General features: G+C 33.8%; 13 protein-coding genes and 1 non-coding gene across 16 annotated transcripts; 6 read left to right on the top strand and 8 right to left on the bottom strand.

Moving 5' to 3' along the window:
* Nucleotides 1-5772: 5772 nt before the first annotated feature.
* On the bottom strand, nucleotides 5773-9782 carry LOC141667030 (putative ferric reduction oxidase 1). Its single transcript, XM_074473329.1, has 8 exons — nucleotides 9542-9782; nucleotides 9349-9460; nucleotides 8908-9087; nucleotides 8532-8769; nucleotides 7497-7824; nucleotides 7010-7253; nucleotides 6227-6930; nucleotides 5773-6044 (listed from the first exon to the last, which is right to left on the bottom strand). Exons 1-8 carry the CDS (start codon nucleotides 9738-9740, stop codon nucleotides 5905-5907), a joined length of 2145 nt encoding a protein of 714 aa, XP_074329430.1. The 5' UTR covers nucleotides 9741-9782; the 3' UTR covers nucleotides 5773-5904.
* Nucleotides 9783-10395: 613 nt separating this feature from the next.
* Nucleotides 10396-14351, bottom strand: LOC141667447 (ferric reduction oxidase 2-like). Its single transcript, XM_074473947.1, has 8 exons — nucleotides 13948-14351; nucleotides 13753-13864; nucleotides 13497-13676; nucleotides 13112-13349; nucleotides 12136-12463; nucleotides 11780-12023; nucleotides 10981-11687; nucleotides 10396-10749 (listed from the first exon to the last, which is right to left on the bottom strand). Exons 1-8 carry the CDS (start codon nucleotides 14234-14236, stop codon nucleotides 10610-10612), a joined length of 2238 nt encoding a protein of 745 aa, XP_074330048.1. The 5' UTR covers nucleotides 14237-14351; the 3' UTR covers nucleotides 10396-10609.
* A 581-nt stretch (nucleotides 14352-14932) lies between these two features.
* LOC141663770 (F-box/kelch-repeat protein At3g18720-like) lies at nucleotides 14933-16003 on the bottom strand. The gene has a single exon (XM_074469584.1). The coding sequence runs from the start codon at nucleotides 16001-16003 to the stop codon at nucleotides 14933-14935; it is 1071 nt and encodes a 356-aa protein (XP_074325685.1).
* A 1260-nt stretch (nucleotides 16004-17263) lies between these two features.
* LOC141668883 (APO protein 3, mitochondrial-like) lies at nucleotides 17264-22366 on the bottom strand. 2 transcript variants are annotated; one of them, XM_074475929.1, is made up of 6 exons: nucleotides 22231-22366; nucleotides 19525-19891; nucleotides 18933-19363; nucleotides 17991-18572; nucleotides 17815-17886; nucleotides 17264-17559 (listed from the first exon to the last, which is right to left on the bottom strand). In XM_074475929.1, exons 2-4 carry the CDS (start codon nucleotides 19887-19889, stop codon nucleotides 18163-18165), a joined length of 1206 nt encoding a protein of 401 aa, XP_074332030.1. In that variant the 5' UTR covers nucleotides 19890-19891; nucleotides 22231-22366; the 3' UTR covers nucleotides 17264-17559; nucleotides 17815-17886; nucleotides 17991-18162. The 2 variants fall into 2 exon arrangements, with proteins under 2 accessions (XP_074332030.1, XP_074332031.1); XM_074475930.1 differs by having other exon boundaries at nucleotides 18036-18572.
* Nucleotides 22367-33030: 10664 nt separating this feature from the next.
* Nucleotides 33031-34914, bottom strand: LOC141663760 (uncharacterized). Its single transcript, XM_074469572.1, has 3 exons — nucleotides 34551-34914; nucleotides 33984-34172; nucleotides 33031-33872 (listed from the first exon to the last, which is right to left on the bottom strand). Exons 1-3 carry the CDS (start codon nucleotides 34912-34914, stop codon nucleotides 33031-33033), a joined length of 1395 nt encoding a protein of 464 aa, XP_074325673.1.
* Nucleotides 34915-36765: 1851 nt separating this feature from the next.
* On the top strand, nucleotides 36766-42836 carry LOC141666923 (uncharacterized). Of its 2 annotated transcripts, none has more exons than XM_074473175.1 (10): nucleotides 36766-37236; nucleotides 39219-39355; nucleotides 39445-39618; nucleotides 39804-40040; nucleotides 40131-40231; nucleotides 40301-40373; nucleotides 41318-41386; nucleotides 41477-41584; nucleotides 41880-42005; nucleotides 42275-42836. In XM_074473175.1, the coding sequence occupies exons 1-10, from the start codon at nucleotides 36864-36866 to the stop codon at nucleotides 42467-42469; spliced, it is 1593 nt and encodes a 530-aa protein (XP_074329276.1). In that variant the 5' UTR covers nucleotides 36766-36863; the 3' UTR covers nucleotides 42470-42836. The 2 variants fall into 2 exon arrangements, with proteins under 2 accessions (XP_074329276.1, XP_074329275.1); XM_074473174.1 differs by having other exon boundaries at nucleotides 39219-39359; nucleotides 39449-39618.
* Nucleotides 42837-42986: 150 nt separating this feature from the next.
* LOC141666925 (desiccation protectant protein Lea14 homolog) lies at nucleotides 42987-43882 on the top strand. Its single transcript, XM_074473178.1, has 2 exons — nucleotides 42987-43425; nucleotides 43509-43882. Exons 1-2 carry the CDS (start codon nucleotides 43220-43222, stop codon nucleotides 43762-43764), a joined length of 462 nt encoding a protein of 153 aa, XP_074329279.1. The 5' UTR covers nucleotides 42987-43219; the 3' UTR covers nucleotides 43765-43882.
* A 96-nt stretch (nucleotides 43883-43978) lies between these two features.
* LOC141666924 (uncharacterized) lies at nucleotides 43979-45866 on the bottom strand. Its single transcript, XM_074473176.1, has 3 exons — nucleotides 45460-45866; nucleotides 44790-45073; nucleotides 43979-44674 (listed from the first exon to the last, which is right to left on the bottom strand). The coding sequence occupies exons 1-3, from the start codon at nucleotides 45824-45826 to the stop codon at nucleotides 44123-44125; spliced, it is 1203 nt and encodes a 400-aa protein (XP_074329277.1). The 5' UTR covers nucleotides 45827-45866; the 3' UTR covers nucleotides 43979-44122.
* Nucleotides 45867-50737: 4871 nt separating this feature from the next.
* LOC141667332 (uncharacterized) lies at nucleotides 50738-51675 on the top strand. Its single transcript, XM_074473773.1, has one exon. It carries the CDS (start codon nucleotides 50915-50917, stop codon nucleotides 51584-51586), a length of 672 nt encoding a protein of 223 aa, XP_074329874.1. The 5' UTR covers nucleotides 50738-50914; the 3' UTR covers nucleotides 51587-51675.
* A 211-nt stretch (nucleotides 51676-51886) lies between these two features.
* LOC141663844 (putative receptor-like protein kinase At4g39110) lies at nucleotides 51887-54866 on the top strand. Its single transcript, XM_074469682.1, has one exon. It carries the CDS (start codon nucleotides 51962-51964, stop codon nucleotides 54581-54583), a length of 2622 nt encoding a protein of 873 aa, XP_074325783.1. The 5' UTR covers nucleotides 51887-51961; the 3' UTR covers nucleotides 54584-54866.
* Nucleotides 54867-55374: 508 nt separating this feature from the next.
* Nucleotides 55375-56458, top strand: LOC141667067 (RING-H2 finger protein ATL67-like). The gene has a single exon (XM_074473414.1). The coding sequence runs from the start codon at nucleotides 55578-55580 to the stop codon at nucleotides 56160-56162; it is 585 nt and encodes a 194-aa protein (XP_074329515.1). The 5' UTR covers nucleotides 55375-55577; the 3' UTR covers nucleotides 56163-56458.
* Nucleotides 56459-56600: 142 nt separating this feature from the next.
* Nucleotides 56601-59389, top strand: LOC141667065 (putative methyltransferase At1g29790). The gene has a single exon (XM_074473412.1). The coding sequence runs from the start codon at nucleotides 57784-57786 to the stop codon at nucleotides 59212-59214; it is 1431 nt and encodes a 476-aa protein (XP_074329513.1). The 5' UTR covers nucleotides 56601-57783; the 3' UTR covers nucleotides 59215-59389.
* Nucleotides 59390-59702: 313 nt separating this feature from the next.
* Nucleotides 59703-59774, bottom strand: TRNAG-UCC (transfer RNA glycine (anticodon UCC)). The gene has a single exon. It is a non-coding gene; the product is annotated as a tRNA-Gly (tRNA).
* Nucleotides 59775-60702: 928 nt separating this feature from the next.
* Nucleotides 60703-65245, bottom strand: LOC141667066 (uncharacterized). The gene is made up of 9 exons (XM_074473413.1): nucleotides 65069-65245; nucleotides 64198-64263; nucleotides 64000-64105; nucleotides 63223-63265; nucleotides 62744-62816; nucleotides 61994-62081; nucleotides 61214-61270; nucleotides 61012-61090; nucleotides 60703-60923 (listed from the first exon to the last, which is right to left on the bottom strand). The coding sequence occupies exons 1-9, from the start codon at nucleotides 65137-65139 to the stop codon at nucleotides 60910-60912; spliced, it is 597 nt and encodes a 198-aa protein (XP_074329514.1). The 5' UTR covers nucleotides 65140-65245; the 3' UTR covers nucleotides 60703-60909.
* Between the last annotated feature and the right edge of the window lie 3769 nt (nucleotides 65246-69014).

Genomic DNA, 69014 nt, shown 5'->3' with positions numbered 1-69014 from the left:
CGAAAAAATCAATTTAGGAGAAAAAAATCCGGTATAAATTATTCGTTACTAGGATAAAAATATACATTTTTAATATTTCAGGAATAAAAAAGAACTGTTAACATGACAAATGGGTATGTTTGTGGAGACTATAAGGCTTAAAACCATTTTTTTAATATAAAATCCATCTTTTTATTATTATTTTATGGGGTGCTGATGTGCAATTAAGTATGAATTAAAATTTTATTTTCATTATATTTTCGAGATCAGGGGATCTTAAACACTCTGTTGCTCATTATGGTGCGGTTGTTAAGTAATCAGTCCCACTAAAATCTTAAGTTGACTGGGAACACCTCTCAATCATATGATAATTTTTGCTGACAACAATAAATATAATCAACGTCAATACTCGTATCAATAACAAATATTTAACTTAAACAAATGGGGATGAGAGGACTCGAACCCGAGATCCTACCTAAACCGAACTCTGATACCATGTTGAGTAATCAATCCGTTTAAAATTTTAAGATATCAGAGCAATCCCCCAACATGTTCTCTTTAACATCGGTAATACTTGCCGGGAAAATTAATACTCCTTCCGTCCTTTTCATTTATTTATATTTTCCTTTTTGGATGTCTCATTCATTTCTCTACATTTCAAAACTTACCAAAAATAGCCGATGGTTCCCACCATTTTCCCACTTTTCCTCCATTTTCACACTACTTTTACCTCATTATCTCCCTTTTATATATTAAAAATTAATGGATCCCACCACTTCACACACTTTTTTTTCTTTTTTTCACTATTTTATACATATTTCTTAAATTTGTTGTCCAATTCTTTTGATAAGAAATCAAAAGTACGGGGAGTATCACTTTTAGTTAATTAAAGTACGGGAAGTATCACTTTTAGTTAATTAATATATACATCAATAATTGCGGTGGATTTTGTTTTACATGGGGTCGATTGTGTATAGACAATAATAAAGAGGTCACAATTCACATTGCAGGGCCCAGCTCTCTGTTACGGTATTATTACGTCCGTGGCTCCTTTGTCCTGTCTCTATGAGATTATGTGAATTAGAAAATATCAAATATATTTATACTATATTGTTATAAGCAGAATACTCTCTATTTGGTATTCGGTTGCTCGGTACAGTTGGTTGGTTGATACGACAAATAACAACTGTCAGATCTAAAGTCAGAAAAATGAGAACCATTAGGTGTAATAATGAAATATTATGATATTAATATTTAAACTGCTCTCATAGATTCAGGGTTCGAACCCGTCAAAATTATATTTAAATTTTTTTATTCTTTATTTTAACAATTTTACAGGTTCAGGGCTCGAGTCTCGTGACCAACATATTATATTATATTATTTATTTTTAGTCAAGTCTCAAATTATTATAAAATATATATTATTATAACTTATTATTTTCTTCAATTTATTTTTCAATTATTGAAAATTATATTATAAAATATATTATTAAAAATTATCGAATGTTAAAAACAATCGGTGCATCACACAAGTTATAGGCTAGTATAATATAATGGATAAATGAAATAATTCAATTTTACATCAGTTATGTACTAATCATAGTACAAAGTGACAAAATGCATAATGGCTTTTAGTATGACATATATTAGAGCTAATTTGGAGGGATTATGTTTGGTGAAATTGCACTTTCCACCAAGATAATGCAGGTCTACTAGACTATGATTTTCATGTACTTATTGGTGCCGAATTAATTAGTCGTTAATTATTGTTTTGTCTATTTTTGTCTCTAAACCTAATTAGCCAGCCACTATGTATGTTCTTTGTTGATAAAATACAATGCACTCGTTTATGATTATGAATCTTATGTTTATCTCTGAGGTACGTTAAAATTGACTTTATATTTGCATTCAAATTACATTAATTTTTTTACGAAAAAGCAAAATTTTAATTAAAATATTAAAATACAGTTTGAATAAACCTCCAAACTGTCAAAAACAATATGATTGTAAAACAAAAAACAAGTTAAATAAATATTTATTTTGTTTTCGGATCATTTAACACATAAAATCTGTAAATTTTTCGATCTAAAAAGTATTATAATAACATTTCGAGCAATTCAGCCTATACCCGCTGTGACACTAGTAGTATTATAACTGACCATCACATTTTTTTATTTTTTTTTTTATCGTAGGTAACCCGCAGCCGCTACCCTTCGGGTGCGCACTGGGTAAACCCTACGGGCTCACGCAATAGCCTGCAAACCACGTGAACCAGGTAAACCGCATTTAAGCGACAGACTCTGACTCAGAAGGCATAATCATAAATTCTCCTCCCGTGGGATTCGAACCTGTGACCAGTAGGATTCGAACCCTACTGACCATCACATTAGCACATAATCAACCGATTTTTTTTAGTTTTGTATTATTTTCAGTCAAAAAAAGAGTTGTAATTTTTTTTCCACCTGTATTCATGATTACATTGTTTGCATCATTGTAATTGCTAGAAAAAATAATGAAATGTGACGAAAATCAATCACAAATGGGTCCAAAGATATCTCTCTGGTTTCTTCTTGAATACGGATTTTATTTCTCCCTCTTTTTCTTAATGGGCCTGTATTTCATTTAAGTGGTGGGCCTATGCTTCACTGGTGGGCCTATGCTTCATTTGACACTTAACTTGGATGGTGGTGGGCCTAGTAAATGGACATAGAAACTTTGAAGCACCGTTACTCTAAAGGTGCAGGCTGCAGAAAATATGTAAAAAGTCTTTGCGTCACTCCAAAGTCCCACCTGCATTAAAAAGATGGTCGACCACTATTTAACTCCAATTCAATTCAGAACACATTTTTTCTGTAGCTTCATTTTTAAATTTATTTACTATTTATTGAGTCTTGACGTTTAATATGATTTTTTCTTACTTTATTATTTAATTTATATTTATATATTAACTATATTAAGGATTTATAATAATTTAAAATAGAGTCATTATACTTATTAAGAACTTGTAAATATTTAAATAAAAAGCCTAATATAAATAGTTGTTAAATAAATAACATGATATTATAAAATAATATTTTTTACTATTATGTGTTGTTGGGAGAAATTCGTAACAAAACGAATTCAGAGGTTTCTGCAATCACGGAGCAAATTATTTTGATTTGAAGCTGTTTTTACGAAGAACACAAGACGGAAATTGATAAATGTTGTAGCTGATCTTGTTTAATAATTCGTAGAATGCCAGAGTAATAATATTTATTCTCTCTTATTTCAAACTGTTGATCATCCGTAAACAAGAGGTCTACGTACTCTTTTATAGGGGTTCAAGTTACACGTAATTCTTGGAGGACAAGTTACCCAGATGAGTTTGGTCTGATCCATCAAAGCCCAGGTTCGTTGACCATTGGATAGTTCGTAAAAAGCCATATTCCATGGCCCAGGCCCAATTAGGCTGTAATAGGCTGTCATGGCATTAGGCGAAAATATCTCGTTGGTGAGTCACGAGAACACCTACAGGCCTCACATGCGACCCCTTAGAATTTGATCATGTGATGTGGACCCATAAATATGTAAGTAGCGCTGATCTCGAAGAGGTCCTTCCAAGCGTAATATAGTCCCGCTAGATTTCCATGATGTGCCCCAATAGGGTCATGTAGTCATAAAGTGTTGTAATAATATTTTTTGTGCAGTTGATATGTGATCGCGGACTCTCACTTGTCTCTTCAAGTCTCTTAAAAATATGAGGTGAGAACTTCCCTCCTATTAATATGGGGTCATACATGATATAAGGAGATGACTCTCTTCTTAGTGTTATGAGGAGATGGCTCCCCTCTTAGTAGTATGAGGAGAGAACTCCCATCTTAGTGATATGAGGAGAGGATTCCCCTCTTAATAGTATGAGGAGATGACTGCCCTCTTAGTAGTATGAGGAGAGGACTCTCCTCCTCCTGTTGAGAGGTGGACTTAATCCCTATCTTGTTGAGAGGTGGACATGACTTCCTTCCCGATTGAGAGGTGGACAGAATTTCAGTCTTGTTGAGAGGTTCACATGACCCCCTTACTGCTGGAGAGGCGGATAAGACTCGCCTCCTAGTAAGAGGAGGACATGACTCACTTTCTTGTAAGAGGAGGGTATGACTCACCTCCTAGTAAGATGTGGACATGCCCCCTTCCTGTTGAAAAGGCAGACACGACTCACCTCCTAGTAAGAGATGGGTAGACGTCACCTCCTAGTAAGAGATGGGTAGACGTCACCTCCTAATTAGAGGTGGACACGTGTCATCTCCTAATAAGAGGTGAACATGACTATCCTCTATATATTTCCACGTGTCATCATGCGAAATCTTGGTCAACACTCGGTACATGGTTCCGATCCATATACAAATTAGGAGAGCTCTTTCATATTCTTGAGCTTGTTTATTAATCCCAATATTATTAATAATTCTTGTAATGGGTCTGTTTATAGCCCATGTCCATATTTGGGCATAATATTATGTATATATTTAAAGAGCCTAACAAAATTGACTAAAATGAACCGTCATTTTTTGATACAATTTTTTTTATAAAGCGTTAAATCATAAAGATAGTGATTATTAACAGCTAATAAGTATTATATTTGTGTAAATATGGTAAGTAAATTTTGTTATATTTTATTACACTCAAATATCAAATTTATATTTAAAATTATAATGTGAAGATTTTTTCTCTCTTTAAATGCACAAATCAAATAATATAATTTTTTTTAAAAATATTTAGGAGTAAAATAAGCTATAATCAATGAATTAAATTAATCATACTAAAGTAGAAGAAATAAAAGAAGTTTTTGCCAAATTGGTTTTGAAATTCTAATAATCGTACTACTCAAAGTAAGAAAAAAATTAATATTGTATGAATTTAAGGGAAAAAAGTGAGAGTAAAAGGAAAATAAATAAATTAGAGTGGAGTAAAAAAAAGATAGTGAACGACAATGTATTTAATGTAGGTATCATGTGACTGTCACATCATTATGTACTTATTTTCTGTAGCCAATTCTGTACACATAGTACTTATGGCAGTTAAAAAAAATTCGAAAATCTGAAATCCGTCGAAAAAAGCCGCATCTGTATTGGAAAAAGTGGATATAATCCGTATTTGGAACAAATCACATATTATCCGTATCCGACAATTTCAGATGCGGATACAAAGATAGTCATATTCGTATTCGAAAATATCTGAATCTAAAATTAAATATATATGATTTTTGAATATTATATATATGTATATAATTATATTTAATTTAAAATTTATTCTATTAACTTTATATTGTGTGTAGATATATATTCATTAAATAAATATTCATACAAATTTAATATAATTGTAAAAATATTATTGGCATATATAGAATATTATTTACGTTTAATATTTTGAAAAAGGCAAAATTATACTGTAAATATAAATAAACTTTAATTTTTGAAAAAAAGTAAAATTGACTTGAATCACTTTAACTCTTAAATCAAATTTTAAAAATTAGTTTTAATTTTTGTTTTTTTTTGTATTTTTTTTGAATTTTGAATATTAAAAAAATAAAATTTGAGTGAAAATCGGATCCAGATTCGAATATTATCCGTATCCGGATAGTATACGAAGAGTATTCGTCGGATTTAAATTCAAATATTATTCTTTAAAAATTCTCGAATTTGAATACGAATACGGATAGAAATTTTCAGATTCAAATCCGGATGCGGATATAAACAAGTCCGTATCCAAATCTTCTGAAGTACGGCCTAGCGATGATAAAGCCCAAAATCTTTTGAAGACTAATGAAATATTAGATTTTTATTATTAAATAATTAATTACTTAAATGTTATGTTTAGAGGGGCAATTTCACAGTAACTACAAATACTTAATACTCTACATTTGATCAGCAATGTATTCCAGAGAATAGTTGATCACCAGCTAAAACTGATGGATTCGAAATGTAAATTTTCTGCTGAGCTTGATGAACAAATTTTCGCGACGTCGTGTCGCATACTCTTTGGACCACAAACAAGAACACCAACACTTGATCCTTCCTGTTCCGTTAACATTCCTGCAACATTACACACTCAACTCTGTTAAAAATTTTAATACTGGAAAAACGTAAAATTTGATTTCAGGGGGGCACGTGTCATCTGGTACCCTTACTAGACCCGCGCCTGATTTCATATGACATAAAAAGTAACGACGAATGGTATCTTTATAGTAGATAACAAGGACTGCAAATGAACTTACTCCTCAGATCAGGCCTTCGACCATAATGCACCTTGGTAGTTTTCAGAAGGGTCTGCTGAGGAAGGCTTTCGAGTTCTCGATCAGTAGGATTGATGGCCAATGAATTATTCATCAAAGGTGACAATCCCTTTGTCTCAGTCTGATTGTTTTCCATGGAACTCTGTTTCTTGTTCCACAGAAAAGCTGCAGTGGCTGTGACAAGTACTGATATACACAAGAGTAGCATATTTAGCAGAGACTTTAATGAGTATGAGAACACCTGATAGCTATTATGGTCTATTGGATATATGTAGAAGCGCGTTAGCAGTCCCATGGTAAGAAGGAAGATTATGAACGACAGAGATGTTATTAGGCCGAGCCATAACCAACTGTATTTTCCTAAGGTTGCGGATATTGGTGCATCTGAGGTGTTGGCCTTAAACCATATTGTTTCCAGGGGCTTTGAGTTTTCTATTGGTGGTTCAAACTCTCGGGTCACGTATGCCTCTACTTGTAGCTCGAGGTTTGAAATTCCCTGTGAGGCATTTGAAAATGGAAGGACGAGGTTTAACATGGTGAGCTCCGAGGAGTTTTTGAAAACACTAATAAGGAGAATGCTTGGAGTTCTGCATTTCATTGTCGAGTTCATGAAGATGAGTTCACGGATGATGGAAATGAATGGCGCTATGCCACTGCCTCCAGTAACCATAACTAGTTTATCATGCCTGCAATCATTATGATTCATTAGTCTACGTCTCTATGAGTATCCGTAAGACCTTTGCAACATTGTATGTACTTTGGTACCTTAGAAAGTGAGTTGAAGCAGGTCCATAAGGGCCTTCAACAGAGACACTAAGATGTTCAAGTGGAAAAGGTGAAGCTAGCTTGTCGTAAAGCTTCTGAGTCCAACTTCCTTCGCTTTTAATGATAACACTGAGAATCTCAGGTTCCAGATTACTGCTTGAACTAATTGTATAAGGATGCCATTGCAGCTTGGAAATGCTTGGAACATTAATGAACATTATGCTTGTTGGAGTGTAACTCAGTCCTAGAAAAGTAAGTCCAATTAGTAGCTGAGACAACATTTTCATTACTTCAATCTCAGGGCACCTAAATATATATGTAACTTTGCCTCATGTTGAGGCGCGTATAAGTAACTTTGTCTCATATTGAGACGCCTCCTCTGAGACTCGAACCTTCAAGCTTTTGTTATCCCGAGAAAAAGTTATAATGCTAGGCATAACCTTAAAATGCAGAACTCTAAAATATGTGAGGATAGTTGGAGACTGACCTTGAGATTTGGAGAAGTTGAGCTCAACAGTTTTACATGGCAGGATACAAGCGGAGACTAACTGAGCACAATGTCTGGACTGTAAGAACCTCAAGAACCGATCAACCATGAAGAGATAGAAACCGGGAAGCATATAGAAGAAATAATCAAAGTCAAGATGAAAGATAAAGAAGATGATGAAGAATATGTAGAGGTAGTGTGTATAGAAGAAGAGCTCAAACATTTTTCGCCTAATGCGAGGAAATGTTGTCACCCATAACCCTAGCCCAAACAGCAAGGAAATCTCCCCAGCTACATTTGACACACCTGCTTTCCTCCATTCCAGCATCTGCATTCAATCCTAGTGTATAGTTAATGTTCATAGAAGATATGCATGGTCTCTACCAGAAGTGAAATTTCATTTATTTTCAGTAACATACAGCTTTGTAACACTTTTAGTACCATACCAGTTACATCTATTCATTTGTTTTCATTTTATGGTCTTGACAAACATGACCTTGGATCATTATCATCGTTAAGTAACCAGTCTCACTCAAACCTTAATGTGTCATAGAAAAACCCCAACAGGATCTTATACCACTTAACACTAAGTCTTTGCGACTTTTGGAATAACTAAACTTACACTGAAACCTCCTAGTGGGAAAAGAGAAGTGAGCCCAACTCTTAGACCAATTTCATTATGACTTACAGATATCAAACATGACCACATGAGGGAACATTTGGCTAATTTTTTCTATGTAACCAAGAGAAAAGAGTTGAAGACTAAAGCCAGAAGAGATAAAAACAATAACATGGAATACCAAGCTGTGATTGACATTGCCAAGCACATCACAATCTACTTTTGTAAATTTGGCAGTTCTCTATAACAGCCCGAATGTCTGACAGACGTATATCGCTTTGAACTTTGATTCTTTGAAGCAATCATTCAAAGATAAATTCTTCACAGCCATTCATTTCTCATCACATTAACCAAAAAATTTATACTCTGTAACTTTCATTCCACAATGTAACTTTCACAGCCATTCTAACATTTACCTTGGATAATAAACGATTCGTGAGAGCCCAGTAGACGATATAGAACAGGCCGTGAGCTGTGAAAAGGAACATGGTTATATGTCCAAGCCATATATGATACTTGATGCTGGCCTCTGAGGTTAAACCAAGAAGAGGCAACACTGATGAAGTTCGTGTCACTGGACAGAAGAGAAATACAAGACATATGTTGCCTATAATCCCTAGAGTTAATGCAATTATGCTCAGTGTAGACTCCCATCTGCCATAACATTATATGCAAGTAGTTTGTTAATGACACATTAGTAAAGTAAACATATGCTAATGCAAGGCAAACTAGCAAGACTGCGACTCTAGTCCTTAACTTCTCATGCATTTTACGAGTTTTATGAGTAACAACCTCTTCTCGTTCTCTGATTCTTTGAAAAGGGCAATTTGATCAAAGAAGTAATGCAAGTAAGTGAAGAACGTCCAGGCTAGAAGGGCAATGAACATCGCAAAAATAACAATCTCGATCCAAGAAACAATCCCCAGCCACTTGATTATCACTGGCCTCTTCCATGAACTATATATCGACTTCCTGCAGAAGATGCAGAAGAGTTCATTGTATAGCTCAATGTTTAGTCTTAATTACATAAAATGCATGCAGTAAAAATACTCTAACGCCTTAAGGTGTTAGAGAATGACCTTTTCCAGGATTTTAAATTATTCTGCCAGTCTGAGTTCCGATACCATGTCAAGGAACCAGTTACTCTAAAAACTCAAGGTGTAAGAGAATGGCCCTTTCCGGGATCTTATATTATTCTAACAAAAACAACTTGTGCTATGTGTCTGCACATACCTTTTTATGTTGCAACTATCACTATCTCTGTATTTCATTCCCAAATGAAGGTACACAGAGCCCAAAACAGAGATGAACAACATTGGAAACGAGAACACGAGCATGGCTGTGCCTGTAAAGCCAAGGGAAAGAGGTTAAGCACACACAATCGACGTAGCTACGTGCACGTAAAATTCATCGAAAAGCACTAAACCTGCGTCTCCAAAGAAAGCTGATTTAGTATGAGCATCAATCTTTGGGTAGAAATGTGATCTGTAAGTAGAAGTTGGCAACATAATCCACATGAAGATGTAGCCAATAAAGATTATTGTTACTAGTCCTAATATTGATGCCCGAATGACTCTGATTTTGCCATTAGAAGATGTAACAACAGCTGCTGATTTCTCCTCCATAGAGCTGTTTTGTGATTGTCTAGTTCGGATTCTCTATTACGAGTTTGGTACTTATATATTGCATAGTTGCTCCTTAAACAGAGATGCGTGTAAGCGGGCCCGAACAGCTGGTTAACGATTCGGGTTCTCTATTACGAGTGTGGTACCTATATATTGTATAGTTGCTCCTCAAGCAGAGATGCGTGTAAGCGGACCCCAACAGCTGGTTAACGATAAAAAAAACATGCGTATAAGCAAGCCCGAACAACTAGTTAGCTATAAAGAAAAAACAATACTGCGTCACCATAACCGTCTTTACACGTATATGTTGTTGTGTAGACAAAAAAGTTTACTCATTTTTTGACTTTTAAGGTTGTGAGTACAATTTTTCTTCCTTTATTTTTAGCAAATTTCAAAGAATGGTCAGGGTTCTTCAAAATCAGTATAAATTCAATTTGGAACTCTGACTAGTCCCAAATGATAAGTGGAAAATTATCTTTAACGTTTATATTCGACGCTTTAAGATTTTAGACGAGTTGTTTACTTAACATTTTCGTTTTTATTTACGGAAATGTGCTAAACAGTAAATACTGCAGATTTTCTTGCAGCTCTTTGTAGAAAAATGCATTAAGCATCCTGATGCTCCCTCTCCAACATTTTATATTTGTACACTGCATTTCAATATTATGCTACATGTATTACTATGTTTATAAATGCAATACTGCAATTTACATGATTAATTTCTTATAGGAATGTACATCAACAATCTTCGACAGACAAGGAAGACTGGAAGAGCATAACTTTTCTGCAGAACCAGCCACACAAATATTTTCGCAAAAACTACATCGAATGATACCCCATAACAGCAATGCCTCCCTGATAATGGTTGATCACCAGCTAAAACTTATGGATTCAAAATGTAGATTCTCTGCCAAGCCTGATGAACATATGTTTGCAACATCGTGGCGCATACTTTTTGGACCACAGACTAGAACACCGACACTTGGTTCTTTATGTTCCAGTAAAATTCCTGCAACAGAGTCAATTGCATGATCAAGTCTGTTCTCTGCACATAATACACATTGCAGAAAGGAACTTTACTTCATAAATCGCGCTAAGTTTAGTGATGTAGCAGTGAAAATCTGATAAATCTTCGATAAATTTGTAATAAAGATTATAAGTTGCAGGTGGAAAAGGTTAACATTAAGGGCTATTATAAGCTAAGCTTAAGTCGATATCAGGGAATGTAAAATTAACTTACCCCTTAGATCAGGCCTTTGACCATAATGCACCTTGTTAGTTTTCAGAAAGGACTTTTGAGGAAGACTTTCGAGTTCTTTCTCAATAGGATTGACAGCCCCTGAATTTTGCATCAAAGGTGACAATCCTTTAACCTCTATAATCTGCTTGGTTTTAATGGAATTTTGTTTCTTGTTCCAGAGAAAAGCTGCAGAGGCTGTCACAAGTATCGATAGACATATGAGTAGCATATCTAACACTGACCTTAACGAGTTTGAGAACACGTTATAACTGTTATGGTCTATTGGATATATGTAGAAGCGCGTGAGCAATCCCATGGTAAGAAGAAGGATTATAAACGATAATGATGTTATTACTCCGAGCCACAACCAACTGTATTTGCCTAAAGTTGTGGATATTGGTGCATCAGAGGTGTTAGTCTTGAACCATATTGTTCGCAGGGTCTTTGAGCTTTCTGTTGGTGGTTCTATCTCCCGGGTCACATATGCCTCTACTTGTAGCTCAAGATCTGAATTTCCATATGAGGCGTATGAAAATGGAGGAATGAGATCTAACATAGTGAGCTCTGAGGAATACTTGAATGCACTTATTAGGAGAATGCTTGGAGTTCTGCATTTCATTGTCGAGTTCATGAAGAGAAGTTCACGAATTATTGAAATGAATGGCGCTATGCCACTGCCTCCAGTAACCATAACTAGTTTATCGTGCCTGCAAGTATTATTATTTATCAATCAATGAGTACTTTATGACGATTGCAAGTATAACATGAATTTGCAACATTATGTGTAGTACTTTGGTACCTTAGAAAGTGAGTTGAAGCAGGTCCATAAGGGCCTTCAACAGAAATGGTAAGATGTTCAATAGGGAATGGTGAAGCAAGCTTCTTGTAAAGCTTTTGAGTCCAATTGCCTTCACTTTTAATAATAACACTGAGGATCTCAGGTTCCAAATTACTGCTGGAACTAATTGTATAAGGATGCCATTGCAGCTTGGAAATGCTTGGAACATTAATAAACATGATGCTTGTTGGAGTGTAACTCAAACCTAGAACATAATATTAGTCACTAACTTAGATAACATTGTTCATCCTCAATCTTAGACTATATAGAAATATGTCTAGTGAGTGCAACTTTTGCAGGAATGGTTGAAGTGTTACCTTGATCTTTGGAGAAGTTGAGCTCAACAGTTTCACATGGTAGGATGCGAGCAGAGACCAACTGAGCACATTGTTTAGATTGTAAGAACCTCAAGAAACGATCGACCATGAAGAGATAGAAACCAGGAAGCATATAGCAGAAGTAATTGATGCTAAGATGAAAGACAAAGAAGATAATGAAGAAAATGTAGAGGTAGTGTGTGTAGAAAAAGAGCTCAAACATTCTTCGCCTAATGCGAGGAAATGTTGTCACCCAGAGCACTAATCCAAACAGCAATGAAATCTCCCCAGCTACATTTGATACATGTGTTTTTTTCCATTCCAGAATCTGCATTCAATCCCAATGAACAAGAACTAAAGATTTGCATGGTTCATACAAAAGTAAACTGTTAAACTAGATATGTGACAGTAATTTAACCCTTTCAGTATCCCCTTTTTTACAAAAGAAAGTCAAGAAAACAAGCTCAATGTACTAAAATCTTGTAGTAAGAATACAAAAAGTTAGACATTTGGGCCAATTTCATTTCAGACATATCTGCCAAACAAGTGTCAAATATGACCCCATGATATAACATTTGTCTAATCTTTTCTATGTTGCCAAGGAAGAAGAGTTAAAGAGTGGAGAGCAACAGAGTATTAGAGAAAAGCCAAGGAGATAAAACCAATAATCTGGAATACTAAGTTGTGATAAACATTTCCAAACACATCACAATCTACTTTTGTAAATTTGGCATTCCTCTAAAGCTAAAGCTAACAGACCATATCAATCAAAGATAAACTCTTCACAACCATTCATTAAGTGGAAAATTTTGCTACCAATCTCATAATAAGGAGTAATCTAGTGTGTACGGTAGCTTTCATGTTCGATTTTTTGATCAAAGTGACATAAGACTTGTGTTTCAGATGACCAAAGCTAAGACTAAATGAATACAAGACTTTCAATTTTGGCAGACCAAAGTTGGATTCGAGTATGTACCTTTGATGATAAACGATTTGTGAGAGCCCAGTAGACGATATAACACGAGCCGTGAGCTGTAAAGAGAAGCATGGTTATATGGCCAAGCCATATATGATACTTGATGCTGGCCTCTGAGGTTAAACCAAGGAGAGGTAACACAGACGAGGTTCGTGTCACCGGAAAGAAGAGAAATGTAAGACATATGTTGCCAACAATTCCTAGAGTTAGGCCTACTATACTCAGTTTTGCTTCCCATCTGCCATAAAAGTACATTCAAATACATTATAAACAACTGTTCTCACGTAATGATTGAACTGCTCAAAAATGTTACTGGTATCTTTCGATGAACTTCTGTTAATAGAAATGAGACCGGAAGTTCCTTGAGAATTGAGATAGTACCAACCTCTTGTCATCTTCTATTTCTTTAAAAATGGCCATGTGACCAAAGAAGAAATGCAAGTCAGCTGAGAAAGTCCAAACTAAGAGAGTAATAAACATCGCGAAAATGAAGAGCTCTATCCAAGAAACAATCCCGAGGCCTTTAATGATCATCGGCCTCTTCAATGAGCTAAACATCGACTTCCTGCAAAAGAGGTACTAGTTCATAGTTCATAGCATGTAGCCTTGTGTGTGTCAAGCATATGTAAAACCATACATACCTTTTCATCTTACAGCTATCATTAGACTCATAATTCAGTCCCAGGTGAAGATATATAGAGCCCAAAACAGATATGAACAGCACTGGAAATGTATAAACAAGAATTGTTGTACCTGCAAATACATGGAAACATAAATAACATATGTATATAGGACATGACTCGAATGGTAACTAGTTTTCCAGAGAACTAGCATACCTTGTTTTCCAAAGAAAGTGGAATCTGTATGAGCCCGAATTTTCGGATAGAGATGCAATCTATAAGTAGAGGTTGGCATCATAATCCACATGAAAATATATCCAATGAAGATTGTTGTTACAAGTCCTAATATCGATGTCCGAATGGCTTTAATTTTGCCATTAGAAGAAGTAACAACAGCTGCTGAATTCTCCTCCATTAGAGATTTAGAGAATTTTTCTGGTTTTAGCTCTAGCTCTATATTTGAGTGAGAATGAAACTTACACAATATACTACTAGTATATTTCATATCACCATCCTAGTCAATTTCCACGTCTTCAGTTAGAATTTTTAACTCTAGTTCTTTGGTAGGTCACACAGTATGAAATGTGAAGCAGTTTCACACAGTAGATGCTAATAGATCTCATCTGCTTAGAAAGTCTTCTGTAGATAAGTGCTGTAAACTCGAGAACAAGTTGGAATGCTTGATTATAACCTTAAGGTTTTACAGGAAGGCCCTTTCCGCGATCTTATATTATCATTCTAATACGCTCCCTCACTCGAAAGTCCATTTATGAGTTGAAGAGTGGTCTATCATTACTCAGACCTTGTAAAAACAAGGCAATATGAGAATCTAAGTATGTGTTAGTTTTTACTTTTTGCTAATTATCAAAATGTATCTTCTCTAGTTCTATATCACTTGTCATTACAGGTTTAGCAGTCATCTAGGCTCATGCTGGGTGCTACTATAAAACTCACTAAGCCAAGATTCCAGTAAACTTTTACGCCATTCGATAAAACAATATGATACACTTGATCAATTGGGAGCGAGAATGTAACCCAGAACCTGGGTAGACAAGAGATAAGCCCTTAACCACTTGAGCTATCTCATCGCGCTCGGTCTGCAGAAGTTAGAAAGCTAGACACCTTTACTAAAGACAATGATATTTCCATCTGGGACCGAAAATCTGAAATACCACTAAAGTAATACATTTATCTAAGCTAATCAACCAAGATCCACCCACTTTGCTGATGGATAAATTTCATACGGGAGCTGAAGAGTCTGCGTACCTCCATCGTTTAACTCATGAGAAAGAACAGTGTAACCACGAATTGTACGAGTACAGCGAAGGAGACCACCATATTTTGGACGAAGAAGATAAATTTTTGAACCACTTTCCCTTGCGCAAAAGCAGTTGTGCAATCTTGACAAGTACCAAACTGAGCTCATCTCATCAATCTTTACCCTTTCCCATGAAGTATCAGCATCATTGTACACTGAAATAGCGTAAGATGTATGATCATCATATCCGCCAGCAAAAAGTTTAATTATTTTTCCATCATGTTCCGCGATATAGTTTACTCCCTCCAGCTCATTCCTAGGCCTAAGTAACTCTTTCCAAACACGGGTAGCCATATTATAGATAGTCATCTTTCCCCAGATATCAAAATAGAAAATCTGTTCGCCTATGCTGATCAGACCACGACATCCTTCAAACTGCATTGTGCGCTCTACAGGGGCGTGTTTAGTCCACACAAGATCACCAGGTTTAGCTGTTCTAAGAGTTATTCGACAAAATATACCAGCGCTAATGAGGACCACACTTACAGGATAGCCATCATGAGTTGAGAAAGAACCAAAAAATTCATGGGATTCTGCAACATCTGGCAGTTCAATTTTAGCCTTTGTAAGTGGATTTATTAGAAATACAGAATCAGGCAACCTTTCTCTGGTAACAACAAAATTCTTTCGACGCAAAAGAACCCATCCTTGTTTGGAGAAAAGCACCAGAGCATTACTAAATTCAGGGAGGTAAAGAGTAACCTTCTTCTTTCTTGTAATGCTGATGAAGTCCTGCAGACTACTATCAACATTCTTGTTTTGCTGCATAAGCCACGGCATCCCTTCCCTAATTGATTGCTTTTTCGGGTATGACAATGATGCAGCACGCCAATCATGACAAACGGATGCTACACACATATCATCAAATATGTCTAGCTTATCTTTGATCATCCATAACACGAGGACAGGAAGCGCAGACCATTTAGCCTCGTTTCTTCTCTTTTCATGAGACATCCTCTTTAATGCTAGCATAGACAATGACTCGGATCACTGCTAAGATATCGAAACAGAGAGTAGAAAATTAGCTGACCAGTTACCTGCAAGCTGCAAACAGATATGCGTCAAATAGTATAAAGATCATCCAGTGGCTTCTACGAAGACAGGAAGCAAAATGTACATTTTAAGTGAACTCTCCGTCTGTCTCATCTATTTATAAGATCCTGTTCGGACCTTTTTTAATACCTTAAGGTGTTAGACGAGCTGGTTCCTTAACATGGTATCGGAGCTTATCCTGACGAGAGGACTAAGGTTCAATTACCAACCACCCCCAACATTCGACCCATAAACAATACTGCCCGCAGGTAACCTTCTTGGAATTTGTATAAACTCTTCAGTTTTCGAAAATATCTATCACGACAAAATAGTAAATGACAAACTCATTATTCTCTTTTGGGAACCAATGTGTGTAATTTTCCCACTCCAGAAGATTCAATCAACTGAGGGTATTGCACAAATTTTATTTGTAATCACAAAAAAAAATACAATAATCAATTATCAGCCGTTTTATTGCAAGATATTAGCCGTTTTATTGCTAGATTTCTCCGAAACAAAGATATTAACTAGTGATTAAACGGCTAACACTAACTAAGAAAGTACTTTGACTACCTAATGAACGGCTACACAAGTAAGAGACAGTAGTTATAGCATAGTAATCAACGACTTCAACAAAATTGTAATCCCATTATTAGTTGTTCCTAATGCAATTGATTATTAGTAGCACCCTAATGCACTGGATTATATCTTTAATTTTGGAGAAAAATGCCCCCGAGTACGTACCTACGGAACTTACCGGCTCCTAAGTTCCCCCGAGTACGTACCTACGGAACTCACCAGCGACATAATGTATTTTAATGACAGAGTTGTAATTTTTTAAAATAAGTTTTGTAATTACAATAATTCCCGGAAAATGTTAAATCCAGAGCAGTTTTTTAATTTCCAGAGAAAAAGACATATGTAAAGACTAAAATGCCCTCCCTAGATGTACATCAATAATCCTTGTAAAGATTAATGTGAGGACAATTCAGTCTTTTCAGAGCTCTTTTGGTCTGGAAATTAAAATCCTGCTCTGAATTTAACATTTCCCTAATTCCCCACGTGCATTTACATTAAAAAACTATTTGTACTCAACTAAATTACGTGGGTACGTACTTCGGAGCATCAAACTATCATCATAACTCTATTCTCTCCGTTACGCTCTAAAAAATTATTGAAGTAGAGAGATAAAAGAAATAGCGATCTTAGCAAATTCTCGGAAATAAAGAAGAAATATTGTGTAATTTTCAAATGGGTTGCCCTTGAGGCCTATTGAAACTTTCTTCTGTATCCATTACTACTATATAGTACAATACAATTTTTTTTGTCTTCCCATGCTATATTATCAGTCTTTCTTCTTCTTGAGTTTATCAATTGCAGCCAACCTTTCGACGAGGGAGGGTTGAGAGTAATGATAGGCTGTACCGCAGATCTGTGTTCATAGACGTAAAGTTCTCTTCCAGAGGAAACTTCACAAACTGAAAATAAAAAAGTCACTTCAACACACAATCAACAGAAAAGTCTCTTTTTTCTGGTTAAAAATACACGCAGAAGACATGTTACTCCATAATCAAATATATTATGCACTCAATATTGAGAACGCTAAAACCTTGGAAATCAAGAAGGCCTTGAACTGAACTATGACCATAATGTGTAGATCATCCACTGTGAGGCACTGAAGAAAGCAAGATGAAAATCAAAGTAATTGATGCATAAGGGAAAAGAAAATGTACCTGTAGTTTTACAAGAGCAGCTCAAAGAGGTTTCGAATACCCAAGCTTCCTAGCAAAACCATCAGCCTTCAACTAAAGTAAACAAAACTTAATTTTGTCAAAATAAGACTAAAAAGATTGGTAAATGTATACAAACATCTTTGTAGCAAAATTTGCACATAATACTAATAGTTAACCTCGAACTCAAAAGCTTGGTTGGCAAGAAGTAGTACAAAGCTTACAATATGCTGAAGAGGTATCACTGTGTGGCATGTGCTGTATAAAACCGAGGTTTTTAACATATTAGACATAGATCGCCCATGAAAAAAGAAGGGTCACAATACTCTCCCTGGTCAATCAGTTCAGAGTTCACACAACTAATTTTTCTTCAGCCACTTCAGGAACTGTTACATCTTCTCTCATCAAACTACAATAATTATCTCCTACGCATGCCCCGGCTTGTGCAAACATTTCTACTACTGCGGGGAGTTTCCCATAATATCTTTTTAGGCTATCAACAAGCAACTCGTTATTATGTGGATTCTTAACATGCCACACATAAACAATTGGAATCAGATCATCAAGAGTTGCCTCCTGCCAAGCATGTTGACCATCCCTCATCTGATGCTTGAATGCTTGGCATTGTCTTACTCTGTGACCCTTAGGCCCAACCTGGACCTCTGAACAGTATCCACACGTCTGGACTGCATATTTCTGCATAAGTTTAGTTGCTCCAAGCTGCATTTTTTCCCATGCCTCCATTCCTCGCACAGCAATACCTGTTACCAGCCATGATAAAGATATTACAGATAAAATTATAGATAAAAATAATGCATATTGTATTGTTGTTTTCAACAAGGCTTTGAAGAGAAAATACTTATAAAGAAGGAAATCTTTCAAAAACAAAGCTAAACTGAATCGAAAACAAGTTTACACGAAACTGCCAGTTTTATATATTTTAAAACAGTTCGACATTATTGCACTAATTAAAAGCAACTGATAGCACTATCACACATGCAAGATCCGATATAAAATTATTTATAATAGAATTTATATAGACTTTAGGCCGATGTTAAAAAGGTAGTGTTATGAAGTTTCTTCCTTTCACATTGTGCCAACCAATATTTGAAGAAACAAACCTTGTAAATCATCATTAGTTGATGCCTTATATTTCTCATCACAAATCAACTTCTTCCTGTTCTCCCAAAATCCATATTCATTTATATCTTTTACAGATGCGAGATCATTAGGAAACCTCTTCTCAAATTCTATAATTCGTCCAGCAACATAGTAGACAGGGAATTTTCTTCTTCTTGTAGGGTACTCAAGGATGTCCACACCAGCTTGAACACACAATTCTAATATTGCTGGGATTCTATCAACCTGGAGTCGCTCATTGTGAGATACTGCTCTTCCTATCCTATCATACAGATGGTAGGATTTTACAACTGGCAAAACATTTTTCAAGCCACCTTTCTCCCAAACATGCTCCTTGTTCATTTGGCTGCCTACAACATTGCATGTTTTAATCTTATGCGGAGGATCACCAACATGAACTTCTCCACATAATCTACACAGAGTAAGATCATCACACAAGAGACATGCTAAATGATTATTATAAGATTCTAGTATTGTATGTAGATCTACAATGCACAAAGTTTTAAATTCTAATTCATTTAAAAAAAAATACAAATGTCATCTTTTCTTTCTAATAAAACATACAGAAGGTACCTGCAAAAGTAAATAGAGGTGTGCATAACAACCTTGGCAGCACAATCTAATAGTCTATCTCTAGCAGCTAACACATCACGAGCTACGGGCACAAGTGATTTTACCAATAACCCATTTTCAGGAGCACTTAGGGTAACTTCACGGACCAAAAGCCTCTCATGTTTTTCCCGTCTAGCTTTGCGCTTAAGTTCGTTTACACTCGTCACCATAGGCTTCCTCTCAGACCTTTTAAACTTCCTTGGCAACTCGTTTGAATTTGACCTTGCGGAGAAGAGTGCTCGCAGATTATTGATATATGCCTCTTGCTTTCCACATATTAACACCTGAGGCATGCACCACAGACTTCGGTTTCTTCTTAGGAACATTTCTAGATTAAAAAAATGAAAAAAAAAAGTCAGTTCTAATTTCAAATTGAGATTAAAAAATTTATTTGATCACATTTCAAAACAAACAGATGTTTTCGTCAAAGGCATTTTATAGAACAAAAGGAGTCCAAATTTTTTTTCCAAACAAATTTATCAAATGGGTCACAAAGAATGTTACTTCCCCAATTCCCCATACATAGTCTCTAGCGTAAACTTACACGAACATATTGTATCATATTTCATAATACATTTCATTGATTTATACGAGTTCAAATCAAACATTCCTCCTAGATAGATAGACAAGATCAAAAATCAGATAAGATAGACAAATGCTACATAGAATCAGATATTATCAAGAATAGCTATGGAACCATCAAATGAATTTCAAACCTAACAATTGCATAATGATATATATCCTTCCAAGTAATTAAATAACACCCCAATCAAAAGCTATTAACTTGGTATTCTGAAACTCGTTTAAACCAATATGGGATGCTGACCTAAGCTTTGAAATCAAAATAAAGTAAAGGGATGGCAGCAAATTCAGAATAAGAAAAAAATACATCAATTAAGCACCAACATGCAAACTTATGTAGATTTATTTAATCTCCAAAATCAACTAAAAATAATGGCAGGGTTTGCTTGCACCAATATTTGTAAGTAAATAGATTAAATGCAAATCCCCATAGTAGTAAAAATGTTTGTACAAGCTGGGGCATGTGTAGGAAAAAGTTATTGTAATTTGAATAGAGATGTAACTGTTCCTGGAGTGGCCTAAGAAAAATTAGTTGTGGAAACTCTGAACAGAATAACCAGAGTAGTTGTGAGGTATTGTGACCCTTTTTCCTATGGTATTCTTGGTTTGATATGTCCCACACTCACATATTATGTAACATGTTTGTGAGTGGGAATAAATGGTACATGTAGGGGTGTAAAAATTTCGATTCTGAATTACCTCCTAGAAAAGAAAGACTAAAATTGAGATAGATGCACTCATGGGAGCGATTTTAGTTACATGTACCTGGTTCTTTCCACATTGTGGACTACGGAAGCCTATGGATGTTCATTTCTTCTATTGCGCTAATGTTGCTTAGACTCGTAGAATTAGCACAAGTTTTGAAGCACAAGTTTTGAACATGATATTAGACTGTCAGCATTCACTCTTACTCTGTGTGTTGCTGCAAATTGAGACCGTGACCTATTTTTACTCTTAGTAGGTTTGTTTCTTGAACACTATCTTTTCTTAGAGCAGATGCACCTTTTAATATCTGTAGCAAGTACACTAAATGCATTTTTCACTACTTGTAGTTCATTACAAACATTATATAAGCTGAGTTGCAGAAAATGCTCATAAAAATTTATTCCTTGGAAATTAATTCAAATTTAAGCGGGTACGAATATGAATATTATTTCGCTTTTTATGTTAATAATAGTAACTTTCCATACCTAAAATACAGTGCTAATAATTGGTATTTCGTTTCTTATAAAGAAAGAAAGATGATAAAGTTTCTATACAGTTTCCTTTTTGGTACGTCCCTCTCAATTCTATACATTTCAAAAATAGTAAAATTTTATAATATAAAAATTAACTACATTCACTTACAACCACTACTTTCTTCCGCTACACTCATTTTATACATTAAATAATAATTGGTCTCATTAGTCAAAAAAAAAATTAATTTGTCCCACCACTTAACCCTCTTTTCTTACTTTTTCCCACTAAATTACATTTTTCACTCATTTTATACATTAAATAATAATTGGTCTCGCCACTTAACCCAATTTTCTTACTTTTTCTCACTAAATTACATTTTTTCCTAGGTATTGGTATATAGAACATTTTGCGAGAGACCAGAACCCTTTATTTATACATAACAAATGTATTCCGATTCTCATTCCGAAGTAAACTAAACAACTTGATTAAATTCATTCTCATTCCCGGTTCTCATTCTCATTCCCATCATCAATCTAAATGCCCCGTAATCTCGATTTCTGATTACATACAATCAAGTAGACAATGAAATTGACAGTTAAATAAATACATACACGCAAGTAAACATAAATATGAACAACAGCATAGTCCATGTATATGTGAGCATGATTTCATGGAAAAACTTTATCGCAGATAAACAAAACAATTGAAAATTAAAAATAAAACATCTGCATACATCACTTAAAGTAAATAATGTAAATAAGCAAAACAAAAAGGTTTAATTCATATTATAAAAAACTGACAACTAGGCTAGGTAATAAAACGATAAAATTTCGATAAATAGATACATATATATATATACACAGATTATATATAGGGATTGAGAAAACATAATGAAAAGAAGTATACCAACAAGAGCTTTGAAACGCCAGCGCAGAGTTGCAGCTCAAGTAAAAGAAGCAGCAGCAAGTAAAAATGATAATTTCTATCTTGTATTTAATATTTATAAAGACATCTGATAATTTTTTTCTAAAATGGATTTGGAAGATATTTGGGCTCGTTTGGATTTCTTGAAAAATCTATATCTATAGCCTTATAATCGAATTATAATAGAAAAAAAAATAAAGGTCGTTTTCAACTATAACACTTACATTTTTTATTTCTCTCAATTAAAACAATTTTTCTAAATATGACGGACAAGTTTATTTAATAAAATAGAATAATAATAATATAAACACTAAAAACTAATGAATTACTTTTTTTCACCTATTTAATTGTTTATTTTATTTAATTATTGTTTTACTTAAAGACTTTGTTAAGCTTAAACATCCTTATTCATTGACAACCACAACAATCTCCTCGACAACAACAACAATCTCATCTCCTCGTATAAGATAATAAAAGAACCCTTTGTTCTTAAAATAATGTAAAAGTCAAAAATACATGCACCTCTAACCAGTAGCTATCGCACATATATTTTGTACGAGTCCAAACTAAAAAATATTTCTTTTATATAATTTTTACTATTCATGTAAAGACAAATATACTTAAATTAAGTATTATTTAACAATTCAATTACATAAACAAAATTAAATAAAAAAAATGATTTTGAAGTCGAAATATTTATCTATCTATATTATTATATTAAATACGAAACTTTACGGTCCTTCCTTCAATTACATAATTGTCCTTTCTTAAAAAAAATTAATATTTTACTCAATTGTCCTTACTTAATTAATATCTAACCAATTATCTTTATAAGTAAAATATGTTGCATTTTTTATTTTCACCAACTAAAACAACTCTTTCTCTACCAATATTTTAGACAATTCTTTTTAATTTATACATTTTTTAAGTAAAACATGTTTTTTTAATTTTCTCCAAATAAAACAAATTTATCACGAAAAATATTATGGGCAATTTTTTTTTTAATATATGCTGATTATCTATCTATCAATCTATCTATCTTTTATACTATCTACTATAATATTAAATACGAAACAATGAATTTTTGGTTGGTAGTCGGTCTGATATCCATAATTATAGTATTATTTAAAATAAAACACTCTCATAAATAGATTAATATTCACAATATAATTATATAAATACAAATAGAATTGTAATATGTATAATGATTTTGATTTAAACAAAATAATATATAATATGAAATAAAATTATACTATTGATCCAATCCTAACTAAAAAATAATAATAAAATAATAAAGACTAATAAAAATTTGAAAGCAAATTTCTTTAGTGGATATAATGTCATCTGGCTAAAATGAAAAATAAACGAGCTAAAACAAAATAAATTGAAAGTAAATTCGTTTGAAAAATATAATGTCATCGGCCTAAAATAAAATTATACATATTATTGATTCGGTCTAAAACATAATAATACTCATTCCGGGCTAAAATTAAATTAAACAAAAAACTTAATATAATTAGCTGGATTAGGTTGACATAGCGGGTGTGAGAATAAAATCAAGATTTGCTACCTCAGGGTAAAACAATACAATAAATACTACCCATATAGCTAAAAAATATTTTATTAAACGGATATATAACATAATGCGTTGGTCGACATATGTCATCAGAATAAAACAAAATATGTTATATATTCGGTTTAAAACAAAAAATATTTAACCAAAATTAAAATAAAATTAAAAACAAACTAAATGTAATTAGATGGTTGATATAACGGGCTTAAGGCTAAAACAAAATAATGTATATTATTGATCTACGCTAAAACTATAATTAAATTCAAAATAAAGGTAATTCTTATATTATTCATCCGTGTTAAAATAAAATTAAAGTCTACTTAATTCGTTGTTAGGTATAATGTAGGCTTAAAATTGCATGATAACTAGAATCCGACCCTAATAGCTGAAATTTTAAAAATTTGATTGCATATTTGTGTGTAAAATGTTTGGATTTATATAATTACGGGTTTTTTTAATTTCTATAATATCCAAAACTATTTTTAAAAAATGAAAATATAGATGATTCCTTAGTCAGTATAATCGCGTCACACTAAAATAAATCAATACATGTTATTCATCCGGGATAAAAAAATTAAACAATTGATTCATGATAAATCAAAATTAAAATAAGAAAATAATTATACTAGCTAACATAAAATAACATGTACTTTATTCGGGTTTATCATTGATACATAAACTTTTTATCATTGATCCGAGTTTAAACAAATTAACCCAAAATAAATTTGAATATAATTAATTAGATTTGTTTGGTATACCAAAATAAAGATAATTTGTTTACTATTGATGTGAGTTAAAATTTATCTTTTAATTAAATATAATTATATTTTGTAAACACACCTATGAATTTTAACAAAACTAAATCTTTCAATTAGTGATATTTCTTTAAAAATTAAAATTTTATTAAATTATACACATGCATATTTACAATAATTATAAAATAATATTATCGAAAATTTCTAATAAATAAATTTTAGAGCTTAAAATTTTCACTTAAAATAAATTCAAAAATTAAGTAATATTAAAAATAATCAGTGCATCGCACGGGTTTTAGGCTAGTTATTTTATAATAGACGAAATATTAAAAGTTTGGTAGTCGGTCGGTCCTGAAATTGCTTAATTATTCTAATTTTAATTATTGGGTCGATCGATTCTAATTCTAATTGATATTAAAGTCAACTTCTTTACCAATTTCAATTCTATTTTATATCGAACTATATATCATTATAATTTATATTAAATTCAAATTCTTCTATCAATTTATATTTTAATTCATATCGAGTTCAATATTATTCAAGTTTGTTACTGCGGGCTAAATTAACTTTAAGCGAACTAAATATAATTATTAATATTTAGTTGATATATCATGTGAATCGGGCTAAGATAAAATAATAATACTATTCATCCTCCTAAAAAAATTATACTAATGAACTTGGATAAATATAATAATATATTTTATTTATCCAAGATAAAAAAATACATTATATAATTAATTCAGACTAACACAAAACTAAAATAAAAATACAATTCGACCAACAAAAATAAAATCATATATACTAATTATTCAGTCTAAAATAAAATTATCACATTGATTAAGACTTTAAAAAAATTAAAATTAAACTAAAAATAATTAGTTTGATTTGGTCGGTGTATTGGGTATCCGGCTAAAATAAAATAATGTAAACCACTTATCCGAGATAAATCAAATTAATATTAGACTAAGTATAATTCGTATCCTATTGATGCGAACTAAAAAATCAAATTTTAATTAAAACATAAATATAATTTTTTTTTAAATACACATAGAATTATCAATAAAACTATATCGTTCAATTAGTAATATTGTCTTTTTCAAATATCTTTTATAGAATTATAGTTAATCGATTAAGTAATCATCATGCTAAAATAATATTTTTTAAGGTCCGAACATAATGGAGATATTATATTTTTATCCTCACTAAAAAAATAATTTCGTTATAATAACATTTCCCCCTTTACCAATACTATCACTTTAAATAAGTTTAAATGTTACTAAAACAAGTACGAATACAACACCGGTTCACCATTTTCGAATTTAAAAAAAACTTTCTCAGCCTCTTTTTTTCTCTAGCCGCCGTTTGGGGCTTCCATCGGTTTTCACCGGTGGAAAGCCCCAAATCATCTATTTTCCTTACTTTGGTCGTGTTTTTCAATAATATTCCTCCCCGGGTAAGGATTTTTATCGTTCAAGATTGTATTTTTGTTTGATATAATCTTTGTTGGGTGAGATTTGTTCCCAATTTTATTTGGGTTTTGTTTATTCTCTCCTTGTGAGAGCTTGATGTGTTTTTTGGGTGTTTTTTGGTGTGATTCGATGTCTAGGACGTTAGATCTATCGGCAGAGGTTTGATTCAGTCATAAAGATTTATATGGGATTGTAATTACGATGGATAGCTCAAACTGGTTTTGGTGAAGGCGATACATGTGTATATATCAATTTCAACAAATCGCTTGATTGTGTCTTCGTAAATACTAAATTAATCAGCGATATAATCTGTTTTATGTTTGTTCGACTCGATTGTTCTTGTAGATGCCGTATGGCTTTTCATTATTGAATTAATTCTGATTTTTTTCAAAAAAAAAAAGTTTAAATGTTCTAAAAAGTTATGAACATATATGTCTACTAATATAATTATTATGAAGTCATATAATTTAAAATTTTAAATGAACAAAATTAAGAATTGAATTCAATTTTTAAAAAAAAAAATATATATAATATTAAAAAATATCTATGTCATCCGTGCATGACACGAGTTTTAAGTTAGTATTAATTAATATCTTAATTTATAAATTATTCATGTGTTTGGATTATTTATAAATTACTTATATGATGATCTGTTTGGTATAGTCTAATTTATAAGTTATAACTTCATTAAATAAAGTTAAATATAAATTACAAATTATATAAATTAATAATTTTGATATGTAAATATAAAATAAAAAGGAGAAAATATTAAAACAAGAATAATTATGTTGAAATAAAACTATATAACACACTTTATTTATCTCGGCAAAAATAAAATTATATTATTGATCTAGCTTAAAAAACAAAATTAAATATAGTTAGTTGAATTTATTTTGGTTGATATAATATTGGTCTCGAGTTAAAATAAACTAATATAAATCCATAAGATTTGGGACACTCTGTGTGTCAAGAAATCATTATATTTGTTGTAGTTTGTTATTTACCAAGTTGATTGTATTTTAACCAGTAAATTTTGTATTATTTTGAAATGGGGATTTGACCCACTTTGGACTCAAGATTTAACCAGAGTTGTCACTTGTGCTAAAAAAATTAGATTAAAATGAGTTGAAACAAAACTAAAATTAAAATTACAATTCATCATTATTTAAATTATTTTTAGAAAAGTAATGAAAATTAATATAATAATCTTAATAAATAAATATAAAATAAAAAGATAAATATTTAAAAATGAAATATAAATAAAAAGTAATATAAATTAATTAAAGTAAAGTTATGTAGATATCATAGAAACAAATGAAAACAAACAGAATGAAAAAACTAATTTTCACTTATCAAGACAAATTGCTGAAATATAATTATATTAATAATATTAATTTATAAAAAATAGAAAATAAAAGTGTTACATTAAATATAACTAAAAAATTAAAATATGCCTAACTTTTTTAATTAAATTTTTCAAATAATTTTTTGAATTACCAATAAGCTCATATTTAAAAATTTCGAAAATTGATATTCACTCTGTTCCTCCCATTTGTTTACACTTTTCTTTTTAGGATATCCCTTCCAATTGTTTACATTTCAAAATTTTCCAAAAATAGTAAAACTTTTATAATTTTTAAAATAACTATATCCACTACTTCTCTCCACTATACTCATTTTATACATATAATATTAATCGGTCTCACTACTTTATTCATTTTTTTAACTTTTTCTTTAATACTTTATCATTTTTCTTAAACTCCGTGTACAACCCAAATGTAAACATTTGGAAGGGACGAAAGGAGTATAATCAGGTGCGTTCTCGATTTGTGATTTATTGGTGATTTTTGAATAATTGAATGATTTTTCGGCAACTTATCGAATTAGTAAAATATTTATTTTTTAACTGATTTACCGAAAATTAAAAAAAAAACGGTCGATTTCTATCATTGCGATTAAGCTATACCTCCATAATTACAAATTTTCCTAATAAATTGCGTTTGGTAAGGGATAATCAACAAAAGAAAAGGGACACAATTGAATTCGTTACTTTTATTGATATTTGTTTAGTAAAAAGGTCACTTCCTTTCCCTATTTTTAATTTTAGGTTTACCCCGAATCTTTCAAAACTCATTCCCTACCCTAACTAGATATTTGGATTCCTTTACTCACTTTATTATTTTCTAATTTCAATTACAATTTAAATCTTGGATCACAAAAAATAGATCATCAATATGGTAATTATTTTTAAAAATTAAAAAGTTTTATAATTTAGTTTTTATAAATTTAAAATAATTTTGATATAATTTATATGTTGATTTATTAAAAAAAATTAATGATGTTATTAAATAATTAATTGTATTAGTTTTTATAATGCTAATATATTATATTGTAATAAATATAAATATATTTGACTATTTTGAGATTGCTTAATACTAGAAAAATTAAAAACAATTAAGTAATCATATAAGTTTTCATTCCGTTTCTGTATCTAAACCAAACAAATAAAATAATTCAGGGTCGGTCGTTTTCTTCTCTTTCTTCACCTTTTCAATTTCATTATGTGCGACACAAACCAAACACCCCCTAAAGTAATGCTACATATAAATAATATTTAAAAAGGTTGACGCATGTGATCTTTTTTATTCTTTTTTTTAAAAGAAGATATGCATTCAACTCGAAAGATCAAACGTAAGAGCCTCTAACAAACACGTAGGAGGAGACGTGAAAATATTCTGGGAATTGACTAAACAAGGGATTCTAGCAATTTCATGAGCTACCTTGTTAGCATTTTTCCTGATAAAAGAGACCGCCACCGTAGGCAAATTCTGAAGAGCTTGTTTGCACTCCTCTAATACCTCACCCACCTCTAAACAGTTCACTATATCACCTGCGATTGCTTTGGTCGTGAGCAATGAGTCTGATTCTACCACAACTTTGGTTCCATGAAGCTGCAGGTCCTTAATCCACGATAAGGCCTCGCGAACCCCTACCGCTTCAGCCTCCAGAACGGAATTAACCATAGGAAGGCACATATTCTTACATGCTAGAAACTCTCCCAAGTGATTCCTCATGACCATACCCATTGTAAACGACTGAGCATTCTTAAACACTGAAGCATCCACGTTGACCTTAACAGTATCCACTTCTGGACATTTCCACATATGAACCTCCAGATGCTTTACCCTACTCGTCTGAGCAGGGGCGATCTCCTGGCTCCTCTTGGCTTCAACCCACTCTCGTTGAAAACTGAAACTGCTATCCATAGCAAACACTGGTGTAATAGTTCTAACATCCCACACCTTCTTGTTACGCCAATGCCAAACCCCCACAGAAAAACACAGATTTTGCCTACCTCCTCCATCGGTGCAGAACTAATCTTAGAATGCAACCATTCATGGGCATACTCCACCACACTCCAATCATATGATAAATTTACGTGCTCCCAGCAACCACGAGCAAACTCACAGTCAAAAAAAAGGTGTGACATATGTTCTATATCTACTGAACACATTCGACATATGATGCCAATTATGATGCCTCTTTCACTTAATCTCTTGCGTGTAGGGATAACATTTCAAAGAAATTTCCAAATAAAAACCTTTATCTTATTAGGAATTTTCAGATGTCATACCTTCTTCCAGCCAACACTTTGAGGTACTGCATTTCCTCCGAACTTCGAATTATGCCAAAAACGGTAACTAGACTTTGCAGTATAAACACCATCAGGTGAATCCGTCTAAGCCACTATATCCTTCACATCACGCCGAGGGATTGGGACAGCCAAAATCACGTATGCGTCTTCCTTCAAAAAACGGTCTCTGATTAACCTTGTGTTCCATTGCTTCTCATTAGGAATAAAAAGACTCAAAACAGTTTCGTCTCTCCCATCATAAATTACATTCCACTCAACACGAAAATCGGCTTTCTTCTTCAACCATGGATCCTGAGTAGCAACTATATCCCTACCATTCCCTAAAACCCATCTGAACCCTTTACATAGTTCCTCCTTTGCAGTCCAAATGCCTTGCCAAATGAAACTGGAACCACGCCTCTTATCAGCCTTCAAAACATTCGAGTTAGGAAAGTATTTTTCTTTGAAAAGTCTAGCCACCAGAGAATTAGGGCTATACAGAAAGTTCTATATATGTTTACCCAGCAGTGCAATATTGTACCCATATAAATTACGAAAACCCAACCCCCATTTGCTCTTAGCAGTGCTCATATTATTCCACGCAAGCCAATTAACTCCTCTTTGATCAGAACCCCTAACAGACATCCACCAGTAATTATTAAATAATTGTTCCAACTCCTGACACAATGTTTTCGGAAGCAGGAAGCATGACATACTATTAGAGGGAATAGCTTGAGCCAGATTCCTTATCAACACTATCTTACCTGCTTGAGAGATAGGCTTCACCTTCCACCCTTGGACACGTTTATTAGCTTTGTGTTAGGAAATGAATAACACACAAATGGGGGTGAATGTGTTTGACTGTTTTTAGGCTTTTCTTGAATGTTTTTGGCTTGGTTGAACAAAGTAAATTTAATCTTGTAGAAATGTGTTACTGCAGGAATTTAAACATGCAAGAATTAGGAACACAGATCTTTTCAAAACTTACTTAATTTTGTATTAAAATTAAGAATGTTTTGCTACAAAATTTCTAGGTTCTTTGATGTTAAAAAGCTTAGCTTCTCTCTTGAGAGTGTTACAAGAATTTGATCTAAATTGTTACAACTGACTAAAGGACCAGTGTTAACTTTATAACTTAGTTAATTACTGGTTTACACAGTGTGTAATAAGACATGCTATTAGCTTTTCTAAACTGTCTCTTGTCATTTCTATTTATAGAAAAGTAGATCTTCCATTTCCGGCTTAGCATATCTTTAGCATCCCGTGTTCACTTTAATCTTCCTCTGTCAGTTAATCTTTACCATTGATCTTACACATTCTTCAAGCTGCTTTTTGTAGACTTGTCAATCCAGCTGTTGGATTGTATGTTGATTGTTTATCTTGGATATTGAGCTAGTCTGCAATTTTGTACTTTGAGATTGTACCTCGAGATCTCCAGTTTAGGTCTATAGAACACGTGACATCTCGATAAGTATATTGGCTTATCGAGATCTCTAGTACTCTGTATTGGGTTTGGCTTGTAGAGGTCTTCAGTTCTCTATAAGAGAATTTAGGCTTGTCGAGATCTCTAGTCTTCACATCTTCACTTTGACTTATCGATAATTCTTAGTTCTCTAGTGACTTCTTGACATCCCAGAGTTCTCTAGTCAAATTTAACTTGTTGATATCTCAGATTTCTCTAGTGAATTTTAACTTGTCGATATCTCTGAGTTCTCTAGTGAATTTTGACTTATTGATATATCTGAGTTCTCTAGTGGAACTTGACTTATCGATAACTCAGAGTTCTCTAATGAATATAGACTTGTCAATAACTCTGAGTTCTCTAGTGAAGAAGTGACTTGTCGATATCTCCAATCTTCAGTTCTTCATTTTGGTTTGTCGATATCTTTCTGAGTTCTCTAGTAGCTTTTCTGACTTCTCAATAAGCCATTCCGGAGTTCTCGAATGACTTCTCTATAACATTAAATCTATGACTTGTAGAGATCTTGACTTAGAGTATTTTTCTCCAAACAGATTTATTCAACTCCAAGCTTCTTTAAAATTCTTCTGAGGCATGATCTTCTTGATCTTCTTCCAGATAGAATCCTTAGGCTTGATACTGTTTCAAAAAAAAAGACTCCAGTCTGCTCCTTTATATTTTTATAGACTTTAAGTGTTACAAGTACAAAATGCAGACTAAGATAACAACACAACTTGCTTAGGGTTGACCCCAAGCTTAGCTGATTACTAAAAATAACAGTTCATTAATCTCCTCCTTAGATCAGATGTCCATTTGGCTTGCTTCATATTTCGATCAGGGACACTAATGATATTGTTATCTTCAGTGATCTTTGACATCATCACTTATATATTACACTTTGTCTTTCAGAAAACTAAACACCCGTTTTTTAGATTTAATAATCAGAGAAGACAACCCAAGATACCTTGTGTTTGATAGATCATTTTGGACCCCCAGGATTGATGATAATTCCCTTTGCTTGTCAAGCCTTACATTAGCACTGAAGTAAACTCCCGATTTCTGGAAATTTACTGACTGCCACGAGCATCTCTCGTAATTCACAAGCAAACGTTTGACGCTGGTGGTTTCTTCAGTAGTTGCTTGGAAGAATAAGAATGAGTCATCTGCAAATAAAAGATGAGATACAACTGGAACTGTTGGACTTACTCTACACCCTCTAACTTCCCCAGCATCTGAAGCAACATCAAGAGCATTCGACAAACCTTCAACACAAAGCAAGAATAGATAGGGGGAAAGAGGATCCCCCTGCCTTAACCCTTTCGCGGGAACAATAGGGCCAATAACAGAATAGTTAAAACAGAAGTTATACGTCACCGTTCTCACACACAACTTCATCCAATCAACCCATGTCTCACAAAAACCCATGATTCGCATTCGCGTTTTGAGGAAAGACCAACTGATCCTATCATAGGCTTTGCTAATATCTAGTTTGAGGGAGACCTCACCCTCCACACCACGCTTCTTACAACTCATGTGATGAAGGATTTCAAACGCAATAAGCACATTATCTGTTATACCTCTGTTTTTATTAAACGCTGACTGGTTTTCAGAGATGATAAATGGCAAAACATCCTTCATTCTATTGGCTAGTACTTTCGCAAGGATTTTGTACAGAACGTTACAAAGGGCAATGAGTCTGAGATATTTAAGACATGAGATATTTTCTTTTTTGGGATGAGCACAACATTTGTACAGTTTAGTTCACTCGGAAATTTTTTAACATGAAGTCATTCCTTGCAAAAACTGAACACCTCTTGCCCCATAATCGTCCAGAAATTCTGAAAAAACGCCGGGTTGAATCCATCAGGACCCAAAGCCTTATCAGGGTGCATTTATTTAACCGCGAGTGTAAATTCCTCAAAAGAAAAATCCTCCACTAACCTTCTGTTTTGATCCTCAAAGACAATTATGTGCCCATTTAAATCATTCGAGACCAGTGTGTTAACTTCTCCTGTGAACAACGCCGTAAAATAGTCCCTGACAACTTCATACATCCTCTCATGATCCTCTACTTTAGTTCCAGCATCGTTAATCAAAAAATCAACTTTATTCGTTTTCTTTCTTGCTGAAGCAGAGGAATGGAAAAATCTAGTGTTTTCATCACCTTCTTGAAGCCAAAACAGCTTAGCTCTTTGTTTCCAGTAAGTCTGTTCCTGCAATAGCAGAATATTCAGTTTCTTTTTTTCCTCCAAGTACAATCTCACACTATTTTCGTCACAGCAGTCCACCACTCTATTTATCACAGCCTTGTGCTCCTTAACCTTCTCCCTAAATTTGTGAAAAAAGGACCTACCCCAACAAGCCATAAACGACGAAATCTCAAAAAGTTTAGGAAGAAGATGCAATATAGGAATAGTTTTCCAGACATCAGACACCTCCTTTACGAAATTTGGATCCCTTAGCCACATGTTTTCAAATCTGAACCGGAACGTTTTTTTCGAGATATCGGCCTTAAAAAACTCCAGTAAGATAGGTTCATGATCGGACACAGAAGTATGAAACACCTTCAAACTATACATAGGAAATTTATTCCACCAAGTGAAATTCGCAAAGCCACGATCTAGCTTCTCCCTCACCCAAGCATTAGAACCCCTACTCTTTTCCCACGTGAACTTCCCCCCACTCATACTATGTTCAAACAAATAACAGTCATCTATGACCTTCCCAAGACCATCTAAAAGAAACTAAAGATGTGGATTAGACCTTTTCTTATCTGAAGCAAGCAAAAGGTCATTAAAATCCCCCCATATGCACCATGGTAGGGAGGAAATATTAGCCAACTTACAAATCAAATCCCAAGAATCTCGACGCCTCGTACGATCAGGAAACCCATAAAAACATGATAAGCGCCAAGAAGCATGACCATTTTCCGAAAAAAGAACATCAATATGCTGCTGAGAATAACCGGTGATCTCACATTGCATAGAACATTTCCAAAGCACTGCAAGACCTCCACTTCTGCCTACTCTATTGACTGAAAAACAAGAATCAAAACCAAAACGAACTCGAAGCTCTTCAATTTTATTAGCAAAAGAAATAAGTTCAATCAGAAAAAGAAAGCTGGGTTTATGATCCTTTAGAAGATCATTAAGAGCTCGAACTGTGCGAGGGTTCCCATGCCATGAACTAGCTTCTCCCTCACCCAAGCATTAGAACCCCTACTCTTTTCCCACGTGAACTTCCCCCCATTCATACTATGTTCAAACAAATAACAGTCATTTATGACCTTCCCAAGACCATCTAAAAAGAAACTGAGGATGTGGATTAGACCCTTTTTTATCTGAAGTAAGCAAGAGGTCATTAAAATCCCCCCATATGCACCATGGTAGAGAGGAAATATTAGCCAACTTACAAATCAAATCCCAAGAATCTCGACGCCTCGTACGATCAGAAAACCCATAAAAATATGATAAGCGCCAAGAAGCATGACCATTTTCCGAAAAAAGAACATTAATATGCTGTTGAGAATAACCAGTGATCTCACATTGCATAGAACATTTCCAAAGCACTGCAAGACCTCCACTTCTGCCTACTCTATTGACTAAAAAACAAGAATCAAAACAAAAACGAACTCGAAGCTCTTCAATTTTATTAGCAAAAGAAATAAGTTCAATCAGAAAAAGAAAGCTGGGTTTATGATCCTTTAAAAGATCATTAAGAGCTCGAACTGTGCGAGGGTTCCCAGGCCCTCGACAGTTCCAACTTATACAACCCATTGTTGCTGGCTAGCTTGCGAAACAAGCTTAGCCAAATGTAAAGATGAAGAAGACTCCAATGCAATCCGTTCCAGAAAGGGTAGAGTCCGTGTTAATGTTATCATTCTGATTTAGCTGCAGTTTTTTGTCCCGGGCCTCACTCCTTAGTCTTTTTCTTTCTTCAAATTTAAGCCCATAATTCTCCTCAGTATCTAGCCCACTCAGCCCACTAGCATTTGAATTTCCCTCCCTGTCAATCCTGTTATTACTCTCCAAATTTGAATTACCCAATATTACAACACCAACCTGTACGTAATCTCTATCAATCCGAATATCGCGCCTGACCAAACCTGAATGCGAAATGTCGCCATCCTCCCTAAGCCACTTGCTTTTACTGTTACCCACCGCCCTGCGAGGTTGAGCTCGTAACCAGGGTCCCCACTCTTTTGCAATTTCCTCACCACCAGCTCCTAGTTTTTTTCTGACAGAAACGTTCAGTGTGAGATAACATCCCACAAATGAAGCAGAAATTGCCTAGCTTCTCATACTTGCAATTAACCATCACCTCTGATTTATCTCTCTTGCAAATCTTCAATCTTCGTTTCAATGGCTTACAGATATCGACTCTGATTCTCAGCCTCATGAACTCTCTCCAAATACTCGAATTATTCTACGAGTCATACTTTATGAAGCTACCAAAAAAGTTTCCTAGTTGCTTCCCTACCGCCTCAGACATATCTCCGACTGGTAGGTCATGAATTTGAATCCAAAAGTCCACTTCAAACAAAGGAACTGTGGTAGGCTCCTCCCCTGACTTTATATAACTCAACACCAACAATGCCCCATCGAACGTCCATGGGCCACTGAATACAACCCAATTCATATCCTCTTTATGATAGAACTGAAATAAGAACAAACCCGGTTTCAAATCCTTAATATTGATACCCATGGGAGGCTTCCATAAATCAGCTAATTTCGTCTTCATTGCACGAACATTGATATTCTTTTCGGTCAAAAAACGCCCCACCAAGCATAGATCAAACCTGTTGATGTCCTCTTCCACCCCTTCTTCCAGTGTCAATTCTTCGTTCTCTTCATTTGCAATATCCATCTCCGCCAGTTGCATTTCAGTATCCTCCATTGATGATCACAGGAACAAACTCACACAATCTTGAAAAAGAAAGGAGAGACAAACTCAGAAGTTCTCACACGAAGGAGAGAACAATATAAAACTTGTCCCTTATAAACAAAATAAGGTTAAAATTAAACACAACTAAATTACAAATGTTATTAAAGTACTCATAAATACGAATTCAACAAGATCACTCATAACTATATTTGATCTTATAGATTAGACGTAAATTAATAGTTAATCGTTTACCATGAATAGTATCAGAAGTCAAAATAGGAAATATATAACGGGACAGAGAGAGTATATAAGTAGAGCATGAGTCTCGAATTCTTTTTTATTCTTGAAATTCATATTAATATATTAATATGAGGGGTTCATTTCATTTATGGATGAATATCCGAGAATATGCTGACAATTTATCATTCGAGGACAATTTCAAAAATATTTTTGAAATTATAACATTTCTCATAAAATAACTTCTTATCTAATTTAAAATTACATACGTTTTTTTTGGGAAATGTTATTTCCAGAGCAAGTTTTTTATTTCCAGAGCAAAAACTAAGTGAAAATACTAAACTGCCCCCTGCATTTACAATAAACATCTCCTAAAAAGATTAATACAAGGGTAATTTGGTAATTTCGCATTCCATTGCTCTATAAAAAAAAATGCTCTTGAAATAACATTTTCCTTTTTTTTTATGAAATTCTAAACACGCCCCTTGGTGGCAATAGTTTAAGCGCACGGCGCACCAAGCCAGTGCAGAGTGGTTAGCACAACCTGTCTTAAAAACATAAACAACAAAACTAATCGTCAAACTCGAACTGCTCGTGTTACAAAATGCGGGCAGTTAGATCACTCCTTGTCACATTCTTATTCCCTTCTTACAATAACCACTTCTCTTTTATTAAACCCCAACTCTCCCACTTCAACTATTCATCATCATTATCACTATTTCCATCTCCCTCCACTCCGTTTATTAAATCTCTCTCATCTCTCTCCTCCAATTTATCTCGCCGAGATCAGTTTTCTGCTTCAATAGCTGCTAGGATGGGAGGAAGCAAGGTCTCTCCTGATCACTTCACTGGAGCTTGGTTTTCTGTTCCTGGACTCCGTCTTCGTGATCACCGATTTAACGTTCCTCTTGATTACACGATTAGTGATCAGGATGGGTGTGGTACTATCTCCTTGTTCGCTCGCGAAGTCGTTGCTGGTAATTCTTTTCGATTAGGTTTTGGTTTTTGAGTTGAATTTTAATTTAATTTGTTGTTAAAATCGTCTTTATGATTTATGAATGCTATAGGATTTGAACTAGAGATTTGTAAATGTAACGTAAGAGTAATTAGAATGCATAGTTATGATATAGATATAGAGAACTAGATTTACGTAATGATGAATCGAATGTATGGTTATAATTGAATGGTATATAGTACAAATGGATAATTGGAGATAGCTATAGCTATCTTTGCCACATGATCAACTAATAGAATAAGGAGTGAAATGCCTTTGGTACCGGAAGTTGAGCTTAAATATGACAATATCATTTGCTATTTTAGTATTAGAATTAGATATGTACTTGCACTAAGTATGTTTTGTTAAAAAATATTTGTTGTGGTATAAGATCCTGTTAGTGACTTCCTCTACTACCTTAAGGTTTGTTGGTGACTTCCTCTACTACCTTAAGGTTTTAGAGCAACTGGTTACTTAACATGTTTGACTATTTTTAATTGAAGTACTAAAACCAAAATGTATTAGCATCTGATTCGCTGCCGTTGATTGTGTTAAAATTTAATGATCTAAACAACTGGTGTATACATATGAAAATGTAATTAAAGGCTAGAGTCAAAGCAGGAAATTATACAGACATTGGCTTTAGGTGGAAATTTTTGTACAGAACATAGAGGAGGACACTGAAACATAATTGTCAACAAGTCCAAAAACACGGTGATATTTTTTGTAAGGTATTGAACTTTTGGACATCCAAGGATCAAAACATACAGTCAAGCTAGGGGCAGATTATCCAAGGATCAACAGCCCCAGTCAATATTGGGCTCACACGAGAAATGCGTTAACATGTTAGTACGGGTCTTCATTAATTGAGTAAGTAGACCAACACAATAATAAATGATTCGAGTGCAACGTACCTGAGCAAATTTGTGTCTCATGTTTTTATCCTGTTAAACAGACAGGTGAATATGTAGACATGCATGACAATTATTTCTTGGGTTATTTTTTTAAAGTATGTATGTTTCCTTGTTTGTCAGTGTGCAATAGATTTTTTTTAATGTATTTTGGGTCATTAAAATTAAGATCTGTAAAATTGGATTTCTTTTTGTGCTTGTATATATTTCTATGCATAAATATTATTTTTTTTAGAACATAGTTTTATGAAACGTCATAAATAATAGGGCACAAGATTTGTATAATACGAAATTCCAATTTTTAAAATTTAAAGAACAATATAAATATATTTCGGAACTAAATTTGTATATGATAGGCAGCGATTTTATACTAAACAAACTATATTTATTTGTATAGTAGTGGTACATAGTGCCCCAGTGAAAAAATATTATCAGCCGATGCATTTAACCATTTGTTATACATGTAATGATTTTTACGAGTGTCTTGAATAGCAAGCTTTATAAAAAATGAACAACAAGCTTTCAGAAAAAAACTTTACAATCAAATATTACATCTAAATTAATTAATAGACCAGAAATGTGAAATCTGATAGGGACCATAGTACCATACCATTAATTCATAATAATAGAACTTATTCAAAAATCAAACACTTATATAATTAAGTGATTGAACCTCAGTCATAAACTTTGTATGTCTGTTTTTTCAACTCATTTACGAAAATGTCATAACATGTTGTTTTCGACATCAACAAAATTTCCTCGAAGTCGTAGCTCTTGTTCTACGAAAGTTTTTATTTAATCCATCTTAGATACATAAAATGATAAAATTATTTTATTACTAGCCTCAAACCCTATTTGATTTTAAAGGTTGGTGTTGCTTGTTATGTGTTTTAGGAAACAAAAATTCAAAGTTTCACAAGGTAACTATGAATTAGATTGCTCTATATGTTATATCAAACTATGAAATCATATTTGGTTGAAGTATATAATTCTAATTTTCATTTTACTCATAGTTTAACTAGTTTGTCTTATACTATTGTTCTGTGTAGTGCAGCTGGGAAGGAAGATCAAGAGCTACCGTACCTACTATACTTGCAAGGAGGTCCTGGTTTTGAGTCTCCACGACCAACTGAAGCCAGTGGATGGATAAGTAAAGTTTGCGAACAGTACCGTCTTGTACTTCTGGATCAGGCATGTCATACTATTTGGATTATTTTCTAAATTTTGGAATATCAGTCACTGAATGTCTCTGATCTTTGCTTTGTGATAATTTGTTTCAGCGAGGTACGGGCTTATCCACTCCTCTAACAACATCTTCTATGTTGCAAGTAAAGTCTGCACAGGATTTACTTGACTACATAAAACATTTTCGAGCTGACAATATAGTTAATGATGCCGAATTCATTCGGAAACGTATCGTTCCTGGCGGTGGTCCTTGGTCAATATTAGGGCAGGTAAATATTATTTTTCTACTGCTTTGAGTTTTGTCTATATTATTTCATGCTCATCCTAACCAAAGTTGTTATTGCTTTGTTGGAATATATAATGTCGAAGACTGTTGCAATTTTGACTTGTGATGCTCTCCTACTCCATCATGATTATGATTTTACTTCAAAACCTAATTATTTTCTTGCTGTAGAGCTTCGGTGGGTTCTGTGCAGTTACATATCTAAGTTTTGCACCACATGGCTTGAGTAAAGTCTTTATGACTGGTGGAACTCCTCCGCTTGGTGATGGATGTACAGCAGATGCTAACTATAGAACATGCATCAAACCAGTTCTTCTCCAGAATGAAAAATACTACAAGAGGTTTCCAGAGGATATTAAAATTGTTCAAGATATTGTCCACCACCTCGCAGAGTCTGAAGGAGGCGGGGTGAGAAACTTTCATTGTTTTGTGAATTATGCTATTTTATGTTGTTAATTGTTATTAATCAATAATCACACAACGATTGCTTTGGCTCAGGTGCCTCTCCCATCGGGTGGTGTCTTAACTCCCAGAGGATTACAACTACTTGGTCTTTCGGGTTTAGGAACCAGTACAGGCTTTGAGCGCTTGCATTACATGTAAGTTTTGAACATTACATTTATAGCTATGCAAGTTTCAGTTTAATCATTTAATTTATCATTATGCAGGTTGGAGAGGGCCTGGGACCCTGTGTTAGTTCCAGGAGCACAAAAACGGATCAGTTACTTCTTCTTAAATTCTGTAAGATAAATGCTACTTGCTTCCAACAATATTCTGAAAATTATGGTGACTATTATACAAGGGGAAATACAAATAACAAGCAAAAAACTTGTGATCTCTTGAATAGTTGAATAGATTGCTAATCTTAAGCTAGGCCTATTAGTTAGGTTTAGCTTGTAAAATTGTGGTGATCTGATAGAACCTGATTTTTAAGCAATTAAAATCATGATATTTTTTCTGTATCTACTGTCATCAGTTCCTTCAGTTTATGTTCCACCTGCTTCCGGTAGTGGGCTCTATTTCTGATATGTTTTCTTTATTTTCCCATTTATATGCATAGTGGGACTTATTTCTAGTTAGTGCCATTTTATATACTGATGCTAGAAATTTTAGTTGTGCAATTATATTTGAGTTTCAATAAAATTCTTTTTTAATAGCACAGGTCTTAACATTGTTTTTCATCTTTTATAATTTTTCTACCCTTTATTAACATATATGTTATTATTATTTTTCCTTTTTTAGTTATTTATTACCTTAATATGTTTTATGATTCGTACTCCTCTATTTTGTTAAATCAAATAAATCATATGTTGATTATAAAAAACATATAAATTTAAACCCACGAGTTTGCCCCCCCCCAAACAAAAAAAATAAAATAAAATTCTGGTCTGCCCGTGATTGTTTACTAACGATAATTTAGATGTAAAGTAATCTTAGCTAATAGCAATGTCCTGATCCTAGCCACTCATTCCACTCATGTACCCAGCTCCCAGCATTTCAAATAAGATTGTATAAAAGCCAAGAGTATGTTTATTTCTATCATTAAGTCAATATTTATGTAGGTTGATTCTGAATTGATGCATGTGAGTGCAGTAGGATAGCAAGTTACAAATTTGTTGTTTAATATATGAGCATCCTATCTGGCGCTGTATATTTATGCTTGTTTTCTTTCCTGGCAACTGCAGTTTGAGAAGTTTTTATCTTTTGATACAAATCCCCTATACGCGCTACTACATGAGTCCATATATTGTCAGGTAAGCAGTTTACTAAATACCTTTAGGTTGCACTCATGATTTACATTTGTAAAGTATTGGCACTTTCTAAATACTTATCGCCATCTGAAGGGTTCTTCATCACGGTGGTCTGCTCATAGGATCAGGGCTGAGAATGAGGATAAATTTGACGCAATTAAGGCTGTTAAAGAAGGTCGTCCAGTAATGTTCACTGGAGAGGTATTGTACATTAATTTGTTATTCTGCTTAGTATTATGATACTAAATGCTATTAGACCCACTCTTATGATCTATTTATTGCACTCAAGTATATTGGGAAAGATTTTGCTGCATATTGAATTATTTCGCCAGACATTAAATGTTAGAAATGTAGAAGAGTACACCAGAGAGCTCATTATTGCCTTATTTTAAGGTGCAATGCTTCTGTTAGCATTTATGCTTAGTATTGCACGAGTAAATTAAGTTAGATTGGATCTTAACATGATTTAAAAGATACATTTGTGTTGCCTCTGTAGATGATATACCCTTGGATGTTTGACGAGCTGAACGCCTTGAAGCCGTTTAAAGAGGCTGCTCACTTGCTGGCTGAAAAGGAGGACTGGCCTCCGCTATATGACATCAGCGCTCTGAAAAATAACAAGGTTCGTTTCCTTCAACTCGTGCTTGTAGTGGTTTATTTATTTACACAGCATAACTTTTGAAGCTGGTGGCATATTATAGACAGAGACTATAATTTAGATTATTTCCAGTTATTTTTGAGAAAACTATCATTCCGAAATAATATTACTCACCAAATAGGCCCAAGCTTCCTTTACTATCTGGAAAACATGTATGAAACCGGTAATCGGAAAAGAAAGAGAATCTGGGGGCAGTCCTATTTAGTAAAACTAAGTAATCTATTCTTTGTCAGGTGCCTGTTGCCGCAGCTGCTTATTATGAAGATATGTTTGTCAACTTCCAGTTAGCAATAGAGGCAGAGTCTCAGATCGCGGGGATGAGGTTGTTTGTGACCAATGAGTACATGCATTCTGGGTTAAGAGATGGACCTGTTCATATTTTGGATCAGTTGATGGGAATGTTGAATGGAAAGAAGCCCTTGTTTTGACATGGACCCTAGTTAATCTGTCTTTTCGTCGGTGCCTTTAGTTTGACATGTTTTTTTTTCCAATTGATGTTTTCAGTTTAGCGCTTGAGATAAACTAACCCATGATAGTTGACAATACGTGTCAGGGGGGGAGAAAATGAGGGAGTTTGGTGAGTAGGAAAATGCTTTAGTTCTCTTTGACTATTCTTTCTGAAATGCCAGAATATTTGAAGAGAAACCGGAGAATGTTTTAGTTTGAATTGTATTTATTGAAATTGTAAACCGGTGTATAGGCCACACGTATGGTTTATGCTGGTATGCTGTTTATAGTTTGTAAAATAAGGTTTTCAGTTTAATGAATGAAATCGAAAGTGTGTAATGTGTTTTAGTAGCACAGCTTGAACACGAAACAAACCGGCAGTGGCAATAAGAAAGCCCAGGGGTTGTGTTTTGGCAATTGATACTGTATGAACAAGTAGCTGGTTGTGTACCTGAACAAGTAGCATATGTAGTTACAAATTTCTGAAGTTATAGCTGAAAGTTTCTTAGCATACTTTATATTACACATTTCTTTAGTACAAAATACAGTAAAACTAGCCTAAATTGTTAAATGCAAGCGTTAGAAAAGCAATTCTGTACATTAAACTGAGATGAATTTAAGATTAGACATTTACTAATCACAGTTGTAACCTTAGAAAGATCACATAAAACCATGCTAAACCAGCATCCATTCTCAGACGTTTGTATGGTTGATTCTCAGGACATCGTAAAATGTCAGGATTGTTGGAAAAGGCGAAGGAGTACGTGTCAGAGAAGGTGGCTGAGATGAAGAAACCAGAGGCGACGTTGAGGAGCGTGGGTCTGAAAGAAGTGAGCCGGGAATGTATCACTTACGACGCTAAGGTTTCTGTCAGTAATCCTTATAGTACCTCCATCCCCATCTGTGAGGTTTCTTACACTCTCAAAAGTGCCAACAGGTATTTTCTATACTAGTTCAAGTGCAAAAGAGGAGTAAAGTCATTAGTTTGAGAATGTTTTCAGATCATTTTGTTGGTTTCAGGGAGATTGCTTCGGGAACTATTCAAGATCCAGGATCGCTGAAGGGAAACGAATCAACTGTGCTAGATGTAGGACTGAATGTGCCGCATAGTGTGCTGTGGAGCTTGGCTAGAGACATTGGAGAAGACTGGGACATCGACTATGACTTGGGGATTAACCTTGTTATCGATCTTCCAGTTTTCGGAAATATTAGCATTCCAGCTTCCAGCAAAGGTGAGATCAAGCTCCCTACCTTCACTGACTTGTGGACTACATAATGTGTTCATATGATCTGGATAAAGTATAAAAAGAAGCATCTTATTCCCATGTAGAATCAAGTGTTCCCATTACAAATTATTGCAATAAAATGAAATTTTATCTGATTTTTGATCATCTTGGAAGAGATCAATCTGCTATTATATTGCATATTAATAAGGGTATCATCTGTTAATCCAAATACAAAGTACTAATAAAAATATTTAATCCAAAACCAGGTCTAGGAAAACCATAACTACACAAAATACTTTTCTACATGTTTTGCACTTCTAGTAAGTACTTTTATAAGCAAACTACTTAAGAACCCTAAACCTATTCTACTAATAACTAAGTTCTACTACCTATAAACAACGAAATCGTTCAAGTAGAGGAGTGACCACCAGGAGAACTCGACATGCTTTGAGGAGTGTTTGTCTGAGCATTCTGCAGGACAATAGATTCACTTTGGAAATTGTTGGGTGAAACATATTCATAGGTTTGCCTGAAGTTAGGGAAATCGTCTAAACTATCCACACTGATATCATGGAATTCATCAGGTTCATAGCTTTCAAAATTATATTGCTGGTTTGGAAAAGGCGGTAGATCATACCCATAGCTAAGAGGTTGAGGATTATCGAGAGCTAATGAATTGGTGAAAAGAAAGTTGTTGGATATGGATGTATCTGAAAACTGGAAAAGACTGGCACCTGTTCTCGGAAAGGGCAAATGAGTTCCCATCAAATTACGATGGATGTTAGTAGTAACTGGAGTAGGCAATTGACTTGCAGTAGCAGCTGGAAGTTGTTCATTTGGATCTCTAATGGGTGAATTTTCTTCTGATGCATGATTTTCGACATTATTATGATTTTGCCTAGGAGCTTTCTTGAATTTGTCATCTTTCTTGTATATCCTGCATAAAACCCAATCATCTAACTGCAAAAAAGAAAAAACACATAAACATAGAAGTATAATCAGCTATATCAGTTACATGACAGTTACACAAAGCTCTAACTACATTAGACTGGACAGAAATAGCTTATAAATTTACCCTCATGTCATCATCATGAGTGCGAGTCCTTTTAGTGGCTGATGCTACTCTGAATTCATGCATGATCCAGTTAGTTTTGTCGCCTTTTGGAGCCTTTCCTTGGTAGAACACCAATGCCTTCCTGTATCCAACTAAGACACCTTTGTAATACACCTTCTTATCAGCACCAGTGGCTTTCCAGTAACCATCACCAGCAGCACGATTTGGCCTCTGTCCATTTTTATACTTTCTGTCCCGTGGTGTGAAGAAGTACCACTCCTTCTCCACCAGTCCCTGATCCGTTTCTGTTATCGTAATTACATTAAATATCATTTTATTCGTAAAGGAGACTAGAGGAGGATAATGTGTTAAGTAACCCTACTTAAGAAAACATAAACACAAATCATCAAAAAATGAAAAACAAAAATTGATAGGAATTTAAAACATACTCTGCACTCCTATGTTAAACAATCCTACTTAATAATATTAAAGAGTATAAGATCATGTTCGGGCCTTACTCTACCATAGAATACAATACAAGATCCTGTCCGGGCCTTACTCTACTATAGAATACAATACAAGATCCTGTCCTGGTAAGTCTTTTACGTAAGATTTTGAGGTTTTAGGAGAACGCGTAAAAACTAAGTACAAGAAACGGTAAACAAAAACCGAAAAGGACATTGAAACATACTTGTAATCTCCTCCGGATTATACTTGTAAAGTTCAACTTCCTTGATCTTATTATGAGGTAGATGTTGTTTGTTCACCTTCTTCAACAAGTAATGAACTATAAGCTCATGATCGAACGGATTAAACCGATACCCCGGCAAGCATTCGATGTCATCATTCTCGTTAACAAACACTGCAGCCTGCGGATAATAATCAGCATTATCATTGTCAATGACATTCACATTTTCTTCGATTTCGATGCTAGGCTCATCTCCACCGATCACTCCATTATCATTGTAGTTAGAAGTGGCTTCTTCATCTTCTTTGACATTTTCATAGGTTTGGATTGAGACTAGCTCAAGTTGCGGCTTAATATCAAGTTGCTCCATAGTCAAAACTCTCTTTGAATCAAACTCTTGAAAAAGTTGAAAAATTGTTAGACTTTACACGACTAGATTTGCGGATCCTATTTATATGATAAATATGTTAGTTAGTATTCTGATAGAATTTGAATGCTTTAGTGATAATGTTATAAATATCCATTTAATTTTATCAAACAATAAAATAATGTGATAATTACTAACTTAAAAATCTAGCTCACAAAAAAATAATGTGATAATTACTAACTTAAAATCTAACTTATCTATTATGTAGAATAAGCATTTTGGTTTCCATCTTAGCGAAATTTTTTATGGCGCGTATATTAATTAATACTTTATTTAAGGGAAACACTATTTTCAGAGCACGTTTTTTGTTTTCGGAGCTATCAAATATGAAATGACAGATTTGCTCTCGCATACACAATAAAAATAAAGAAAGAAAAATAATACAGAGATATTTTCATCTTTTCATACATCTTGAGCTTTGGAATTAAAAATTTTGTTCTGGAAATAACAATTCCCTTAATTAATTAGTGAATTTGTAATAGAGTCATTTATTCACTTATACTTTTTGTACTTACTAGTTTAAAAGTCGGGCGATTTTTTACAATTTTTTTTAATTTGATAACAATTATGATTTAACTTAATTACCCAAAAATTGTGAAAAAGGAAAGTTACGAATTTTTGTACAAATAATTCTATTTAATTTATAATTTTATTTATATTTGATTTAAATTATTTTATATTTCAAAAAGACGGTATTTGGTTTGGAATTTTACTATTTAGCAAAAAAATCACTTAATTGTTTTGGACCAAATTTTAGGGCCCAATGTTTGTACATCACAAGAGGCCCAAATGGGTGATTCAACTTGGATCAGACTCCCATGATTTCGGTCCAACTAGTACCCCTCTGTTTCTTCTTACTGTCTTTCTAACGTGTGCACAATAAACACTAACTCTCATGAGTTTGGTACATTTTTATTGTTGGAGTTGTTGTAAATATAGGGTTGCATCAATATTTATGATTAGAGCACCAATCAAAATGCTTCAAACTCATGAGAGTTAGTGTTTATTGTGTGCTCTTGCGCACACATTAGAAAACCCGTTCTTTTTATTAGTATTTTGACTATTTTGCACTCATTTCTAAGTGCTTTGACTGAATAGTTAAAATAATAATTTTTAAAATTTTCTTTTTTTGAATAAAAATATATAACTTAAATTTTTATTTACAAAAAGAAAATTTTAAAAATGATAATTTTTACTATGCGGTCAATGAATCTTGAGATGTGTGCAGAAAAATCAAGCGACGGATAAAATGAAACAGAGGGAGTAGTACACAAAATGTCCGTTAATTCCGATTTTATCTCTTACAATGCTCGGTAGGATTCGAAATGGATATTTTATTTGTATATTAATAATTTGGAAATATATTAAAATTTATATATCTATAAATTTCATCTAGAAAATTGGGCATTTAGGATTTTTAGAGCATCTCTAATCTGTTAATTATAATATCTAATCTGGCAAGAAAAAATTTGAAAATATATTTAATATGTAAAAAAAAGACTACTCCAACACACTAGAACTCTGTTAGGCATAATTATTTAATTTAATTATTAAAATTAAACATTATTCATCAAACTAAAATTAAATTATGAAATAACATTTCATATTATATATAATACAATAATCTTAAAGGTCCAATTTGGACCCCATTGGACCAACGGGATCATTTGCTTTTCCTGCCAATTTCAACTCACGTGGATACAGGTGATTGGGAGAAAAAAATGAGAAACGTCTAACTTTTGTGGGTACTCTAAGTGTCTCTCTAAAAATTTGTTGATAATGATTACTTATATTTGAAAACTTATTTTAATTGTTATTTTCAAATTTCAACACTCATATTTAATGGCTATCTTTTGATAACAAAGATCGTGAATGAATTATTAATAAAAAATTAATTATTTTTATTTAATACATGTGAAAATTAAATATATAATTAATAAAAACATATTTAATGATACTATTCTAATATTTAAACATGAAAAAATTAGTTAACAACTGTTATGTATATATTACAAAATATTTACTAATTTCTATATTTTATTAGTTTATTAGTAATTTTTGTGAAAGTAATTTACAAATCTGGTTAACAATAATAATTTTTTATAAATGTATAGATAAAATATTTTTACACTTAAAATTACATAAAATTAAAATGTAAAACTAAAAAGTAAAACATATATATAATAAAATTATTAAATTATAATACAAATGTATATCTCGGGGTATATAGGGTGTGTAGGGGTACATAGAGTGTTGATTTATAGTCATCAAAATAAAAATATTATCAAAATAAAAATATGTTCCATAATTAAAATACATCATAATATTGTATTATATATAATATTGGAAACTGATATGAAGAATTTTGAGGGTAAAGAAATGGAAATTGAGAATTCTGAAAATGTGGAAATTGATATTGAGAATTTAGAGTTTGAGAATTAGAATTAAAATTTTGTGAGTTTGGAAAATAAGAATTTGGATATGGATATGGATATAGAAATTGAGGGTTTGGATTTTGAGAATTTGTAGGAGGGAGATTGTTTGGGTTCATCTTTTGAGTGAAAAAATAAAATTTGTAGAGAAGTGGAGAATATAAATGAGATTGATATGAATATTAGGTATATATAGAAGTAAAATTATTACCGTTAATAATTCGAACGTTTTGGAATGTATACGTTAGTCATAGGCATGCAGGTGATAAAGTGAAAAACATAACGGATAAAGTAACATTGTTCCACCGTCGTTAATTCAGTTAATAAAAATGAAAAAGCATATCAGGTGGGTAAGATCACCACCCCGGTCACAGCCTATTTTCCCTTATTCAATACAATGATAAAAATGTTGCCCAGGTACTGTCCCATTTGCATAAGAGACTGTCACATTTACCTTGGCAGTTAGAATATTATTTTATCTATCGAGCCATCGAATTTCAAAATGGCCACCATTGGGTGCTCTTAGAAGCGTTCAAACTTTGATTCCATATGTTCTGTTATGTTAAGGCATCCACCGAATTAATCACTGTCAAATTCACTATGAGATGGTTCCTATGCAGGGCGGACCTAGTATAAAACCATGGGTGGCCATGGTTCCGTGTACATTTTATGTATAAAGGGCTTGTAAAATATAAGAATGACCCCCTCCAGCGTAATACAAGTCCAATTTAACTAGTTAAAAGCCAAAAAACAAATCAAAAAGCAAAAAAAAATTGTCATTAAAACAATTATCCTCTCTCTCTCTCTCAGCTATATATCATATATCAAAATTGAATTTTTTTTCTTTGCTTCTGGTCTCCGACTCCGAGCACTAAATCCAAGTTTTCAACTTTTTTAATAATTATTTTCTAATATTGTATCCTGTAATGAAATTATTCATACTATTGTCGAAGATTCAGTTATAGAAGATTTTGTGACTTGAAAGAGCGAAGATCTTTATTTTAATTAATGATAATATAAATTTTTAATCTTTTTTGTGAAATTTTTTTGACCCCAGCGTCCGTCCTGCCCCCACGGTTTCACTGTTGAAACATCAAATAATATGGGTGAGTTCAATCCTCTCCGGCATAATATTTACAGAATAATTGTTTAATGATTCAAAGGGCGCAATAGTACATCATCTTTGACCAGATCTAACTTCACACTTCCAAGCAATATTACATAGTTACTCATCACCGGAGTTCTTAGCAGCCAACTAACTTGTTTGCGACACTTTTTATTGCTTGACCTATTTGTGTTTTTTTCGCAACCATCATAGACTTAGGAGATTGTTTGAATTATGAGATTTCTGCCTGGTTAACGGGAATGATTATAAGATTTCAATACAAAAAGATATATGGAATTTATGCTCTGTTAATCGGAAATTTCAATATAAAAACATATTCGAACTTCAATTCCATTTCCCTTTCCCTTAACTGAATTGAAATCACGTGTTCCAAACGGCCTCTAAATTTCATATTTCCCTTGCAAATGCATGAATGAAGGTGTTTGCCATAAATGCCCATACACCCGCCATCTTTGTTAAAATATATTGTTTCGGTTTCTTCTGTCACAACTCACATGTGCTTGGTTCATAATCCCTCTGTTTCATTTTATTTGTCTTTTAATCTCAAGATGCATTGATGACATAGTAAAAATTATTATTTTTAAAATTTTCTTTTTGTAAATAAAAGTTTAAGTTATATATTTTTATTCAGGAAAAGAAAATTTTAAAAATTATTATTATAACTATGCGATCAAAACACCTATAAATGAGTGTAGAAAAGTGAAACGACTATTAAAATGAAAGAGAGGGAATATAATACAAGTATATTGCATTCTTTTAAAAAATAAACTGAACAAGATCCCGAGGACGAGATTCTTAAAAATTACTTGTAAACTACAAAAAGAGCCAATGCATTTTTATAAGTTTAATCTCTCTTTCAATCTTCCCCTGTAATCTCCTTCTCTTCGACATGATTCGAATCCCTGACATCCTATAAAGAATGCGAGGGAAATACAGTTATATCAAGAAATATTAAGTTACGCCAAGAGGTGCTTTTCAAAGAATTGTAGTATGCTTTCATTTTCTCAAAAACAAATTGATGAATATAAATCTGACATGTGTGAGCATACTATACTAACTTGAAATTTCTAGTCTTTGAAGAAAACGCGTGGGAGAAAAATATGAACTGAAATAAATATAAGCAAGAATTTAAGGTCAACAAGACTGATAAATCACAGACAAATCACACCCCACTTCTGACTTTTGAGATGCACTATAATGCAACCAAATTACTAGGATTCAGAAATGGTTCGAGACCAAAAAGAATTACTCCCTCCATTTCATATTACATGTACACGTTAGACATTAAAATTTATCGGACCTGCAGTATATGCAACGGTCCTGCAACATCTAACATTTATATTCCTATAAATTAACACACTTTAGACAGGTTACAACATAAAACAGAAGTCTTCAACTTTTTTTCTTTAACTTCCCCTCATCAGCTTCCATCTCTTCAAACTCTTTCATTAGTATCAGAAGCCTGCATTTGCAATGGTTGGAGGAGAGCAAATTAGGCCACTAGCCCCAGCATCCGACCGTCATGCAAGCGACGAAGATTATACCGAAACATCTGACCATCTCAAGAAAAAACCTCTCAAAACAAAAACATGGTTTAGAGTCTGTATGTTCATTGCTGCAATTTTTCTCATCATAGGTGCAGTCGTCGTGGTCTTGATATTTACGATTTTTAAAATCAAGAACCCGACTATAAATTTGAACCGAATCTCAGTCAACCAACTTGATCTCAACAATGTCACAGCATTACTAACAAGTCAAAACATATCTCTAGCAGCTGAGGTATCTGTCAAGAATCCAAATTATGCAACATTTAAGTATCCTGGCACGAATACCAGCCTGTTTTATCGCGGCACGTTGATTGGAGAAGCCAGAGGACCACCAGGGCAAGCGAAGGCGAGAAGGACTGTATTTATTAATGAAACAGTGGATGTGATCATTGGGAATTTTTTGAGCAATCCTAGCTTTCAAAGTGATATTAGATCTACATTGCTGCCGATCACTAGCTACACTAGAGTTGGAGGGAGAGTCAAAATGTTGAATTTTATAAGGAGACATATTACAGTGAGCTTGAACTGTAGTGTGATGGTTAATCTAACAAGCCAGGCCATTCAAGAACAGAAATGCAGTAGAAAAGTTAAATTGTAGACAATTATGTAGATATGTGAATGTGCAATTTATTATATGTAATCTTGACAATGTTATTTGCTTTATGTTAGTTGTCATGAAAAATATGTTTAATTGTCATTGATGCATCTCTAGTTAGATATCAGTTGCTAAGAATAGGTGTTAAATACTAATCCTTTTTTAGAAAACAACATTAACCATTAAATAACATGAGGATCATATTAGCAGCCAAATTACAATGTGCAGACTGTGTGATCACTGTCATCCTTTCGATTTTTGATCCAATATAAGAAAAATGAAGTCACCCTTTATAAGACAAAACCAGTTTTTTCCTCTTTGTTGTCCTTGAAGTTTTCCTTTCTCTTTATTTTTTTCCGTTTCCAGGAGGGGCTGGAGATGGAAAAGAAACCTAAAGGACCTCCCCTTGATGTTCACCTTTCTTTGATTTCGTCTTCAATGGCAATCTTCGCGGTTCTTTTCTGTGTCCTTATGGTTGTCCCTTCTGTATCATCTGTTGGTGCACCTGCAAAGTCTGATTCTTTCACCCCTCCTGATAGTTATCTTCTTGATTGTGGTTCATCACAGCAAACAACTCTCTCTGATAAAAGGGTTTTTTTATCAGATCAAAACTCACGCGAATATCTTAATTATGAGGGAAAAGATTTGGTAGTTTCAGTACCAAAGGCAGATGTTCCTCTTCCAATCTATCTTAGTGCCAAAGTATTTTCCTCAGAAGCAACTTATACATTTCGCATGAATAAAGCAGGTTGGCATTGGATTCGTCTGCATTTCTTTCCGGTATCTGGCAATGGTGCTAATCTGCAACAATCTAAATTTAGTGTCATTTCTGATTCATTAGTCCTCCTCCATGAATTCAGTCTTGGAAAAGAATCTGGATGGGTTATGAAGGAGTATCTTGTTAATGTCACGAATCAGCAATTGTCGATAAAATTCAACCCTGCAAAGGATTCAACTGCATTTATTAATGCCATGGAGGTGGTTTCTGCTCCTGATATGTTGATCAGTGATGTTGGCAATTCGTTGGTCCCAGTTGCACAAACATCTGGCTTGTCTCAGAATTCTTACCAAACCGTGTATCGTCTTAATGTAGGCGGTCCAAAGGTTGAGTCTCAAAGTGACACTCTTGGAAGAACATGGGCAGAAGATAGGCAGTACCTTAAACCTGAGAATGCAGGTAGAAATGTGTCTGTGGAACCAAAGGTTATTGTTTATCCTGATGGGAATTCTCCATTGATTGCGCCTCCATCAGTTTATTCTTCTGCAATGGAGATGGGTGATGCAAACACTGTAGGTCCCAATTTTAATGTCACTTGGTCTCTAGACATTGATACATCATACTCATATTTAGTTCGTCTTCATTTTGCTGACATTGTGAGCAAATCCCTCAATGACCTCTACTTTAACGTGTATGTTGGTGGGAAAAAGGCGATTTCTGGGCTAGATTTGTCAACTGTTGCAGGTGATTTGGCATCAGCTTACTACAAAGATTTTATTGTTAATTCTTCTATGGGGGTAAGCAGTCCTCTTAAAGTTCAGATTAGTCCAATGAATGAAGCTGCTGGTACCAAGAATGCACTTCTTAATGGTTTAGAGGTGTTGAAAATTAACAATTCGGTTAATAGTCTGGATGGTGAGTTTGGTGCTGATGGAAAGACTGCTGGCGCAAGTCGTGGCTCAGTGGCTGCAGTTGGATTTGTTATGATGTTTGGAGCGTTTGTCGGTTTGGGTGCTGTGGCTGTGAAATGGCAAAAGAGGCCTCAAGATTGGCAGAAGAGTAAAAGCTTCTCTTCATGGTTGCTTCCTCTTCATGCTGGAGATACAAGCTTTATGTCAAGCAAGTCAAGCAAGACTTCTTTGGGATCTCGAAAGAGTGCATTTTATTCATCAACAATGGGATTAGGTCGGTACTTTTCTTTTGCAGAGTTGCAAGAAGCAACCAAAAACTGGGACGCTAGTGCTATTATTGGTGTTGGAGGATTCGGGAATGTGTACATTGGTGAGATTGATAACGGAACCAAAGTTGCAATTAAACGTGGCAATCCACAATCTGAGCAAGGTATCAATGAATTCCAGACAGAAATCCAGATGCTTTCCAAGCTTCGCCATCGCCATTTGGTGTCACTCATTGGATATTGTGATGAAAACTCTGAGATGATATTGGTGTATGAGTTCATGGCCAATGGGCCTTTCAGAGACCATTTATATGGCAAAAACTTGCCCTTCCTCCCTTGGAAACAAAGGCTTGAGATATGCATTGGTGCAGCTCGCGGTCTTCACTACCTTCACACTGGCTCAGCTCAAGGCATCATTCATCGTGATGTGAAGACCACTAACATTTTGCTTGATGAAAACTTTGTTGCAAAAATGGCTGATTTCGGGCTCTCAAAAGATGGTTCAGACGTCGAGGGGCAAGCATATGTGAGCACTGCAGTTAAAGGCAGTTTCGGTTACTTGGACCCTGAGTACTTCAGAAAACAACAACTAACCGACAAGTCTGATGTCTACTCATTCGGGGTTGTGCTTTTGGAAGTACTTTGTGCACGCGCTGCCATCAATCCAGCATTGCCAAGAGAACAAGTAAACTTGGCAGAATGGGCAATGCAGTGGAAGCGAAAAGGCCTTCTAGAGAAGATCATTGACCCTACTCTTGTTGGCAACATCGACCCCGAGTCTATGAAAAAATTTGCAGAGGCTGCTGAGAAGTGTTTAGCAGAATATGGTGTTGACAGACCTACAATGGGAGACGTCTTGTGGAACCTAGAGTACGCGTTGCAGCTTCAGGAAGCTTCTTTAAAAGGAAAGACTGAAGACGATAATTTGGCAGTGGCAAGTGCAGCTTCCCCTTCTCCTGCTCCTGCTCCTGCACCTTCTACTAACCTGGATAACAAGTCTGTTTCATCATCTGAACAAGCTAAGCAACCATCTGAAGTTCAAGCTATCGATGAGCATTCAGGAACTGCAATGTTTAAGCAATTTGCTGAACTTAATGGCCGGTAAAATCGCAGTATTTTAACCAGTGCTGATCACAAAATTTTAAGTTGGTTAAGGACATCACAACTACAGCCATATCAAGAGCTGGTTTGTAGTGGGAGATTGCTCAAAACAAACTCAGATTATGTTTTTCAACTTGTATTATTTACGGTGTAAATGATCATCACTTGTCATTATTATATAGCACTAACATTTACACTTGTAATCTTTCAATTTTTTTGATTATAGCTTTTTTCTAATGTGGCGGGTGAAAATTTTGTGGAATCAATCGATTTTACTTCGAGCTTTAGATTTCTCGGCTTTATAGTCCGCAAATACACTAATATTTTTCGAATAAGTGGATATACATAGATATCTTAATGGAGTTCGAAAAAAAATTAAGAAGATGACACTTACATCAAAATTCACCTAATTTTCAAAATTATGATTCAATGTAATATATTCCCTCGATCCCGTTTTTCTTTTGCATCAATCTAAACCTACCTTTTATTTAATCAGGTCAAATAAAATGATAATTGTCATAACTCATAATATAAACTAGGACAATAATTTTTACCCTCTATTAATCTTTTACTTACCTTTTATTTATCAAATTTATCAAACTGGATAATTAAACCGGAACGGAGAGAGTAGTTTTTTACATTTTGTTCGAACTTTAAACCCTCAACCGTCAACATCACTAATGTATGTATAAAATTAGGGAAAACAATGGGCCGGTTCGGCTTAATTTTCGGTTAACACCGAAACCGTAATCATTTATTTTAGATTTCTAAAATCAGAAATCGCAACCGCCAGCTCGGATTCGATTTCGATTTTAGTTTAACGGCAAAGTGGTTATAATAAACTTGTTTTGCCAACCCATAACTATCACTATACACACAATAAATGAAATAACAAAACAATGACATAAAATTAAATACACCAACTACTATTTCCACCACTCAACTACCTTCCCTCCTAAAAAATCAAATGAACTTCCCCCACTCTCACCTCTCCTCCAATGTCCTCCTCCACCACCACCCCCACCGCCACCGCCTCCACCGCCGCACAACCGCCATTCTCAGCCACACTATCCAACCTAGACTTCACTTACGCACTCGTAATCACTCTCGGCTTCCTCATAACTCTCTTACTCGCATCCTACATTTGTTTTCGCCTCACGCGCCACACTCAAACCCTAAACCCTAACAATCCTTCCATGAGCTCATCCACCTCATCTTTCAACACTGCGGTGATTTTGCCACGCATATTATTCGATGATAACGAAGACCGCGACGACATGCAACGTGTAGTTGGACTTGATCAACGTGTGATAAATTCGTATCGGAAATATCCGTTTTCGAGAAATTTAAAAAGTGATTCATTGTGTCCGATTTGTTTGTGTGATTATAAGGATGCGGAGATGTTGAGAATGTTGCCGGATTGTAAACATTTTTTTCACCTTTATTGTGTTGATGCTTGGTTGAAGTTAAGTGCTTCTTGTCCGGTTTGTCGAAATTCGCCTTTGCCGACGCCTTTGTCTACGCCGTTGTCTGAGGTTGTGCCTCTGTCGCAGTTCACTGATGGTCGGAATCAGAGGAGGTGATACTATAACAATATGTAACTTCTATATTTGTTCGTTACAATATAAGCTGCCGTAACAAATCAGGCCATTTACGATGAAATTTTTACACCGAAATCGTCGCAATTTGTAGAGTTTGTAAGCTGAAACAGTTTGTGATTTTTATCTTATAATTTGTTTGTTTTTTGTTGTTGTGTAAACGTAAACAATTTATAATAGGTTGGCTGGGAATTGGGGATTAATTGAATTTAGAAAGTTTGGTTCATTTTTGGGATTTCTTTAGTTGTTTGTGGTATTAAAGGTTGAAGACTGGATACTCAGATTAGTTCTTTGCAATATTAATTTCATTTCTATGCCCGCAAGGGGTGGCTCAGTTGGTTAAAAAGAGGATAACTATACTCTTGGTCACAAGTTCGAATCTCATCTTAAATGCAATTTACCTAGCGGTTGCGGATTACCTACAATAAAGAAAAAAAAATTAATTTCATTTCATTTAACATATTCATAACAAGAAGTTTAGCTGCAGGTTACCTACAATAAAAAAAATAACATATTCCTAACAAGAAGTTTAGCTGATGCGAGAGGCTTGTACACGAACTTTTAGACTATAGAGGAACCTGAAACTACTTTCCTTTGGCTTCTTCTGCACATCTGAGAACTAAAAGCATTGGAACTCCTGCAGAGCATCACTTTTTTCCAGCTCAACCTGAAAAAAGGTAACTCTCTCAACTTAATATTGAATAAATGTAGGATTTTATTTGTTGATTGTTATTACATTTCATTAGGTCAACCAATATTACCCGGTTTTCGGTTAATAACAAGTCTGCATAACTTGTGTTAGAGGATACCTTATGCTTCTTATTGAAGTTCAAACTATAATATTATTCCAGCTTTAGTGCCGCTGAAAGTGATCAGGGTCTCTGAGTCGGGCAGACCCTGAGATTCGAGTGGCCCTAGTCGAAATCATTTTATGGGGCCCTAATATACATATATAATGGAAATTCATATATATTTACTTAAAGAAGTTAGAAATTTTTGGGGCCCTTATGTGTCGGGTACCCTAAACGCAAGTCTTGTTCGCCTATAGCCAGAGCCACCCCTGAGATTTAGGCAAAATGTTGCGAATACTTCAAATTGAACTAATGCATGGAGAGTTGACTTCAGATCTTAAACTATTACAGAACTTACAAACTAATTCCTTAAATTAATAGCAATCCCCTGTTTAAGGGTTTTGTAATGCTTGTGAAGTATCTCGATAAGATCCAACTCAGGATTTTAAGAATAAAGAATACCGATCTCAAGAATTCTGATCTCAATTTCATTAACTACATTGATCATTAAATTACTAGCCAGTACAATTGTATCTCAAGTAAATCTCCTTTCTTCTCTTAAGAATGATCTTGTAGCTTCGCAGGTAATTGTTTAAGTTCTTTTCAGTTTTTTGTTCCTATGGTCTTTCATTCACACTTCGTGATCTCGTTATAATTGTAAAATGAATTTGGTTCTTCCGCGGATCCTATGATATATATACTAATCAAAGTGTTTCCATCTGATCTTCAATTTTATTTATGACTATTGATGGATATCACTGAATGTCTAGAGCATTAGAGTAGCTTTACTGCTTTTGTTGCTTCCGTTTGTTTCCATGAAATTTCAAATGTTTAAAGCAATGGACATCATGAAGCTAGGTAAATGCAGAAGAACACCTAGCTTTTTCTTTGTTGTAGGTTCCCTTACTCTCCTTGTCTGTATTGCTACGTTGTCAAAATTCTACTCTCTCAGAACTTTTGTTATTTCTGACACGATCTGCAACTTCAATAGTCCTGTGAGAGATAGCAGTTCTGAAAAGTACATAAAGCAAACTCTTGATACCGTTATTCAGAAAATCAAACAAGAAATCAATTATACTAGAGAACTGCCAGATGAATCCTCACATGGCCCGAGATTTGGTTCTTTTCTTGTTGAAATTTTGAGTCTGATTGAGCTAGTTGAGGAATCCATACCGCAGATTGATACAAGTCAGCTGCAGAATAGTGAGCCTGAAGCGGTGCACCCTTTAGTAAGGCGAAAACAGAATTCTGATGCTGCTGCTGAATACTTCTTGATAGAAGAGATCCGCAAGTATGTGAGGATCAAACCAAACAGGTTACGGAAACAGAACTTCATGGGAGCTAATGGAACCTTTACCAGCATAGGCCATGCTTGTTTTGTTATGAAGAAAGAGCTAGAGGAATACATGGATTACGATATTGGGGATATCTGCCTAGATGATTGGAGACTAGCTCAAAAACTGATGGTTCATGGCTGTGATCCACTACCACGAAGAAGGTGTCTCTCACGAGCTCCTCAACTATATACCAAGCCATTGCCAATAAACGAGTCATTGTGGAACCTTCCTGATAACAGAAACGTCCGATGGAGTCAGTATCAATGCAAGAACTTCACTTGCCTAGCAAACAATGTCACCCGCAAAGGGTTCTTCAAGTGTGCAGATTGTTTCAACCTCACTCATCATGAAATGCCAAGATGGATCATACCCGAATACCAAGATCCAAGCTCAAATCTAACTGCAGACTTTCTTATAACCGAAGTGCTTGATCTAAATCCAGGAGAAATCAGAATTGGCCTAGACTTCAGCATTGGCACAGGTACATTTGCAGCTAGAATGAGGGAGCACAATGTGACCATAGTTTCTGCATCCATCAATCTCGGGGCACCATTCAATGAAATGATTGCTCTTAGAGGCCTAATCCCTCTCTACCTCACCATCAATCAACGACTACCCTTCTTCGATAACACACTAGACTTGATACACACAACAAGATTTCTCGATGGTTGGATAGATTTCGTCCTCTTAGACTTTGTATTGTATGATTGGGACAGAGTTTTGAGGCCAGGAGGTTTGTTATGGATTGATAGCTTCTTCTGTTCAACGCAGGATCTCGATGACTATTTAGAATCATTTAAAATGCTAAGGTATAAGAAGCACAAATGGGTGATTGTTCCCAAAGTTGATAGAGATGACAAGGAAGTGTTCTTCTCTGCTGTATTAGAAAAACCACCAAGACCTTTTTGATACAGAGTGATGATATTATAGCTTTCATGTTGGATGTATGATTTTTTTTTTCCAATTGTTTTCCACTGTTAATATTGCCAATCTGCTACTTGTGTTATATCTTGTGTATATATTGAAAACAAAACCAAGGCACAAGTAAATTCAATTTATGAAGTTCATATTTCTTGTCGTTCCAGGTTTTGGATTCGATTCTCGCTCACCCCGAGATTTGTTAGGACAGATACTCAATTGTAAGAGATATAAGCCAAATTAGTCAAAAAAAATATGAAGTTCTTTACACATTTTACATTCTTTGGAATTTTTAACAAAAAATACATTTATGAAAGTTAAGCTTGATTAAAATTTTCAAATTGAATGTAATGTTAAAAGTACTCCCATCTTTGTAATCTTCAATCCGATAGCATTGAACAAAATGTATAAAATTGTGGTTTTGGCAAAGAGCACAAAATGCAACAATTCTTGTTCTCAAATTTAGAAATGAAAAAGAATGCGTTTGCCGGGAGTCGAACCCGGGTCTATTGCTTGGAAGGCAATTATCCTAACCGTTGGACTACAAACGCCTTGTGTGAAAATTATAATTTAGGACGTATTCAAAAAGGTTAATTTTACATTATGCATATGAATTTGCATCAACTGTTTGCTAGTGTAATAGAAAACGTTGATGTAACAAAATCTACATAACCCGCACCACTCTTACCGAACTGAAAATGCCATTCCCATGCCCGGAAGGATCTAGTAAGTAGTATCGGAGGACACATGTCTCCCATAAAATAAAATTTTACATTTTTTTCATTATTATTTTTAAAAATATATGAATGTGTTCCCTCAAAATTTAAAAATATAAAGAGTTTCTCAAATTTGTCCGGTCCCCCTAATCATATTTTCCTGGATCCGTCCCTGGTGCCCTACACTGATTCTTAGTTTCGATAAAGAACAATCCACCTTTGTAATATTCATAATTTACGGCTGCAAAAGCTTTTCAGGAAATTAGCGAGTAAGCTGTAGAATAACTTGCAAGTTTGAATTGATTTGCAGGGCTCAGCTATAGAATAACTTGCAAGTTTGAAATGATTTGCAGGGCTTTACTGCAAGTATCCTGTATAACATTTTAAGGTGAAAAATGAGGGGTGAAACACATCTGAACCTGTTTGCTTCATCATCTTCATCTCCATCTTCGGTATGAGCTCTCCATCTTCGGTACGAGCTCTCCATCTTCGGTATTATGTAAGGTCTTATGTTATTGCCTAATTGCTTGTAACATAATATAGAAAGGAGCTCATACCGACGATGGAGAGCTCATACAGAGATGGAGAGCTCATGCCGAAAACAGTTTTTACAAAAAAAACTTCACTGCTCTATTTTTTATTTACACAGGTCAAATGTGTCATCCACCTTTTAAAGGGAGATGTTAGTGACCGAATCAGTTTATCTGGAAAATGGAACCAGCATGTAGAGAATGACATAGAAAGTATAATGAACTCAGCAACAGTAAGTAAAACACACAATATTATTAATGTAGTTCCAAAACAAACATGTAAAGTTTTACAGGGTAAACTGCGGCGCATAATATTAATAGAAATCACAACATTTGCCTCTGCAAAGCGTACATCTCCTGTAACATGAGCTTGCATCAAAAGTTGGTACAAGCTTGATGGCTGCAATTCTTTCTCCGCCGAAAGATTCTTCCTTTCCTTTCTAAAATCTTGGAGCTGTGCCAAACAATACCAATATATATTAGACAATAATAAAGGCTGTCAAATATAATGTTTCTTTAACATATAGGGATATATTGCATACCTCCACCCATTGTTGCTTCAGGCAAGCGTTCAATCGAATACTTGTGTTTGGTAATGTACATGATTGGGACACCAGGTATCTGAGTGAGGCAAATCAGGTTATAAATCACATTGCAATTATAAATCGGTATACCAATCTAAATTAAAAATTGCAGTTCGACAAGTAATAATCATGCTCTCAAGCCAATTGCACTTCTTTATACCTTGCGGATTCTTCTCTTCAAATCTCGATCACATGTTGCTACCATATAGCACTTGTGCTGTTCACAAAAATATACATCAGAATGAATCAATTATGAAGATATAAGAAAGACGGTTGAACTATTATGCGAAGTACTATGCGCTGTTAGATTAGATGGAATGAATTAGAGAGGGAGTCAAACAAACGATGTATATTGTCAATATATATTAATAATTTTTATTCTTTCTTGCATACCATTCTATCAATTTAAAGTAGAGCTCAAACCACCCAATTTCAAAATGAAAGCACCATTCTCCTTCACTCATTTTTTTTTCACAACCTCATTAAAAAACATTATTCTAATTTTTTGTCTCCTCTGCCCACTAATTTTGTTTAAAGTTCTCATTCCATTTCTACCTCGTTCAATTCCTTTCAACCAAACAAAGAATTACAGTTCAAAAAAAATCAAAGTTTAACAGCTGGATACACATTTTGAGCCAGAGGGCAGTAGGAGAACTACAAACAAACGTTTGTTATGTAAAAGTATAATTAACCCTTTCTGAAAGCCAAAATGGACACTCCCTCCGTCCCACGCCCACCCAATTGTTAATATGTTGATGGGGCACGGAAATTAAGAAAGGTAAAGAACAAAAGTGGGTAGGTTGGACCTACTAAATTAGTGAAAAAAAATATATATGTTATTTTAGAATGTAAAGTGTTAACCATCTATTAGGAGGGAGGGAGTTTAATAATGGCTTGATGGAAAGGAGATGGCATGCTCACATCGATGGAAATTAAATACCTGAGTAACCCTCTCCACAAGACAATCATCAGCATACGTTCCTTTGTGAGTGCAAGGTAGTCTTTCAAATCGAGGATCTTTCGCAATTCTGGTGGACGAATGAAAATGCCGATGAAGAGATATGACTATTGACTTCTAAGACTAAAAAAAACATTCAAAATAAATATGCCACTGCATACCCTTACTAAAAGAGATCAAAGAAACAAAGTCTCAGATTGTTGGTGATGTAATGATACTTAACTAGTTCTATACACATGTTGAGACTATTAATTGAAGGGAAATGTTAACCACAGCCCTAAGGGCTATGTTTAAGCATTAAATACATGTGTTTTCTCTATCAAAATTTACTCTTGCTTCCATAAATATAACTGGGCCCCCCTGTATACACAATATGAGCACAAATTATAATGTGCCAAGTGTTGAAAATTAAGTTTTTATCCACAGCCCTAAGGGCTGTGGTTAACAGGACCCTTAATTAAATGATAGGCAGTATGTTATCCAGTAATTGAAGGAAAATTTTATATGTCTACACACTCCAATGGAGTTCACAGACATCTTTGGTGTGCATCTAAAATTCTTTGCCAAGTTGCCATGCTTGCATTACTTGCATATGTTAACACTTTAAAGTAAAATATAACAATATTATTACAACTTTTTTTCTTAAAAACAATAAAAAACGCAAGTAAAGAAATATAAGTTGAAATATTCGAAAGTTTGTTTTCAAGAACATAAAAAAACATTACACACTACCTTAGAGCAACTCGATATTTCTGACCTAGCTTTTCGAGTTCTGCCATCACACAATCAGTGATACATGGTGTACCTACATATATAGGTAAGCTTAATGATCAAATAAATCAATATATCCTTATGTAATTCATGAAATAAGTAACAACACGACTTGGCTAGTATATACAGAACAACAATGAGATCGCAGATAGGTTTGTTCAACTTTCAACATTTGGGAGAACAATATATATAAATTTATGTTTAACAAATCCATTAAATATGGTCTTACAGGTACGTAATGCATCAGTGTTTGATTAACCGCATGTAAAACAACTCAATTTTAATATGAGACGAATTACCATGCTTTTAGGCGCTCGATGGTATGTTGATTTAGAAAGACACATATAAAATTTATCAATCATCATTTATGAGACAACAAACCAGCCTTTACACAAAAGAATTAACTGAACGTAATCGATGAAGAAACTATTGGAACTTACATTTAGCATATAAACAGTCCATCATTCCTTTCTCCAAGTCCAACTACACAAAGTAATGTTGATAAAATTGTAAGTAAAATAATTTTGAAAAAAAAAATGCAATTGAAGTTCATGAACTGGAAATTAAAATTTGCAGGCCAAACATGATCCTAAAAGCTATAACATCATAAAAGTAAAGACCACATAATAACAATGTATAAGACCCCTGGTTTGTAGGTTCTTCGAAGTTCGAATTATATATTAACGCAGAAGCACACATAAAAACTCGAGGACAGACCTATACAAGTGGTTGGAGAATTTCATGAAGGACAAATATAGCATAAACAATTAAAAAGGGACAAAGCCTACATAATAAGAACGTGTTTTCTAGGTCATTTCACCATCCTGATTTTCATTTTTATAGGAACAAAATATATTTTATATCTTAACTAATTAAAATTATACCATATAAAATTCAAATGCATTAACCTAACTGTAATGTCATGTCAGCAAGCAACAAGTTGCACAAAAACTTTATAAGTCCTTTGTAGATAACGCACGTCACCAATATCATCAAAGAGAAAAGCTTTATAGAGAATCACATTTTACATGGCTTGAAATTTCACATGAATTTAAGAAAATCAGTTGCACCATATAGACATGCTAATAAATACAGAAAAAATATACAGGTTTGTGCACATGTCGCTGGAACATATTAATAAACTTCTTAATTAATCTAATAAAAATCATTACTCCCCGCATATCATATGATTTTAGGGGCAACAACTTAGCACTTACTTTATTCTGGATTGAAAAGTTAATGAAATTGGTATCAACCAACACTCGGTAAGGAGGCCCCAATGCAGTATTGTACTTGAAGAAGAGCGCAGAGGAAGTACTTGGTCTGCATTAACAAATATTTAGAAACTCCAGTTTTAGTGACAAACATAAGCAACCACAAAGTCCTTAAATTCACAATTAAAATAAGGAACTTACACATTTCTCGGAAGCTTTTCACTCTCTAAGTCCTTCTTGTTAGGATTCAAGACATTTTCTTTATGCCTGAAAGGCAGAAAAAGAAGATGAAAAATGTATAAATGAAGTGCAATAACATAGTATAACTTATGCTTCTAATTTAATATTAAGCGCGCACCTTTCTGAACTAGTTATCTGCTAAATCATTAAAATTTACAATCAACATCAAAATTAGTGTTTCAAATTTCAATCCTCACTACATCTTTCACATTAAGCATCTGAATTCCTATAATTCTATTCACAGGTCAGAAAAGTAGAATTTTATTCTTAGATAAAAGAATATTAAATAATTAGCTTAAGTTGCAATGGATTTAATTATTTAAGGAGGCACTTGAACATCAACGCAGTCTCCTTGTTAGAGTAAGCAACAAACACATACCAAAGAATGACTCGAAAACATAATTTTATAGATGTAAGAAGATATCTCAGGCAACACAGGTATTTGACTCGATATGTATAGCTACAAAATTGTCTCCATGAATAGCCACACTATAAATTCTGTATCAGCTGCAACCGGTAGCTAAATAGTTAAAAATTTTATCAAGGGACAGGTGAACAAATTGTCAACAGAAAGATCAAACTGAAATATAGATAACATCAACTATAGCTAAAACAATGTCTACGCTACTTAAAAATAGAATGACATAGCAAGTAACCTACAATCAGTATAAATGTATTTCACAAGCCAATGGAGGCACATACACATATATAAGATGGGGGTAATGCAGGGAGAGAGAGAGAGAGAGAGGGAGAGAGAGAGAGAGAGCGGAGAGAGAGAGAGGAGGGAGGGAGGGAGGGAGCGAGAGAGAGAGAGAGAGAGAGAGAGAGAGACGTTTTGATAGCTTTGGAGGTGATCATTTTCTTCACAACAGCAAACTTGGGGCCTTTTTTAGATCTACCCATCCTTCTAATTCACACCCAATTGAACCAAAATTCAATTTTAGGGTTTCTGCAACCCTCTCTCTGTATAAACCCTAGAAATACAAATTTGCACTTGCTCTGTTACAACAGCCATCAGCGCCCATTGATTTGTATTATTGGGCCTAGTGGGAACTGGATTGGGTTTAACAAGTCCAGTCTAAGAATATCACATGGCCCAACAAAGTATTCTTTCATAGTATTAAATCATTCTTTATTAAGAAAATTGTAAATCAGATTAACCAAGTTTTATTTTTGTTTTTTTGAACAAGATTAACCAAGTCATTAAAAGTAAGAAAGTTTATTAGGCCTGGCCAGTTAATCAAGTATTCTCGATTTATCTGATAACATTATAGTATAAATAAATACTTTGTGTATTAAATTTTCTCAAATATTTTAAATCATAATAATTTTTTAAATAAATATTTTCATCAAAATAGATTTTAAAATAAGTAATTTAATGTTTAACTAAGTAGTTATATCCATTTTAATTAAAATAAATTGCAAGAGAATTGTGTTCGTTCACAAAAGATCCTTAAAAATATGTATAAAAAGATTTGGACTTGTTCACGTTGAGTATCGAATGTGTGCGTATTAGCCTAAGGGCCTGTTGTGTTCCGGCTTATAAAGTATTTATCTCCCACTGTTTGATAATCCAACTTATAAGTTGAATTTATAACTTATAAGTTGATAAGTTAAATGTTAGTAACGACATACTTTTCTTAACTTATTTTGATTTTTTATTTTTTTATTAATTTTAGTTTTTAAATATTTATTTTTAAATGTTAAGTTAATACTTTTTTATTAATTTTAGTTTTTAAATATTTATTTTTAAATGTTAAGTTAATTTAAAAGTCATGAATTAAGATAATCATATTTAAAAATTATTTATTTTAGTTCATTTAAGTTAAAAAAAAATTAACTTATAAGTAAAATTAACAAAATACTTACATAACTTATAAGTATTTATCTATTTATCAATTTTAAGACACTTATTAATTTTAAGTTATAAATTACTTATTTTAAAATTTCTCAAACGGACATAAAATATCGAAAAAGAACCATACTATCGATTGACCAACATACAAGTTTTCAATATTTTGATTACGATAATCTTGTATAGATATGACATATATTGATAGTAATTTTTATTTTTCAATACTTTTATTATTTAATGGGAAGGGAACACGTACTTAATATTTATTTCGTGGGATGTGAATGAATTTAAGAAATGAATTCTGTAAGAAAATGGTACGAATATGATATATAGATATTTTTTTAACAAGACGGGTTTAAGATCTGCATACGGTCCTTTACCTTTTTTTAACGAGACGGATTTGAGAATTACACGGCCCCTTGACTTGTTAAAATTTGCATATTTTTTTATCAAATTAAAAACAGATTTTATTAATAACTTGAAATAAATTCAATCGGATCAAACCCCGACTGAACATGCAACCAGGTTGAAAAATAAATAAAGATAAATAATTAGCCGTTTTGTTTTCGGATTGTTTAACAAACTGAATACAAATATTTTGAAAATTAAAAATGAAGATAATAGTTTCCCGGACAATCCAATATACATCTCCACCGAATACAGTAACTTCACAATTGACCCTCACATTAATTCAATTAATAGTCCAATGTTCAGATGACTCAGCTGCAACAACTGACTTTAGATGCCTCATATTTTGAACAAATATTTTTTATGAGAGGTAAACACATGTGATTTTCACCGCCGTTTCAATCGTCCCCAACTATCGACATGCTGGACACCAGCTATAAACCTGCCGAAAATGTCGTTCAAAGTTTGTCAAAAGAATTTATCTATGACCAAGAAATTGTATACTGTCTCCAAGATCACAGTCATGAAACATCAGAGGCGGTAGATTTCTCGTCATTTCCCATTCACAAAGATACTCCAAGCCAACCACAAAGATTCACCGCCTCTTTACGAATCTTAATAAAAATTAGCTTTGTATCCGTGCGGTGCGATGACATAATGATTTATAAATTACTTTTTTCTCATCACTTAGTTCTATATTTATTTAAGTATTTTTTTATTTTTCTTCACTCCATCCAATAATATGTTAGTATATTTTATTAATTTTTGCTAGCGCTTATGTTTATTGTATTCACATTATGCTTTATATTTTTGAATTAATGATTAATGTTTAGCCGAATAATTAAATTACTGATCAGGTTAACTCTTTTAAACCAATTATATATATATATATATATATATATATATATAGTATAATAGGATATAATAAGTTAATATTTGGAGTCACGGGAAGTCGAACATGAGATACTATATTTTTGAAAGTATTATTTTACCCTGAAGACCAAACCATGACACATTAACTCTTTTATATCAATTATATATAGGACATAATATAATATAATGTAAAAATTCTTTCATTATCCACTCTCAAGTCTAATATGATGTACCTAAAATTTATGACAATTGTCCGGAATAAACTCGATTTCGTAAACTGTCAAAATTTATCAAAATTCTAGTGTGAAATTATAAAAAGTATAAAATAATTTAATTCAATCCCTCTAAACTATATTTCTGGTTCCTCCTGTGCTAGCCGTCAAAACATTTTAAGTAGTGCATTGTCATGAACACATTGAAAAAAAAAAGTAAAATAAAAATTTGCAATTGTGGTTGAGACACTCCTTTCAGTGTATACAACACTTGGCCAGTTGTTGCCACACCTATTATATGGGATTTCCTTTACTCAATGACTTCAGCTTTGAAATGTACTTGGTGGCTTTTCTGCTACACATTCAAAAACATAACAAGACAAATCAGCTTGCCTGACATTGCAAAGTATTCATAAAACTAGTATTAGTTTTTACAAGTTGAGGCATGAGTCATTGCATTTCAGCCATTTAACTTGGGCTGTAATGGCAGCGAAGTACACTTATAGTGGGCACCGGAGGGGCATGGGGCTACCATGCACTACCAACTCTCCCTTCCATCCGGTTATGTCCATGGATCGGACCTGTATCGGATCGATATTGATTTATATCCTATATCCTCATCCATCTAATTTTATCGGATTCAGATCGAATTTTAGTCGAATTCTTTACAACCCAATTAATATCTGGATTCGTTAGGATCATGGATTTTCGGATCGGAGCTCCGATCTATTTATATTTATATTTTTTATTTCTGATTTATAACTACGCATAATTCTATTCTCGCCAAGTTTAGTCTTTTTCGGTAGATATCTGTCCATAAATATTGTAGATAGAACGAATTAATGAAGTAATTAGATGATGATGATGATGATGATAATAATAATAATAATAATAATAATTGATTAGCTACCTTAGTTTCGCCAAAACTTGTTGGACCTCGGTTAGGCTGAGTGATGTTAAAAACTGATGTGTTGTGAGAAAAAGTGCCGGTGGAAAAAGCGTTGTCAGGAAAATTAGATGACTGTTTGGTATTTTTTTTAATTTATGCATATTTTGAGATATAATATATAAAAATAATGTTTTTGAGAAAGTTTTATTGTGAAACTAATAGATACTTCTTGCAAAGGCGGAAAACAGTTTTTTTCAAAAGCATGTGGATAAGTTTTTGCTCACCGCAGCTTTTAGACCAAAAGCGTTTTACCAGACAGCAGCTTTTAGAATTTATCAAACACCTTTCTGACAGCAAAAAACTGCTATAGCTGTCTGTAACAACAATACCAAACGGGGACTTAAGCGTATATACCCCGGGTTCTTGTGTTTGTTTTATTCGGTGATGACATGATTTAATATTAATATTCATATTCCAATTTAATTGCAATTAATCATATTTAAAATTTCGCTGTTTGACATTATATGATCACGTTGTCTTG

The sequence above is a fragment of the Apium graveolens genome, chromosome 6, assembly GCF_009905375.1.
Source record: "Apium graveolens cultivar Ventura chromosome 6, ASM990537v1, whole genome shotgun sequence".
In the NCBI taxonomy this organism is placed as follows: domain Eukaryota; kingdom Viridiplantae; phylum Streptophyta; class Magnoliopsida; order Apiales; family Apiaceae; genus Apium; species Apium graveolens.
Note: the sequence above shows the minus strand (reverse complement) of the source record. Positions and strands in the feature narration are given on the sequence as shown.

Bases quoted from the DNA above. Each gene is read 5' to 3' on its own strand.
- LOC141667067 (XM_074473414.1), top strand. From the start codon at position 55,578: ATGTCCTCCTCCACCACCACCCCCACCGCCACCGCCTCCACCGCCGCA.
- LOC141666924 (XM_074473176.1), bottom strand. From the start codon at position 45,826: ATGGAGCAACTTGATATTAAGCCGCAACTTGAGCTAGTCTCAATCCAA. The intron at 45,074-45,459 runs GTATGTTTCAAT...TTACGATAACAG, and splicing joins TAATCCGGAGGAGATTACAA to AAACGGATCAGGGACTGGTG. The intron at 44,675-44,789 runs GTAAATTTATAA...TCTTTTTTGCAG, and splicing joins CTCATGATGATGACATGAGG to TTAGATGATTGGGTTTTATG.
- LOC141668883 (XM_074475929.1), bottom strand. From the start codon at position 19,889: ATGTTCCTAAGAAGAAACCGAAGTCTGTGGTGCATGCCTCAGGTGTTA. The intron at 19,364-19,524 runs GTACCTTCTGTA...TACTCTGTGTAG, and splicing joins ACCTCTATTTACTTTTGCAG to ATTATGTGGAGAAGTTCATG. The intron at 18,573-18,932 runs GTTTGTTTCTTC...GGCTGGTAACAG, and splicing joins AACTAATGATGATTTACAAG to GTATTGCTGTGCGAGGAATG.
- LOC141663760 (XM_074469572.1), bottom strand. From the start codon at position 34,914: ATGGGTTGTATAAGTTGGAACTGTCGAGGGCCTGGGAACCCTCGCACA. The intron at 34,173-34,550 runs GTAAGTTGGCTA...CTTGTTTTTCAG, and splicing joins AGATTCTTGGGATTTGATTT to TCAATAGAGTAGGCAGAAGT. The intron at 33,873-33,983 runs GTAAGTTGGCTA...AGTTTCTTTTAG, and splicing joins AGATTCTTGGGATTTGATTT to ATGGTCTTGGGAAGGTCATA.
- LOC141667066 (XM_074473413.1), bottom strand. From the start codon at position 65,139: ATGGGTAGATCTAAAAAAGGCCCCAAGTTTGCTGTTGTGAAGAAAATG. The intron at 64,106-64,197 runs GTAAGTTCCTTA...TTGTTAATGCAG, and splicing joins GAAAAGCTTCCGAGAAATGT to ACCAAGTACTTCCTCTGCGC. The intron at 62,817-63,222 runs GTAAGTTCCAAT...CTATATATGTAG, and splicing joins GGACTGTTTATATGCTAAAT to GTACACCATGTATCACTGAT.
- LOC141667332 (XM_074473773.1), top strand. From the start codon at position 50,915: ATGGTTGGAGGAGAGCAAATTAGGCCACTAGCCCCAGCATCCGACCGT.
- LOC141663770 (XM_074469584.1), bottom strand. From the start codon at position 16,003: ATGTCTCATGAAAAGAGAAGAAACGAGGCTAAATGGTCTGCGCTTCCT.
- LOC141666925 (XM_074473178.1), top strand. From the start codon at position 43,220: ATGTCAGGATTGTTGGAAAAGGCGAAGGAGTACGTGTCAGAGAAGGTG. The intron at 43,426-43,508 runs GTATTTTCTATA...TGTTGGTTTCAG, and splicing joins ACTCTCAAAAGTGCCAACAG to GGAGATTGCTTCGGGAACTA.
- LOC141663844 (XM_074469682.1), top strand. From the start codon at position 51,962: ATGGAAAAGAAACCTAAAGGACCTCCCCTTGATGTTCACCTTTCTTTG.
- LOC141667030 (XM_074473329.1), bottom strand. From the start codon at position 9,740: ATGGAGGAGAAATCAGCAGCTGTTGTTACATCTTCTAATGGCAAAATC. The intron at 9,088-9,348 runs GTATGTGCAGAC...CATCTTCTGCAG, and splicing joins GATAGTTGCAACATAAAAAG to GAAGTCGATATATAGTTCAT. The intron at 7,254-7,496 runs GTCAGTCTCCAA...TTACTTTTCTAG, and splicing joins CAACTTCTCCAAATCTCAAG to GACTGAGTTACACTCCAACA.
- LOC141667447 (XM_074473947.1), bottom strand. From the start codon at position 14,236: ATGAAATATACTAGTAGTATATTGTGTAAGTTTCATTCTCACTCAAAT. The intron at 13,677-13,752 runs GTATGTATGGTT...CCTCTTTTGCAG, and splicing joins GATAGCTGTAAGATGAAAAG to GAAGTCGATGTTTAGCTCAT. The intron at 11,688-11,779 runs GTACCAAAGTAC...TAATACTTGCAG, and splicing joins GCTTCAACTCACTTTCTAAG to GCACGATAAACTAGTTATGG.
- LOC141666923 (XM_074473175.1), top strand. From the start codon at position 36,864: ATGCGGGCAGTTAGATCACTCCTTGTCACATTCTTATTCCCTTCTTAC. The intron at 39,356-39,444 runs GCATGTCATACT...AATTTGTTTCAG, and splicing joins GTCTTGTACTTCTGGATCAG to CGAGGTACGGGCTTATCCAC. The intron at 42,006-42,274 runs GTTCGTTTCCTT...ATTCTTTGTCAG, and splicing joins GCGCTCTGAAAAATAACAAG to GTGCCTGTTGCCGCAGCTGC.
- LOC141667065 (XM_074473412.1), top strand. From the start codon at position 57,784: ATGAAATTTCAAATGTTTAAAGCAATGGACATCATGAAGCTAGGTAAA.